The 71,828-nt window shown below is 48.3% G+C and overlaps 1 protein-coding gene across 1 annotated transcript; it reads left to right on the forward strand.

The window, feature by feature from the left end:
* Window positions 1-7,931: 7,931 nt before the first annotated feature.
* Window positions 7,932-51,663, forward strand: LOC140907350 (CD5 antigen-like). Its single transcript, XM_073333152.1, has 10 exons — window positions 7,932-7,995; window positions 15,409-15,723; window positions 21,037-21,351; window positions 25,626-25,940; window positions 42,049-42,186; window positions 44,432-44,524; window positions 45,915-46,001; window positions 47,091-47,180; window positions 48,278-48,421; window positions 51,446-51,663. The coding sequence occupies exons 1-10, from the start codon at window positions 7,932-7,934 to the stop codon at window positions 51,571-51,573; spliced, it is 1,689 nt and encodes a 562-aa protein (XP_073189253.1). The 3' UTR covers window positions 51,574-51,663.
* The last annotated feature ends 20,165 nt before the right edge of the window (window positions 51,664-71,828 follow it).

Consider the following 71,828-nt stretch of genomic DNA (forward strand, 5'->3'; position numbering starts at 1 on the left):
GCCAGGGCCGCCCCTAGGCATACGCAGCTGCGTAGGGCACCATGAAATTTGGGGCACCAAATTGCTCCAAATTTCATGGTGCCCCTAGGCAACTGCGTGCTGCATACGGAGCAGCCCCAGCGACCAGCACCATCCCTCGGCCAGCCCCCACGCAGGCTGCGCCCACTACAAAAGGCAGGGCAGTCCCGGAGGGGGGGTCCCAGACAACTCCCTCCACCCTGGCTCTTACCCTTTCCCCTGCTCCGCCCCTGGCCCGCCCCCATTCCACCTCTTCTCTGCAAGCCTCTTCCCCCAGCGACCCCACACTCACCAGCAGTGGCAGGAAGTGGAGCAACCCGGTCCCAGCCCGCTCTACTCCGCCAGCTCCCAGCCGCGGCGCTCCACTTCCCTGTGCCGGTGAGTGTGGGGGGCAATCCTTTCCCCACACTCACCAGTGGCGGGAAGCGGAGCAACGCGGGCCCAGCCTGCTCCGCTTCCCTTGCCCCGGCCCCAGCCACGTCACTCGGGTGGGGAAAGGACTGCCCCACGCTCTCACCGGCGCTGGGAAGCGGAGCGCCGCAGCTGGGAGCTGGCAGAGTAGAGCGGGCTGGGGCTGGGCTGCTCTGTTTCCCGCTGCTGTCAGTGAGTGGGGGGGGGGGGGGTAGGATCCCTTTCCCGAAACCTCTTCCCCCGAGTGACACGGCTGGAGCTTGGGTGAGGGAAGCAGAGCAGGCTGCTCCTGGCTCCCCACTAATTCCCCGGGCCACTCTGGGCCTGTAGGGCCCCCAAAAGTGGCCCCCACAGCTCCTGCCTCCCAGACCCTAGTGGCGGGTGGAGGGGGAGGCCTGGGGCTTCACACAGCCCCACCTCAGGGGGGCTGCATAAGGCACCCAAATGGCTAGGGACGGCCCCTCTCTGCTGGACTAACCCTCCTCAGTCTCTTTGGGACAGGACTCTTAGTCAGCAAGGAAAAAGGAAGAGGGTCAGGGATGAGATGTTCAGCAACATGCTCTGCAGCACTGATGACCCGCTGGAGTAGCGGAAGGCGAAGGAGGAATGGGACGCCCAGCAGGAGGAAGGAATACTGGCTCAGTTCTTCAAGCATGAAGAGAGCAATTGGGACCAGGACCAGTTGCTGATGGAGCAGTTGATCGACCTGGTGGCCATTGGGTGCGACCTCCAGTACCAGGGCACAGCCCACTACAGCACCAACCCCACGAGTACAAACTTCCACTCTGGGGCTGCACTGTTCTGGCTGCAGGACGTGGTACCCTGCAGAACAGGCCCTGGAAACTCTGCGGATGGGTGGTCAGTGAACAGCTGTATGCTCTGGAATGGACAGATGTTCCCTGTGCACACCACCTGCATCGCCTGTACAGCTGTGTGCAACATGGGCAACACGTTCTGTTGGGAGCAGGAGAGCAGGGGCCAGACTTCTGACAGATTTAGTGCAACAGTATGAAACCTTCCTGCATCGCATTCCCCCAACACATGCCCCGTCACTGCATTACAGGCTCCTCATCCCTGCGGTGCCAGGACGTGGGCACACAAGGCATCCCTCATTTCCCTTGCTTGCCTGGATCCAGCCCCAGTGAGGAAAGGGGCACTGTCTGGTTGCTAGTAGACTGGGCAGGTGAATCAACAGGAAGCTCCCAGCTCAGTCAAGGAGGAGCTCAGCTGCTGGGAGACCAGAGAGCAAGAGAACTCAGCTAGCGCACAGCCCCTAGAAGGAGGGCCACGAACCCTGATCTAAAGGGGTGAAATTACAGGCTGGAGATGATTTGAAACACACAGCCTCAGAAGGCAGATTGTGGAAACCCTGACCTGAGGGGCTCACTTTGGGGAGCTGAACTAGGTTGAATATATTAGACCCCAAGAGAGGAGGAATACTGCTTTGAAGACTTCTTGCTGTGAGTGGATTATTTTTGGGAAGCTAATGGGAAATTGTTGGGCCATCCCAGACCACGAAGGGTTACCCTGGGACACCACCTGTCTACAGTCCCAGTTTGGGATGGGATCTCCATTTTATCTTTTGAAAATTTGCAGGATGGGAAAACCACCCCTCCCCCAGCTCTACTATTTAGGTTTCCTTCTTTCTTGTGTCCCTGTAATGGGGTCGCTGCTTCTGAGCACCTGTCATGGCTGGGGATGGCTCTGCAGGTGCCTCTGCCTCAGTTTCTCCTCACCAGGCTTTTCCATCTCTCCCAAGAATTCACATTGCTCAGCCCTCCAGCCAGGTCACTCCCAGAGTTCAGCCCCTTTCAGGGTACTCAAAATACAAAATAAACATGACCTGTGGCAATAGTCTCAAGTTAACATGAGGTGACGTTATGAGTGTAATATAATATCTCATTGAAAGGTGACAGGGCCAGAAAGAGTTAATTAACTCCCAGATTGACCTGACCCATGGCGGAACTTCAGAGACTGGTTAGGAAGAGATGTAAATAATAGAGCTTTGAAATGCAGCCAGTATTGTTAGAGATAGAAGAGTAGCTGTTTGCTCAGGTCTTGTGATGTAAGCAAACAAGTCTTGTCTATGGCTATAGCTTTGATTCAAAGATCAAAAAAGGAATATTAACATTTAGGAAAATACTTGAGTGAAATAGTATTATTGTCTATGTCTCTTTGAAGGTTGTGATAACCTGTATCTGAACTGTTTAATGGATAAATTATCCTGTGCTAATTGCCATGATGTTGAGAAGAAGGAAAGTTAAGCCTATTGTTTTCTCAGGCCAAAAGGCTGCAGGAAATGTATAAAAACCTTGGGACACGATCCTTCTTGATCTCAGATCTGCTTTGGGTTTCAAGAAGGGGAACCTTAAGCCATGAGGATTGAGATCCCCAGTCACACACTGAATATGGACATTGGACTATAACCAATGGGCTATTTCTAAAAGGACTTTTGGCAACTATAAGCTCCTCTCTGCTGTGTATCTGAACCTCAAGAATTGAATTCAAGTCTGTCTGGATATTGATCTTTTAACCAACACTCTCTTTTCTTTTTAAAAATTTTTTAGTTTAGTTAATAATTGACTGTAAGCGTGTATTTGGGGTAAGATCTAAGTTATTATTTGACCTGGGTCTGGAGCTTGGTCCTTTGGGGTCAGGAGAAACTTTTCTCTTATATGATGAAATAAGATTTTCAGAATTTATCATCATATGTTTGACATGTGTGCCTGGATGGAGGCCTGAGGCAGGGTACTTTAAGGGAATTGCATTATTTCAACTTCTGAGTAACCAGTGAGGTAATACAGATGTTGTTTTGTGCTGGCTTGGCAAATCTAAGTATTGGAATTTCCACCAGCTTTTGGGGTTTGTCTGCCCTGTTTTGTTTGCAGTTCACCCTATTTGAGTGACCTCAGCTGGCTCCCATGGGCAGCACCCTCACACATGAATTAAAGGTTTTCCATCCCTCCTGAGCTCAACTCACAGTTCTTCTCTCTCTCTCTCATGGGAGCACTATCTGGGGTTTCCCCACTGGGAGTGCAAGTACAACACAAAGAGAAACAGTCTCCTGTGCCCTCCTGGGCTTCACATTTTCCTTAAACAAAGTCTTAATCCTTACTACAGCGCTGACTCCCAGAGCTTTTCCTGGAGCCTAGCCTGTTCTCTGCCTTGGCAGGTAACTCCCAGCTGTACTTACCTGGAGACCCTTTCTCCCCTACAGCCTCAGGGTCTCCTGCAAGAGCCTTCTTGCTTTCTACAACTTCTGCAGCCATCTGCCACTGCCCCTTTCTGCCCATACTGCTAGGCTAACTAAGGCCAGATTGTGTCATGTGACCTACTGTCATTCTCCCCACATGGAAAGAGTCATGGGTGGGGCTGGGCCCATTTCCCCTTAAAGGGGCTAGTCACTCTGCGTTAAATCCCTTTTCCTTGCCACCTCTTGTTTTCAGGGAGAGGAGGTAGGAATTGTGACAGGCAGCTTCTTCCCCGGAACCTCACTGATTGTAGACATTGGTGTCCTGGGAGGCAAAAGTGGAGCAAATTTCCATTGATCATGTGGGTTGATGGCTGACCCACAACACACAGACTCAGAGATTGTAAGGCCAGAAAGGACCATTGTGATCATCTAGCCCAGGGTGCCAACTACAGAAGTAATATAACTCTGCTCCTTCTCAATATTCCCCTCTTTATACATCCAAGGATTGCATTAATTCTTTTGGCCACATCATCACACTGGGAGATCATGTTCAGCTGATTATCCACCATGAGCCCCAGATCTTTCTCAGGGTCACTGCTTCCTAGGATAAAGTTCCCCCATCCTATAAGCAGCGTCTACATTCTTTGTTCCTATATGGATAACTTCACATTTGGCCACATTAAAACACAGATTATTTGCTTGTGTCCAGCTTACCAAGTGATCCAGATCATTCTGTATCAGTGACCTGTCCTACTCACCCAGTCTGTTGTCATCTGCTAACTTTATCAGTGATGACTTTATCTTTTCTTCGAGGTCATTGATAAAAAAGGTTAAATAACATAAGGCCAAGAACTGATCCCTGCAGGGCCCCACTAGAAACATACCAACTCGATGATAAATCCCTGTTTACAGATACATTTTGAGACCTGTGTTGACCTGTAACCCCAACTTGATCTGAGTGTGCAAAATTAGATTATAAATTATAAATTAAGGCATAAAATCCTTGAAGATAGCAAAATAGAAGCTATTGGAGCTGTAATGCAAGACATGCAAGTAGGTTTACATAAGAATCTGTGTAACAACTAAGGTGGGCTTGACAATAAGCTGACGCCTGTTGGGCCTGTTAGTAGTTATGATAGCCTATGTAGGAAAGGTGTTCGCATGACTGCTTAACCAAACATTATAGGATTCAACAATAGTTTCCAATATGTATCTTGGGAAACACAAGGACACCACAGAAGCTGGAAATAGTGGATTTCTAGGGGCTTTGTGGGGCTTTGGAGAAACTATATTTATGTATTGAAACCACTGGAAAAAGAATGACACAAAAAGAGATAATGCTAGTAAGTGAAACCTAAATTATGGGCCCCGCAATGACAAATATGGGGAGGGGGCAGAGACCTAAATCAAAAATGGTCCCAGATGTGTGGGGGACATAAGGAAAGGGGTATAGAAGATGTTTGCAGATAAAGATACTAGCTAACCTACCTCATCACTTTTATAAACATATGGTCAGGCCAATGCCTTGTTGAGGCATTAGAATGGTGGAAACCAGATCATCACTGCCCATTTCTGGTGCTCTCCACATACTATTCTCTTCACCTTTATCTCTAATAGTTGCTATAAGCTTGCAAGTATGTGAGACTTGGGGGTGCTTTGGTTTTTATAGATATATGTAAAGAGAGAACCACTAGTCCAAAATAGATCTAATGCTTAGACCTAGGCATCATGATTTCAGCTCTACAGCATTTAACAAGACTCGTAATGAAGTCAAAATTAGCTCTGTTATTACAGAGGAGAAGAAAGAATCAAAATGATGTTTAGGACCCACAACCTTTCTCAGCTCACTGGGCTTTGGAACCCATGTCCCTTGCCTAGAGAGTGCTACTTAGTTGAGGGCAACGTCCCTCTATTATAAAATGCCAAGTACAGTTCTACTGTCCTTGAATCACATAACCAGGATAACAACACTTTATTACTCTTGCCCCAATAACAAAGAGACTTGGGATCCCACAGCAGCCAAAGTGACCATTTGGGCAAGCAGTCCCATCATGCTAGGCGGGGTGGGTGTGCCCATGCAAACAAGATCAGTCCCTAAGGTCCTTTTCCACAGCTCAGCACCAGATGTCAGGGTAGAGCTCATTCTGGCTCTGCTTACATATATATGTTTTCGTATAATTATGCTTATGCTTGGATTTATTTGGATTTTAAATACATTTAAACAAAGTCTTCCTGTTCCTATTTGTGTGATTCACCAGTCTCACTTGATAACAATCTTAGGTCGCTCCCTGAGTAAGGAACCTGTTATTAGTGACCTGTTCAATTTGCACCCTAAACTTATCAAAGGCTACACCTGTCAGGTAACCACTTTTTAATTCATAACCAAGTTGAACATTATTTATCAACAAAATTTGTAATCTCACCAAAAAGGGACATCAAGTTAATTTGACAGGATCCATTTTCCATAAACCCATGTTGTTTGGCATTAATTAAATTATACTCATTTAATTCTCTATTGATTGAGTCCCATATCAGAAGTTTTATTATTTTGCCTGGAACCAATGTCAGCCTCACAGACCTATATTTACCTTCAGGGGTTCTCAAATTGTGGGGGGCATGACCCCTCAAGGGGTCACGAGGTTATTTCATAGAGGGTTGCGAGCCGTTAGCCTCCAACCACAAACCCAACTTCGCCTCCAACATTTATAATAGTGTTGAATATGAATATATAATAACAAGTGGATAAATAGGTTACATGGGATAGATAGAAATTTTAATTTTTATAGCGGCCTTCACTTCCCCTCAAAGCCAGGTTGGTTTATTTTTAACTGCTGCAGCCCTTCTTCTTTCTTCTTTAAACCCCTGCTAATAAAGCAGGAGATGGATTAATTGTTAATTATTCTTATTAATAATCAAATCGTTATTACATTTATATTATTGAGGCACCCAAAGGCCCATTCAGGTCACAGATATAGACACACTCCCAGCTCCGGAGACCTGACAGTCCAAAAGACTCAAGAACAGATGCAGGATTAGATATGGGAGAAATAACATAGAAGCAAATTCACATGGTGATGATTAGCACAATTTCCTGTTTTGTCGTTACTCTTTCAGTAGCAGTAGGGCTGAGTGAGGGGGAATGGCAGGATTGGGGAGTGGAGGTTGGTTAAAATAAGGAGAGGGAAGGAAAGGCAAGAGGCACACCCAGAGCTCCTCACCTGCCAAGCTAGTCACTGTCAAGTGTTTTTCCAGAATCACAACAGAGGGAGGGATCTCAAGAAGGGATTCGAAGGAGGATCAGGTTTTGGCTGCACAGATTTTTTGGGGGCATTTTCTCCATAAAGAAAGGGCAACATGGGAGAAAAGGGAGAGGTAAAGAGTTAAAGATGTTTCCCTTAATCCAAGTATTTGTAACAATTCTCTTTAGGAAGAGCCTGAGGTGGTGTGATGCCAGCCAGTCATTATTCTGAGCTATATGCCCCTTGCCTTGTGCTTGTTACATTAATTGTCTGTGTCCCAAGAATCAAGTAAACTTGTTTTCAAGGAGTCTTCCCCCTACTGACAGAACTGATGGGCATAATGTGTGCCAAAGATCCTGCTACTGCAAGAGAGGGTCATGGCCTACTCAGGAAGCCCTAAGATCTGCCTCTGCCACTAATGATCATGGTCTAGGCAGGAAACCCCAAGGTCTATTAGTAGGGCAACTGTCAATATTACAGGTGGTGCTGGGTAATTTCTCTTGTACAATGGCTGATCTGAGTGACACAACCTGGTTCTAGTGACTTGTCCTTGTCTCCAGTTGGTCATGTCCTATACTGGGAATTGGTCTTGTAATGATCACCTTTGGCACATGGCATTTCTTCCCTAGTTTATAAAATAAGTTGCCTCTAATCTCTCTCAACTGATGCCTAATACAATATAGAATCTATGAGGGTGAGAAACAGCTTAGATACATACAGTTTGTACAGCAGTTTTTCTTCCCGCACCAGAGATGGGGGTTACCTGATGATCTGAGGCTGTGATAAACCTGACGTCAGGAGGGGGCTCATCACTCATATATGGTGGTGTTTGTTGCTTTTGAGTTTTATTGGATGTTTTAGCTTCATACATTCACAGATAAAACCACTGATAATAACTAAAAAGGCAGATGGGTTTGCTATTGGTTCCTTCCCGCAGCTGATGCCAGCCTCTGAATCTATATATTTCCCTTCCACTGCTTTGTTGTCACTTGTCAGACACAGAGGAGCCCTGGCAGGTGCTTAGGTGCAGTCAGAGTACTGAGAGGAGGGGACAGCAAGTCAAACTGGCAATGAAGGGACATCTCTCCACTCCAGTGCTGTGGCTTCTTCTCCTCACAATTCAGGTCATAGCAGGTAAGTCTCCCTTGTGTTTCACCAGGGGAGCTGGGTTAACTGGGACTAGGATGGTAACTTTTACACTCTGCTTTTTACCATCCATGTCTGGCTTGGAGGTTGTGACTTTTCCTTTTGGGATTGGACCTTGCTACTGTTACAGAGGCTGTTTTTACCTTGACATTGGACTATTGCAATGACCTCTGTGTGGGGCTGCACCTTAAAACCATTCAGAGAACGAAGCTGGTGTAAATGGCAGCGACTCACTGAGCAGCGCATCTGGCTGGGAGCATGTTACAGCCATTCTGCAGGGTCTGCACTGGCTGCCCAGCTCTGGGTGGAGGTTAAGGTGTTGGTGATGATTTATAAAGTCCTAAATGGCCTGGAACCAGCCTCTCTGAGGGATCACCTCTCTCCCTGTGCCGTATGGCCAGAGCTGTGGTCAGCAGGGGTGCCCGAGCTGGTTCCCCCTTTTATAAAGGAGAGGGGTGGCTGGCAGGGTGCCCTCTGTGGGGGCTCCAGGACTCTAGAACTTGCTCACCCTTTGGGCCAAAATAGTGCAAATTTGGTGACTTTTGGGCACACTGCAAAATACACTTGTTTGAGGGGTGGGGATTGGGAAGGACACAGGCTGTGCATCACATAATGAGAAAGGGGTGGAAGGAATTTCTGTAGGTGTCTGGCTAGCTGAGTTCCTATTGAAATGGTCACTTAATGCTGCTGGAATTTGTGTGTTATCAATGCCATCCGGGTGCCTAGAGCCTTGGCTAGGCATCACTTTAGTGTTTTAAATCCCAATAAATACATCAATAATTTGGGATCCAACAGAAATGTCTGTTTGGTCCAGAATCCAACAGCTCCAAGGGCCAAGTCCTGGCTCCTCACTCCCTCATTCACTCACTGAAGCCAATAGAAGTTTGCATGTGTGAGATGAGCAGGATTTTCCCAAATAAACCCAGAGCTGATTCATGCCACAGAGAGGGTGAGGAGGGGTGAGGTAAAGTGCAGTGTGCAATGCCTAGTGCGCGTGAGGGTACTGGAAGTTCTGCCAGCAGGAAGATTTATCCTTCAGGAGCCCTGACTCCCTCCCTCCCACAAGGTTTCTGCTGGAGCAGAGAAGCTTTGAATCCTAGCTGGAGTCTAGAGAAGCCCGACCAGCACAAGCTGCATGGCAGAGGTGCTGCATCAGGGCGTCTCACCGCCACATTGGTTTCATTCCCTCAAGGCCGCCTTTGCTCAGTTTCAGGGCTGCTCTCATTCCTCCAGCACAGAGAGAGTTGAAGGCTCTTTGCCAAGCTGTGTCCCAGCTCCAGGCAGACGTAACACTAGTAGCGGAGGGTAGGCCCTGTGTTACAGCAGCATCTGCTCGTACAATGCAGGGAGTGAATCTGGCCCAAAGATTCCAAAACTGATTAACAATAGGATTAAAATCGAATGTGGGACCCAGATATGATTTAAATAATACAGGTTTCAGAGGAACAGCCGTGTTAGTCTGTATTCGCAAAAAGAAAAGGAGGACTTGTGGCACCTTAGAGACTAACCAATTTATTTGAGCATGAGCTTTCGTGAGCTACAGCTCACTTCATCAGATGTTTACCGTGGAAACTGCAGCAGACTTTATATACACACAGAAATCATGAAACAATACCTCCTCCCACCCCACTGTCCTGCTGGTAATAGCTTATCTAAAGTGATCAACAGGTGGGCCATTTCCAGCACAAATCCAGGTTTTCTCACCCTCCACCCCCCCACACAAATTCACTCTCCTGCTGGTGCTAGCCCATCCAAAGTGACAACTCTTTACATAATCAAGTCGGGCTATTTCCTGCATAGATCAAGGTTTTCTCACATCCCCCCCACCCCCATACACACACAAACTCACTCTCCTGCTGGTAATAGCTCATCTAAACTGACCATTCTCCAGGTTTAAATCCAAGTTAAACCAGAACATCTGGGGGGGGGGGGGGTAGGAAAAAACAAGAGGAAACAGGCTACCTTGCATAATGACTTAGCCACTCCCAGTCTCTATTTAAGCCTAAATTAATAGTATCCAATTTGCAAATGAATTCCAATTCAGCAGTTTCTCGCTGGAGTCTGGATTTGAAGTTTTTTTGTTTTAAGATAGCGACCTTCATGTCTGTGATTGCGTGACCAGAGAGATTGAAGTGTTCTCCGACTGGTTTATGAATGTTATAATTCTTGACATCTGATTTGTGTCCATTTATTCTTTTACGTAGAGACTGTCCAGTTTGACCAATGTACATGGCAGAGGGGCATTGCTGGCACATGATGGCATAGATCACATTGGTGGATGTGCAGGTGAACGAGCCTCTGATAGTGTGGCTGATGTTATTAGGCCCTGTGATGGTGTCCCCTGAATAGATATGTGGGCACAATTGGCAACGGGACAATTCATGTTGTCATCATGAATAGGTCGGAATATGAACAAGAGGCTGCTCGGCAGCTCTCCAACACGAGTTTCTACAAGCCATTACCCTATGATCCCACTGAGAGTTACCAAAAGCAACTACAGCATTTGCTCAAGAAACTTCCTGAAAAAGCACAAGATCAAATCCGCACAGACACACCCCTGGAACCCCGACCTGGGATATTCTATCTACTACCCAAGATCCATAAACCTGGAAATCCTGGGCGCCCCATCATCTCAGGCATTGGCACCCTGACAGCAGGATTGTCTGGCTATGTAGACTCCCTCCTCAGGCCCTACGCTACCAGCACTCCCAGCTACCTTCGAGACACCACTGACTTCCTGAGGAAACTTCAATCCATCGGTGATCTTCCTGATAACACCATCCTGGCTACTATGGATGTAGAAGCCCTCTACACCAACATTCCACACAAAGATGGACTACAAGCCGTCAAGAACACTATCCCCGATAATGTCACGGCTAACCTGGTGGCTGAACTTTGTGACTTTGTCCTTACCCATAACTATTTCACATTTGGGGACAATGTATACCTTCAGATCAGCGGCACTGCTATGGGTACCCGCATGGCCCCACAGTATGCCAACATTTTTATGGCTGATTTAGAACAACGCTTCCTCAGCTCTCGTCCCCTAAAGCCCCTACTCTACTTGCGCTATATTGATGACATCTTCATCATCTGGACCCATGGAAAAGAAGCCCTTGAGGAATTCCACCATGATTTCAACAATTTCCATCCCACCACCAACCTCAGCCTGGTCCAGTCCACACAAGAGATCCACTTCCTGGACACTACAGTGCTAATAAACAATGGCCACATAAACACCACCCTATACCGTAAACCTACTGACCGCTATTCCTACCTGCATGCCTCCAGCTTTCACCCTGACCACACCACACGATCCATCGTCTACAGCCAAGCTCTGCGATACAACCGCATTTGCTCCAACCCCTCAGACAGAGACAAACACCTACAAGATCTCTGTCAAGCTTTCTTACAACTACAATACCCACCTACAGAAGTAAAGAAACAGATTGATAGAGCCAGAAGAGTTCCCAGAAGTTACCTACTACAGGACAGGCCTAACAAAGAAAATAACAGAACGCCACTAGCCGTCACCTTCAGCCCCCAACTAAAACCCCTCCAACGCATTATTAAGGATCTACAACCTATCCTAAAGGATGACCCAACACTCTCACAAGTCTTGGGAGACAGGCCAGTCCTTGCCTACAGACAGCCCCGCAACCTGAAGCAAATACTCACCAACAACCACATACCACACAACAGAACCACTAACCCAGGAACTTATCCTTGCAACAAAGCCCGTTGCCAATTGTGCCCACATATCTATTCAGGGGACACCATCACAGGGCCTAATAACATCAGCCACACTATCAGAGGCTCGTTCACCTGCACATCCACCAATGTGATCTATGCCATCATGTGCCAGCAATGCCCCTCTGCCATGTACATTGGTCAAACTGGACAGTCTCTACGTAAAAGAATAAATGGACACAAATCAGATGTCAAGAATTATAACATTCATAAACCAGTCGGAGAACACTTCAATCTCTCTGGTCACGCAATCACAGACATGAAGGTCGCTATCTTAAAACAAAAAAACTTCAAATCCAGACTCCAGCGAGAAACTGCTGAATTGGAATTCATTTGCAAATTGGATACTATTAATTTAGGCTTAAATAGAGACTGGGAGTGGCTAAGTCATTATGCAAGGTAGCCTGTTTCCTCTTGTTTTTTCCTACCCCCCCCCCCCCCAGATGTTCTGGTTTAACTTGGATTTAAACCTGGAGAATGGTCAGTTTAGATGAGCTATTACCAGCAGGAGAGTGAGTTTGTGTGTGTATGGGGGTGGGGGGGATGTGAGAAAACCTTGATCTATGCAGGAAATAGCCCGACTTGATTATGTAAAGAGTTGTCACTTTGGATGGGCTAGCACCAGCAGGAGAGTGAATTTGTGTGGGGGGGTGGAGGGTGAGAAAACCTGGATTTGTGCTGGAAATGGCCCACCTGTTGATCACTTTAGATAAGCTATTACCAGCAGGACAGTGGGGTGGGAGGAGGTATTGTTTCATGATTTCTGTGTGTATATAAAGTCTGCTGCAGTTTCCACGGTAAACATCTGATGAAGTGAGCTGTAGCTCACGAAAGCTCATGCTCAAATAAATTGGTTAGTCTCTAAGGTGCCACAAGTCCTCCTTTTCTTTTTAAATAATACAGTGATTGGAACCTGTTTGGCTGGTATTAAGAGGATGTTTGGTAGGGAAGGTCTGCCAGGATGGTCTGGCCATGTACTGGTGTGAAATGTACTGTTCTCTCAGCTCCATGGAGGCTCCTTACACATGGTGTCCCCAGCTCAGCCACCCAAAGCTGCAACCAGCCTGTTCTAGGGCTCACAGTGGAACTCTGCATGTAGCCGTAACTCCTAGGCATAGTAATGATGCTGGGACTTGCTCCCAGTCTCAGGGACAGTCCTGGGTCATCAAACCCTGTCCTGGGGGCCAGTTCTCCCAGGCAATATCTGAGGACTGTGTGGCAGGCAGTTGCCCCACCTCACAGTCCCTGTGAATTGCCTCGCTCACAGCAGCCAGATTTGCCTCACCACAACCCTCAGAAATTCAAACAGCCCTAGAGACAACTGGGGCAGGGGTGAAGCTCAGAGCTACTGGGAGAAAAGCAGCTTGCAGGGAGTGGGGGCACAGCCTGTTCTTCATCTGGGGAAGGAGCAGCCTGTACATGCAGGGCAGAGAGGCCAGGTAGAAAGGGGAGAAGAGGAGGGGGAAGAGCCCAAGGGAGGAGGGCGGGAGGAGACCAGTGGAAGAGAGAAATGTGTGGGGGAGGTGGGGAGAGGAAGCTCTGTTAGGGAGCACAAGGCTGTAATGCCAAGCGCCACAGAACAAAAATTGCGAGCTGGTCTCAAAAAAACCATCCAGTCTCATTTTTCCATCCGTCTTTGGACTTTAGATCCCACCTCTACTCCTCTGCCAGTGCGGGGGTGAGAATCGCAGGCTGAAAAGTCACCCTTTAGTGCACCCGAACTGCACGACTGCCCCGGCTGGTCAGCTGGAGACTGCGCTTACCCTCCCCTCACCCCTGAGACGGGAACTGCCGTCCATTGCCCAGCACTGCCTTCGCTCTCCCTCCTGGTTCAGTTCCTGTGACAGACGAAGGGCTGGCTGGGAAATAGCTTGACAGCCACTGAGCTAATTCATGCAGCGTAGTTCACACTCGCACACAGAACTTCTGTTACTGTTCAGGGGTGAGTTACAGACAGAGATACTGGAGACCTTCACACTGACATCAACCATTCACTCCAACTACCGTGTCACCGTAACACGAGGGGAATGATTTAGCCATTTGCAAATAGCAACACTTCCCAGGCTTCCCCCACCCCACCCCCGCAACTTCTCTGCCTGAAACTGGGAAGCACTGCCCCCATTCTAGAGACCCCTCCCCTCTCCTTCCCCTGTCTCCTTCGCTCCTGCCCCTCCCACTCCTGACCCCATCCCCTGCCTACTCCAGACTCTGTTCCCCTCCCCAATACTTCCTCATGTCCCCCTGCTCCAGAACCCCTCCCCTACCTCCTGTCCACCCCCACCAGATCCCCCCACTCCATCCCCACTCCTCCATCCTCCCCAATACTCCCGCATGTGCCCCTGCTCCAGGCTACCTCCACGCACTCTCATTCTCTGCGCCACACCCCTCCCCTCCTCGTCCTCTTTCTGCCCTGCTTCAGGCCCCCTCACTCCTCCCCCTACACGTGATCACCCTTCCCCACCCCTACCTCCCCCTTCCCCACATTTGAGAGCCCCCTTTTCTCCCCATGCCTCCTTCTACCCCCCTCTCTGCTCCCTCTCCCTTCCCCTCTCTTCCCCCTGCCCGATTCCTCACCCCCTCCTCACTTCTCACTCCTGTCCCCCACTCCAGACCCCTCCTCTCTCCACCTCTCCATTCACACCCCCTTCTCTAAACCCCATTCTCCTCCCCTCCCTCCTGCCCCCTGCTCAATAACCCCCTCAAGCCCCATGCTCCCTCTCTCCCTCCAGACCACCCTGTGCTCCATCCCCACTCCTCCCGCCTGCCCCAATTTCATATCCCTGTCCCCCTCCCCTCCCTTCTGACTCTCTTTCCTGCTTCCCTGCTAACTCCCAATACAGACACCCCTCCCCTCCCCATTTCTCCCTCCAGCCCCCACTTTCCAACCTCCATCCCGCCCCCCACTCCAGACCCACTTCTCACTCCTGCCCTTTCCTACTGTCCTTTCCAGACCCTCCTCCCCCTGTCCCTCCTGCCCCCTGCTACAGACTCTCTCTCTTCCCCACCCTCTTTCCTCCCCTTGCTCCAGAACCCCCTCTCCACCCTTCCCTCCAGCCAACTCATCGTCTTTACCCCATTCCCTTGCCAACCTTGAATCTGCCTCCTGTCCCCACAGTGCCCTGCTCCCCTCATTCTCCCCATCCTCCTTTCACTGGATCTCTGCTGCCCATCACGGTCCCTGAGTTGAGTCCAGTCCCCACAGCCACACAGAGACAGCCGTGTTCCCAGTGGGCTTTAGTGGGAAGTAGCAGCCAACTTTACTCAGGGGGTCCTCACTCCCACATGCCGACAGACTATAGGAAGGTGGCAGCATCTCACTGGCTTCAGCCCCACTGACAGTGACAGGAGATGGCGCCATTTAGAATAAGGGAAACTCGGTGAGTTGGCACCTTTCATTGTGTTCTCACAAGACAGGTAAAAACTCCCCAAACCGCCAGAGTGGGGATAAAATGGGGAGAGCTGCAGCACTGACAGCCCCGATTGTGAGGCCCTGAGACGGGATCAGGTGGCGCCGTGAGGCAGCTCTGGGCATGTCCCATTCTCCTGGCTCTGGGTGCGGATCCCCTGCTGGCGGGCGCCGACTCTTCTGTGATAACGCTGGGGAGGGGGCTCCCTGCTCACTCTGACCCTGCTCTGTGTCTCTCTTTGAAGGTGTCAACTTGCTGAGGCTGGCAGATGGAGGCAGCCCCTGTGCCGGGAGAGTGGAGGTTAAACACCAGGATCAGTGGGGGACGGTGTGTGATCACGGCTGGGACATGGCAGATGCTGGGGTTGTCTGTAAGCAGTTGGGATGTGGAGCTGCTGTCAGTGCTCCTAGAAATGCACATTTTGGACGAGGATCTGGACCAATTTGGCTAAAAAACGTTGCCTGCGATGGTACCAAGTCTGCTCTCTGGCACTGTGGGAACGAGGGATGGGGTGAGAATGACTGCGGGCATGGAGAGGATGCTGGAGTGACCTGTTCAGGTAAGAATCAGCCAGCTCAGTCCTGAAAGGCAAATGCCCTGAGACAAAAGGACTTTAACCCAGAAGGCATCGTGTGCCTGTCACCATAATGAGAAATGAACAAAAACCAGAACAACTCCTGTAGTGATTGTTATTACTGGACTGTAATGATTACTAATCATGTCACTGGCCAATGAGGAGCCCCCTGTGTGACTGTGAAGGGTTTTCATTACCTCATTTCCAGTTGTTTCAATGCCACATCTTTCCTTTCCCTCTAAAAATGCAGATACAAAAGAAAATGGAAAAGAAAAATGTCAGGTTGGTCCTAAGTCGCTGCGACACTTTTGAAAATGTTACACTCATGCTAAAATGCAGACCCAGACACCCAACGGCAGAAGTACAGAGGCTGGGGCATGTATATAGCCTCTTTGCCACCCTCATAGGGTGACCAAGGAATGGGCAGATTCTCCCAGCTTGGCCAGAACTAGATTTAGCCGAGAGCACTCCCCCCTCTGCTCTGTTACTTCTCACATTTTGGACCAACCCGTAATAGAAAATTCCAAAATATCTCAGACCTGTAGATCTAGCGTAGCACAGAGAGCTCAGCCAAAAATATACCTCAACCCTACACAGCACAGGAATATCATATTGTGGAGTCATTTTTTGTGACTCAGTAGTTAACATGACAGCTACAGAGCCAGAGAGCCTGTGTGTAACTGCAGCTGGATGTGTCCTAACCTGTATGAATGCTGGTGAAAGTGCAGGCTAGAGGGCTTTGCTGTTTGTCATAGCAGTACAGTGTGAAAGGGAGCCCAGGCCGGTGCATCAGGGGGCTCAGTGGTACCCCAGTTCCAGGTGGCACCCCCCGGGGAATACATCAAAATAGCGTTTCACAACTATTGAACACTTTAAATTTTGTGGGAAAACAATTATGTGGGCTCCAAGCAAACAAATGAGAAAATATCAGGGATGGACTAAAGCTGTGGGTTTTACTCCCAGACCCAGATCTGAACTTGTCAATGTTCAGAGTGCTGGGTGGGGTCATTATTCCAGGTTGGGCCACAGAAGTGTTGCAAGCATATGATAGGTGCAGTATATAAATGTGATTGTTCTCCTGAAAGGTGGAGCTAATGGCTGCCATCATAGGGTCTTGTATCAAATGCGAATCACAGATCTCATGAAAGCCAATGACTGGGCCAAGCACACTCTATTTGACTCAATAGACAGAACCATCAAAATCCTTTATGTAGTAAAAACATCTGCAGACAGTGGGGGCTATTGCCCAAGCACTGGCCACATGGTCAGGACAGAGCTAGCCAGGGGTTTCCCTTGTTGCCAATGCAGGGGCCAGGATATTGGTGTTGGACTATGTCTGTTGGAGGGAGAAGACAGTAGAAGGAGTTGTGACTGGGATCTGAGAAGGAAGCAAAGAACCAAAGCCTGTTGGAGCTCGCTGGAGGGGCATGCTGGGCATTTCTGAGCATTGACACTGCCGGCTGTTGTTAGTCTAACCCTTCTGCCCGTCAGAGTTGGCAGCAACAAGGGCTGGGTTCAATATCTAGGGGATCCATTCCAATAACAGAATGCAAACCGGCTCGAGCCCCCACCCAGTGACCTGGGACAAATATATACCACCCCCGCTGGGCGCCTCCAAGAGGCAATACTTCCCCTCTCGCAAGCACCAAGTCTGAGTGTAGCAAAAAGTCTTTTAATAACAGAGAGAAACAATGTGGCATTATGTTGGGGAAACACCACCAACAGGATTCATAACACAACCCATGAGCAAAAACAACCCCACCCCAAGCAAATTGGTGCATGCCCCTTTCCCTTTGGTTCTTGAGTCCAGCAACCCCAAATCACCCAAAGTCCCAAAAGTCCAATGACCCAAAAGTCTCTGTCCCTGGTCACGGCAGCCCCAGAGTTCGAAAGTTTATGGGGCCACAGCTCCATAGGCCTTCACTCCGCTCCACTCCACCAGCCGCCCCACGAACTCCTTCGCTCAGCTCCGCTCCGCTCCGCGGCCCACAAGCACCTCCCGCCGTCCCACGAACTGCTCCACCAGCCGGTCCACAAACTGCTCCGCGTCCCACAAGCAGCTCCCGCCATCTTATGAATTGCTCCACCAGCCTGTCCACAAGGCACTCTAGCCGTCCCGCAAACTGCTCCACAATATATCTTCAGGCTCCCCCACTACTTAACACAACGCTCAGTGATTTCAGCTCTTAGTCAGTTCAGCTCTTTGGTGAATTCAGCTTGCAGTAGGGGAGCCTCAGTGCTGGCGCACTATTAGCCCAAAGTGAGCTCAGCAGCCTGTAACTAGACTCCTAATGGAATCAAAATTAGCTCTGACCTTCCACAGTGGAGAGAGGAGGAAGTGCAATTAGCATGCAAGGCCCTCACCAAGGGGCCCATGCCACCAAGTATTACTACTTGTCCTCAGCCTCTCTCCCTTCACAGAGTTGCCACACCTCACCACGAGATGTCAGGGTGGAGCTCATCCTGACACTGCTTACATCAGGTTCAACTGTATTCAGGGAAACAGAACTCTGTCTGCACTTAGCCTTGGGCCCTACCACGAGTGAACGTCACTGAGTTAACTCGATTGAAAAAAGCCCCTTTTGTCCTAGTGCAGACCAGGCCCAAGGGGTTTCCTTTGGGGCTAGAATGAACAGAGCAGCACCTAATTACCTTCCCTATGGACTGCAGCAAAGTGACCATTTTGTATTTGCTTGGCATTAAAGGAGCAGGACGGTCTGGCCACGTACTGGTGTGAAATGCACTGTCCTCTCAGCTCCATGGAGGCTCCTTAAACATGGTGTCCCCAGCTCAGCCATCCACAGCTGCAACCAGCCTGTTCCAGGGCTCGCAGTGGAACTCTGCATGTAGCCGTAACTCCTAGGCATAGTAATGATGCTGGGACTTGCTCCCAGTCTCAGGGACAGTCCTGGGTCTTCAAACCCTACATGGGGGCCAGTTCTCCCAGGCAATATTTGAGAACTGTGTATCAGGCAGTTGCCCCACCTCACAGTCCCAGTGAACTGCCTCATTCACAGCAGCCAGCTTTGCCTCTCCACAACCCCCAGAAATGCAAACAGCCCTAGAGACAGGGGGTGGGGGGCAGGGGGTGGAACTCAGAGCTACTGGGAGAAAAGCAGCTTGCAGGGAGTGGGGGCAGAGTCTGCTCCTCATCTGGGGAAGGAGCAGCCTGTACATGCAGGGCAGAGAGGCCAGGTAGAAAGGGGAGAAGAGGAGGGGGAAGAGCCCAAGGGAGGAGGGCGGGAGGAGACCAGCGGAAGAGAGAAATGTGTGGGGGAGGTGGGGAGAGGAAGCTCCGTTAGGGAGCACAAGGCTGTAATGCCAAGCGCCACAGAACAAAAATTGTGAGGTTAAAAAAACCATCCAGTCTCATTTTTCCATCCGTCTTTGGACTGCAGAACCCCCCTCTACTCCTCTGCCAGCGTGGGGGTGAGAATCGCAGGCTGAAAAGTCACCCTTTAGTGCGCCCAAACTGCATGACTGCCCCGGCTGCTCATCTGGAGACTGCGCTTACCCTCCCCTCACCCCAGAGATGGGAACTGCCGTCCATTGCCCAGCACTGCCTTCGCTCTACCTCCTGGTTCAGTTCCTCTGACAGAGGAAGGGCTGGCTGGGAAATAGCTTAACAGCCACTGAGCTAATTCATGCAGCATGGTTCACACTCACACACAGAACTTCTGTTACTGTTCAGGGGTGAGTTACAGACAGACCCCCCCACCCCACCCCCGCAACTTCTCTGCCTGAAACTGGGAAGCACTGCCCCCATTCTAGAGACCCCTACCCTCTCCTGCCTGTGTCTCTTTCGCTCCTGCCCCCTCCCACTCCTGACCCCATCCCCTGCCTACTTCAGACTCTGTTCCCCTCCCCAATACTCCCTCCTGTCCCCCTATTCCAGAACCCCTCCCCTACCTCCTGTCCACCCCCACCAGATCCCCCCACTCCATCCCCACTCCTCCATCCTCCCCATTACTCCCGCATGTGCCCCTGCTCCAGGCTATCTCCACTCACTCCCATCCTCTGTGCCACACCCCTCCCCTCCTTGTCCTCTTTCTGCCCTGCTTCAGGCCCCCTCACTCCTCCCCCTACACGTGATCACCCTTCCCCACCTCTACGTCCCCCTTCCCCACATTTGAGAGCCCCCTTTTCTTCCCATGCCTCCTTCTACCCCCCTCTCTGCTCCTTCTCCCTTTCCCTCTCTTCCTCCTGCCCGATTCCTCACCCCCTCCTCACTTCTCACTCCTGTCCCCCACTCCAGACCCCTCCTCTCTCCACCTCTCCATTCACACCCCCTTCTCTAAACCCCATTTTCCTCCCCTCCCTCCTGCCCCCTGCTCAATAACCCCCTCCAGCCCAATGCTCCCTCTCTCCCTCCAGACCACCCTGTGCTCCATCCCCACTCCTCCCGCCTGCCCCAATTTCATATCCCTGTCCCCCTCCCCTCCCTTCTGACTCTCTTTCCTGCTTCCCTGCTAACTCCCAATACAGACACCCCTCCCCTCCCCATTTCTCCCTCCTGCCCCCACTTAACAACCTCCATCCCGCCCCCCACTCCAGAACCACTTCTCACTCCTGCCCCTTCCTACTTTCCTTTCCAGACCCTGCTCCCCTCTGTCCCTCCTGCCCCCTGCTACAGACTCTCTCTCTTCCCCACCCTCTTTCCTCCCCTTGCTCCAGAACCCCCTCTCCACCCTTCCCTCCAGCCAACTCATCGTCTTTACCCCATTCCCTTGCCAACCTTGAATCTGCCTCCTGTCCCGCAGTGCCCTGCCCCCCTCACTCTCCCCATCCTCCTTTCACTGGATCTCTGCTGCCCATCACGGTCCCTGAGCCGAGTTCAGTCCCCACAGCCACACAGAGACAGCCGTGTTCCCAGTGGGCTTTAGTTGGAAGTAGCAGCGAGGTTTATTCAGGGGGTCCTCACTCCCACATGCCGACAGACTGTAGGGAGGTGGCAGCATCTCACTGGCTTCAGCCCCACTGACAGTGACAGGAGATGGCGCCATTTAGAATAAGGGAAACTCGGTGAGTTGGCACCTTTCATTGTGTTCTCACAAGACAGGTAAAAACTCCCCAAACCGCCAGAGTGGGGATAAAATGGGGAGAGCTGCAGCACTGACAGCCCCGATTGTGAGGCCCTGAGACGGGATCAGGTGGCGCCATGAGGCAGCTCTGGGCATGTCCCATTCTCCTGGCTCTGGGTGCGGATCCCCTGCTGGCGGGCGCCGACTCTGCTGTGATAACGCTGGGTCCCTGCTGGTCCCTGCTCGCTCTGACCCTGCTCTGTGTCTCTCTTTGAAGGTGTCAACTTGCTGAGGCTGGCGGATGGAGGCAGCCCCTGTGCCGGGAGAGTGGAGGTTAAACACCAGGATCAGTGGGGGACGGTGTGTGATCACGGCTGGGACATGGCAGATGCTGGGGTTGTCTGTAAGCAGTTGGGATGTGGAGCTGCTGTCAGTGCTCCTAGAAATGCACATTTTGGACGAGGATCTGGACCAATTTGGCTAAAAAACGTTGCCTGCGATGGTACCAAGTCTGCTCTCTGGCACTGTGGGAACGAGGGATGGGGTGAGAATGACTGCGGGCATGGAGAGGATGCTGGAGTGACCTGTTCAGGTAAGAATCAGCCAGCTCAGTCCTCAAAGGCAAATGCCCTGAGACAAAAGGACTTTAACCCAGAAGGCATCGTGTGCCTGTCACCGTAATGAGAAATGAACAAAAACCAGAACAACTCCTGTAGTGATTGTTATTACTGGACTGTAATGATTACTAATCATGTCACTGGCCAATGAGGAGCCCCCTGTGTGACTGTGAAGGGTTTTCATTACCTCATTTCCAGTTGTTTCAATGCCACATCTTTCCTTTCCCTCTAAAAATGGAGATATGAAAGAAAATGGAAAAGGAAAATGTCCTTTTGGTCCTCAGTCTATGTGACACTTTTGAAAATGTTACACTCATGCTAAAATGCAGACCCAGACACCCAACAGCAGAGGTACAGAGGCTGGGGCATGTATGTAGCCCCTTTGCCACCCTCATAGGGTGACCGAGGAATGGGCAGATTCTCCCAGCTTGGCCAGAACTAGATTTAGCCGAGAGCACTCCCCCCTCTGCTCTGTTACTTCTCACATTTTGGACCAACCCGTAATAGAAAATTCCAAAATATCTCAGACCTGTAGATCTAGCGTAGCACAGAGAGCTCAGCCAAAAATATACCTCAACCCTACACAGCACAGGAATATCATATTGTGGAGTCATTTTTTGTGACTCAGTAGTTAACATGACAGCTACAGAGCCAGAGAGCCTGTGTGTAACTGCAGCTGGGTGTGTCCTAACCTGTATGAATGCTGGTGAAAGTGCAGGCTAGAGGGCTTTGCTGTTTGTCATAGCAGTACAGTGTGAAAGGGAGCCCAGGCCGGTGCATCAGGGGGCTCAGTGGTACCCCAGTTCCAGGTGGCACCCCCCGGGGAATACGTCAAAATAGCGTTTCACAACTATTGAACACTTTAAATTTTGTGGGAAAACAATTATGTGGGCTCCAGGCAAACAAATGAGAAAATATCAGGGATGGACTAAAGCTGTGGGTTTTACTCCCAGACCCAGATCTGAACTTGTCAATGTTCAGAGTGCTGGGTGGGGTCATTATTCCAGGTTGGGCCACAGAAGTGTTGCAAGCATATGATAGGTACAGTATATAAATGTGATTGTTCTCCTGAAAGGTGGAGCTAATGGCTGCCATCATAGGGTCTTGCATCAAATGCGAATCACATACCTCATGAAAGCCAATGGCTGGGCCAAGCATACTCAACCATCAAAATCCTTTATGTAGTAAAAACGTCTGCAGACAGTGGGGGCTATTGCCCAAGGCACTGGCCACATGGTCAGGACAGAGCTAGCCAGGGGTTTCCCTTGTTGCCAATGCAGGGGCCAGGATATTGGTGTTGGACTATGTCTGTTGGAGGGAGAAGACAGTAGAAGGAGTTGTGACCGGGATCCGAGAAGGAAGCAAAGAACCAAAGCCTGTTGGAGCTCGCTGGAGGGGCAGGCTGGGCATTTCTGAACATTGACACCGCCGGCTGTTGTTAGGTTCAACTGTATTCAGGGAAACAGAACTCTGTCTGCACTTAGCCTTGGGCCCTACCACGAGTGAACGTCACTGAGTTAACTCGATTGAAAAAAGCCCCTTTTGTCCTAGTGCAGACCAGGCCCAAGGGGTTTCCTTTGGGGCTAGAATGAACAGAGCAGCACCTAATAACCTTCCCTATGGACTGCAGCAAAGTGACCATTTTGTATTTGCTTGGCATTAAAGGAGCAGGATGGTCTGGCCACATACTGGTGTGAAATGCACTGTCCTCTCAGCTCCATGGAGGCTCCTTACACATGGTGTCCCCAGCTCAGCCATCCACAGCTGCAACCAGCCTGTTCCAGGGCTCACGGTGGAACTCTGCATGTAGCCGTAGCTCCTAGGCATAGTAATGATGCCGGGACTTGCTCCCAGTCTCAGGGACAGTCCTGGGTCTTCAAACCCTACCTGGGGGCCAGTTCTTCCAGGCAATACCTGAGGACTGTGTGGCAGGCAGTGGCCCATCCTCACAGTCCCAGTGAACTGCCTCGCTCACAGCAGCCAGCTTTGCCTCTCCACAACCCCCAGAAATGCAAACAGCCCTAGAGACAGGGGGTGGGGAGCAGGGGGTGGAACTCAGAGCTACTGGGAGAAAAGCAGCTTGCAGGGAGTGGGGGCACAGCCTGTTCTTCATCTGGGGAAGGAGCAGCCTGTACATGCAGGGCAGAGAGGCCAGGTAGAAAGGGGAGAAGAGGAGGGGGAAGAGCCCAAGGGAGGACGGGAGACCAGCGGAAGAGAGAAATGTGTGGGGGAGGTGGGGAGAGGAAGCTCCGTTAGGGAGCACAAGGCTGTAATGCCAAGCGCCACAGAACAAAAATTGTGAGGTTAAAAAAACCATCCAGTCTCATTTTTCCATCCGTCTTTGGACTGCAGAACCCCCCTCTACTCCTCTGCCAGCGCGGGGGTGAGAATCGCAGGCTGAAAAGTCACCCTTTAGTGCGCCCGAACTGCACGACTGCCCCGGTTGCTCAGCTGGAGACTGCGCTTACCCTCCCCTCACCCCAGAGATGGGAACTGCCGTCCATTGCCCAGCACTGCCTTCGCTCTACCTCCTGGTTCAGTTCCTCTGACAGACGAAGGGTTGGCTGGGAAATAGCTTGACAGCCACTGAGCTAATTCATGCAGCGTAGTTCACGCTCACACACAGAACTTCTGTTACTGTTCAGGGGTGAGTTACAAACAGACCCCCCTTCCCACCCCCCCAACTTCTCTGCCTGAAACTGGGAAGCACTGCCCCCATTCTGGAGACCCCTACCCTCTCCTGCCTGTGTCTCCTTTGCTCCTGCCCCCTCCCACTCCTGACCCCGTCCCCTGCCTACTCCAGACTCTGTTCCCCTCCCCAATACTCCCTCCTGTCCCCCTGCTCCAGAACCCCTCCCCTAACTCCTGTCCAACAGCACCAGACTCCCCCCACTCCATCCCCACTCCTCCATCCTCCCCAATACTCCCGCATGTGGCCCTGCTCCAGGCTACCTCCATTCACTCCCATCCTCTGTGCCACACCCCTCCTCTCCTTGTCCTATTTCTGCCCTGCTTCAGGCCCCCTCACTTTTCCCCCTACACATGATCACCCTTCCCCACCCCAACATCCCCCTTCCCCACATTTGAGAGCCCCCTTTTCTTCCCATGCCTCCTTCTACCCCCCTCTTTGCTCCCTCTCCTTCCCCTCTCTTCTTCCTGCCCGATTCCTCACCCCCTCCTCGCTTCTCACTCCTGTTCCCCACTCCAGACCCCTCCTCTCTCCACCTCTCCATTCACACCCCCTTCTCTAAACCCCATTCTCCTCCCCTCCCTCCTGCCCCCTGCTCAATAACCCCCTCAAGCCCCATGCTCCCTCTCTCCCTCCAGACCACCCTGTGCTCCATCCCCACTCCTCCCGCCTGCCCCAATTTCATATCCCTGTCCCCCTCCCCTCCCTTCTGACTCTCTTTCCTGCTTCCCTGCTAACTCCCAATGCAGACACCCCTCCCCTCCCCATTTCTCCCTCCTTCCCCCACTTTCCGACCTCCATCCCACCCCCCACCCCAGACCCACTTCTCACTCCTGCCCCTTCCTACTGTCCTTTCCAGACCCTCCTCCCTCTGTCCCTCCTGCCCCCTGTTACAGACTCTCTCTCTTCCCCACCCTCTTTCCTCCCCTTGCTCCAGAACCCCCTCTCCACCCTTCCCTCCAGCCAACTCATCGTCTTTACCCCATTCCCTTGCCAGCCTTGAATCTGCCTCCTGTCCCCGCCATGCCCTGCTCCCCTCATTCTCCCTATCCTCTTTTCACTGGGTCTCTGCTGCCCAGCACGGTCCCTGAGTCGAGTCCAGTCCCCACAGCCACACAGAGACAGCCGTGTTCCCAGTTGGCTTTAGTAGGAAGTAGCAGCCAGCTTTACTCAGGGGGTCCTCACTCCCACATGCCAACAGACTGTGGGGAGGTGGTGGCATCTCACTGGCTTCAGCCCCACTGACAGTGACAGGAGATGGTGCCATTTGGAATCAGGGAAACTCAGTGAGTTGGCGCCTTTCATCGTGTTCTCACGAGACAGGTAAAAACTCCCCAAACCACCAGAGTGGGGATAAAAAGGGGAGAGCTGCAGCAGTGACAGCTCCGAGCATGAGGCCCTGAGATGTGAGAAGGTGATGCCACGAGGCAGCTCTGGGCATGTCCCATTCTTCTGGTTATGGGCGCGGATCCCCTGCTGCCGGGCGTGGACTCTGATGTTATTATGCTGGGGAAGGGGGTCCCTGCTCACTGTGACCCTGCTCTGTGTCTCTCTTTGAAGGTGCCAACGAGCTGAGGCTGGTGGATGGAGGCATCCCCTGTGCTGGGAGAGTGGAGGTTAAACACCAGGATCGGTGGGGGACGGTGTGTAGTGATCGCTGGGACATGGCAGATGCTGGGGTTGTCTGTAAGCAGTTGGGATGTGGAGTTGCTGTCAGTGCCCATCATAATGCTCATTTTGGACGAGGATCTGGACAAATTTGGCTGGATGAAGTTGCCTGTGATGGTACTGAGTCTGTTCTCTGGGACTGTGGGAATGAGGGATTTGGTGAGAGTGACTGTGGTCATGGAGAGGATGCTGGAGTGACCTGTTCAGGTAAGAATCAGCCAGCTCAGTCCTGAAAGACAAAACCCCTGAGACAAAGGGGCTTGAACCCAGAGGGCATCGTGTGCCTGTCACCCTAATGAGAAATGAACAAAAACCAGAACAACTCCTGTAGTGATTGTTATTACTGGACTGTAATTATTACTAATCATGTCACTGGCCAATGCGGAGCCCCCTGTGTGACTGTGAAGTGTTTTCAGTATATCATTTCCAGTTGTTTCAATGCCACATCTTTCCTTTCCCTCTAAAAATGCAGATAGGAGAGAAAATGGAAAAGGAAAATGTCAGGTTGGTCCTAAGTCGCTGCGACACTTTTGAAAATATTATACTCATGCTAAAATGCAGACCCAGACAACCAACGGCAGAGGTACAGAGGCTGGGACGTTTATGTAGCCCCCTTGCCACCCTCATAGGGTGACCGAGGAATGGGCAGATTCTCCCAGCTTGGCCAGAATTAGATTTAGGCAAGAGCACTCCCCCCTCTGCTCTGTTACTTCTCACATTTTGGACCAAACAGTAGTAGCAAATTTCAAAATCTCTGATACCTTGTAGATCTAGCATAGCATAGAGAACTCAGCCAAAAATATACCTCAACCCTACACAGCCCAGGAATATCATATTATGGAGTCATTTATTTTTACTCAGTTGTTAACATTACAACTAAAGACCCATTATACGCTTTATTTTTAATTTCTTCTTCCTAACATTTAGTAGGAATAATATCTTCCTTTGACACAGCACAAGGAAGAATAGAATCTTTTCCTATAGTTCCAAAAGTTTTAGCAGTTCCCCTGGCGATGGGAGCTCAGGGCAGGGTTTAGTCTCAACCCTTTCCTGGATTTTGAGTGTTTCAGGGATAAACCTCCACATTCTCTTCACATGGATAGCAGGGGGGAGGGGGGAGGTTTTATGTGTCACCCTTCTGCCAGGTGGAGCTGGCAGTAACCAAGGCCAGGTTCAATACATAGTGGTTCCTTTTCAACAATATGACACAGAACCGGTTTGAGCCCCCAGGATGGCTCCAAGGGCAGGTCGCTGTGCTGGGACATTTACTACAATGGCAGCCTGGGGACAGTCTGAGATGATTCCTGGGATCTGTCAGACTCCAATGTTGTTTGCAATCAACTGGGACGTGGATGTGCCATCAGTGAATTCTCCCGGCATAGTCTGACCTGCCACTGGAAATGAATCACCCGGACAAAGGACACTGATGACCTCGCAAATTCCTGCCTGGGCTGTGGAGTTGTCACAGTGAGTCAGACAAGTCTAATTTCCTGCACACTGGACCCTTCTCAGCCCCACAGGGCCCGTTCCTCGCTCAGACTTAGGGGGGTTACAAGCTTTCTCAGCGACTCCGCACTGGAGCTGCCTGCACACCACACTGGCATCGTTCAGGTCCCACTGGTCATCCAGCACTCTGGCCCACACACCACGGAGGGAAATCTCAACTCTCCCGTCACACCGGCTCTCTCCATTCAGCAGTCTGCGTAATTCAGAGCAACCTGGGCTCAGGAGAGATGGGAAATACACTGAATAACACTCCCTGTTATACACTGGAAATAATACAGAGTGTGCATGAAATTATGGACTGTTTCTCAATAAGAAGATATAAGCCAGTGATCAGAATGTGTCACAGTGTTAAAGGGAACCACCTCTGTCAGAAGACACTTATTCTTTTGACTCTGTAAGTGGAAGGTAATATAACGATTGTTGAACTCTGAGCTTGACAGAAGGGCTTGCCAATGGACTCTCTAAATGAGTGAGCGAGGGAATTCCTGCAGATTACTGATTGGGAAAATAGTCTCTCTGTGTGGTGGTGGAATGGCTGCTGAGGTTTGTAGTCACTTTATCCAGGCTTAAATGCCTGGAAGCCAGTGAACGGTGTCTGCACAAGCACTTAGCAGGTGGGTCGTGAGTGATTTAGGCAAGTTTGCCTTGAGGGAGTTTGGCCAATGGAAGAGCAGGGTTCATGGTGGTTAGGAACAGGTTATTGTTGGTAAATTCCCTTAGTTCCCTCTCATCTTTGCTCAGTAGGTGGCAACTTTCTTGGTTCACGTGGATCCAGTGCAGGAGCTCCTAGTGCTAGATAGTTCCCGGCACTGGTAGTTCTGACTGGAGCTGTCCCCTGAAGTGTGGTGTCATCTCTGAGTCCAACGTGAGATTCCAGCTGATCAATTCATAGCACAAGAAGCAGGTTGTGTGTGGGGTGGGGAAGGGGACGTTCTCTGTTGGTGAATATTGTGACTCCCTTGGGATGTGAACCTCAGTCTTTCCGTGTGTCTCAGAATCAGTGAGTCCTACAGCAAGGTGGTAAATTAGGAATTACTCCCCGAGTTCAGACCCAGGTGCAGCCAGGAGAGACTGACCATGTTAAAAGACAACAGCAGAGTCAGTGCAGGGCACACCCACTGGCTGTGTCGGGTACAGTATGTACTAGTATGGTGACCTGACGGGTGCAGTGTGTGCGCACTGGGTCCAACCAGCTCAAGGATCTTGGTAGCCAAATAACATTTCAAGGCTAAGAGTGAAATCCTGGCCCCACTGAAGGCAATGGTAAAACCTCAGTTGACTTCAACGGAGCCAGGAGTTCGCCCTAAGACTGGACCAGGAAAATGCCTGCATGCAGCTAGTGTAGTGCAGGGGTGTAGCCATGGGTTGGTTGTGGCCCACCCAGTTAGCATCCAGGCCCACCCAAATCAGGGCCGGAGCCCCCCGAATCCACAGGCTGGGAATCCCATCCCTGGCTCGGCACTCATCAGCCTGGCCGCATCTCTCTCCTGCCGGTGCCATGAACTGCTTCCCTGGTCTCTGGCTGCAGCACTAGCCCCACAGGGAGGGTAGGGGCATGCCATGTGGGGGCAGGTCTGGGCGGGGCTGGTGCTGGGGCTGGAGACTGGGGCAGCAGCTTCCGGATTCGGCAGGAAAGGGATGTGGCTAGGCTGACGGACACCGAGCCAGGGTCGGGAAGGGTGGGTGGAGCTCGAGTCCCAGCGGGACCCTGCTTCACCCAAAGGGTGTGCCTAAGGGACCAGATGTCCCGATTTTATAGGGACAGTCCTGATATTTGGGGCTTTTTCTTATATAGGCACCTATTACCTCCCACTACCTGTCCAATTTTTCACACTTGCTATCTGGTTACTCTCGGCACGCACCGCAGCCTGTGTGCTCCGGGCAGCCTCCACTTTGGGTGCCTGCTGAGCGGTAAGGGCCGGCTGGAAGAGGTGGAGGGAGGAGAGCCCCCCTCCCTCTTGCCCCCTCCCCAGGGCACTGGATTCCTTCTGCACCCCTCCTTCTGCCCCTCCCATCATTGCCCACCCGCCAAAAGCCAGGTTGCACCCAGGTTTCCTGTCCTACCTATGCCACTAGTGTAGTGTGAGGGTACAGAGTAGATTTGAGTTTTTCTGAGGAGGCTCATGGCTATAACTGGGTACCACAGACCCTCAGGAAGGCCAGATGGGATCATGGCAGATGGAGCTCATATGGAAGGGACCAGGTGTTTTTCCTTAGAAGGGATTCTCCTTCCAGAAACTGTAGGGAGAAATCAGCATCTTCATGTGCTGAGGAGTTCCTGCCAAGAACCAGGGTATGGGCTGGGTAACTAGTTAGGAGAGGCAGGGCAGGGCTGGAGGGAATTCAGTTAGGAATGCAGGTATCAGCCTCTGTGAGAAGCAGGAGAACTGCCAGGTGAATTGTCCCCAAGGTATAAAGTATCAGCTGTAAAGAGGAGAGTAGACGTCTGTTGAGAGTGCTGGGCAGCCCTATAGGCTCAGTCATGGTGTGTAATGGCACCAGTGACTCTGGGCTCTGTGGAAGCCAGTCCTGGAAGCTACGTGTCCAATATTGGGAAGAAGGCTGAAATCCAGGGCTTCTGCAGTAGGTTTCTCTGTAAGGACCCCAGTTCCAGTGAGTCAAGAAGCCCTATGGAGACTCTGTTCATGGATCTGAAGATGGGGCAGAGAGGGGAGCTGAAACTTCATTAAGTAGGAGGGATCCCTTTGGTGAAGGGAGAAGCAGATGATCACAATGAACTCTTTGAGTCTTAAAATTCTGCGGATCTATAGACCCATAAGACGAGCTCCATTTAGCCACAAGGGAACCAGATTGGTTGGCCATTAAAATTAAGTTTTCTAGTGAATTATTTTTTCCCACAGGGCCCTGGCCACTTTCAGTGCCCAGGATGGATAAATCAGGGTTGTGCAGTGTCAGGCTGTTGCTTATATGACCCCTGCCTCATTCACTTTAGAAACTGGAAGGCCTGAAGAGAACGAGCAGGGGAGCGCAGGAAGAACTAGGATGCTCTTGTTTCGAGCAGTGACCGTCATTCAGTCGAGCTCAGTTCTGTTCCTACCTCTGCCGCAGACTTCACCGGTGACACTGAGCAGGTCTCTGAAGCCAGTGTTTATGGGGTCTGATTTGCAGAAGTACTGAGCACTCACAACTGCCGCTAGGCTCAAGACAAGATCTGGCTGCTCCACTCTTCTGCAGTCAGGCAGCATGGTTGGGTGGAACGAGCACAGGGCTGCGAGTCAAAACACTGAGTTTTATCCTGTCTCCGCTGCTGACTCACTCAGTGGCCTTGGGCAAGTCACTTTGCTTTTCTCTCTCAGTTTCACCATTTGTAAAATGGAGTTAATAATAATACTTACCACCTGCTTCCCTGGAGTTCGGTGAGGATTTATTAATGTCTGGACAGTACTTTGAACACAGAAAGCTCTGCAGAAATGATGAGTACTCTGGAGAATCAGGCCCTGAGGGTCTCAGGTTGCTGCCCAATCACCCCAAGTTTGGAGTTTTGGCTTTAACCATTCTATGTAAAATTTTCAAAAGCAGCTAAATGATGTAGGAGCCTAAGTGCCATTTTCAGAAGTGACTTAGGCAGCAAGAGGGAGAAGTTTGCAGGGTTCTTGGGCTCCCACGTTACTGGAGAAAATGGGACTTAAGTCCCTAAGTCACTTAGGCACTGTTGAAAATGTTACTCTTGGGCTCCTAAGTGCCTAAATCACTTTTGAAATGGGCATCATAAGAGTCTGCTATCTCCCGGGGTGTTATGAAGAGAAATTCATTACTGTTCGTGGTGCATTCTCATACTACGGTGACAAGCACCATAGAAAAGACCATGAAGAAATTAATAATTCTGTATTCAGTGCAGTGTTTGTACGGTCTGTAGAGTGAATAAGGCCCTGGATCACATGTTGAATAGTGAAGATAAAAAGAAATATTCAACAGCTCCTCCCTCCCCTGAGCACCATCCTCCCAGTGTACTGAAAGAGGCAGGACCTGGGGGTAGGTGAGAATAATAGGATGTGTGCATACAATTAGACTGTATCATGTATATGTAGAAGGAAAGGAGGGTGGGGGGCTGAATTTACATTACACAGGAACCTTAACTCTGGTATATTCTAATTCTTGTGCCTTTGCCTAATTATACTAAATAATGCTGTTTATTTGTTTTTATTTTATTTTTTATAAAAGGTAACTATTAGAGTGGGTCAACAACCCAAAATTTTTCCTGTGAAGTATTTTTAATGCAGTATTTCAGTTTTTAAACAGATCTGAGATACTGGGATGTGGAAATGGAATGAAAATTTTTGTTTAGACTCTCACTAATATATTGATTCATTTCAACTTTTGGAAAATGAAACTTTCCATTTTCCTTTCCAGTTTTTGGATTTACAGTTTTCCCACGTCCTCCCCCTTTCTATTTTTTCATCTTTTCTTCCACTGTAAAAGGTTAGAAAAAAGTAAGAAAGCGGGTGGGGGAGAATCTTTTGAGTTTTTTCAATTGGAAAAGTGTGAAAAGGTAAAAAAAAAAAAAAAAAAAAAAAAGCTAAGTGAGTGAAAGCACTACTTTCTCTGTGGTGTGCTACCAGAAATACCCTCAGGGATTTTTGAGAGAGAAGGGAAATGGTGATTTTCAGCAGTTTATAATTCAGCCAAACCTGGAAGGAATCTCACTGCAGGAGGAGAAGGCACCTCCCTGGCCCCAGCACTGACCCCTTCCCAAATTGCAAAGGCTCCAGCCATCAAGGAAGGTGCGAGAGCTTCTCAAGAAGGTGCCGAGAATATTTTATCATAGAAAGTGTGAAGCAAGCTCCATATTAGGAGTCACCACCAGCTCCCCCTCTAATTACTATTGGAGAAGGCTGGGGACAGTGAATCGGTGACATTGATGTAACCCGAAGGACTAAGTGCTGCCCCTGCTCCGCTGCCAGGCGTCAGGACAGAGTTGCTGATGTTTTTACTGGAGAATCCAGGGCTTTCCCCAGTCACAACTGTTCTTTTGTGATGATATTATTGACTTAAATGTTATCTTTAATACATTTACTGTTATTTTCTGTGCTTTAGGATCTAGCTCCCCCTCCCCTTGCTGTGTCCTGAGGTTTCCCTACTCTGGGGGCAGAATCACACACTGAGGGGCAGGTGTCCTTATTCCCGCATCTCTCTTGCACTTACCTGAGCAAATCACACTGTCATCATTGTCATGTGAGCCCGGAGAGGCCCCCAGGGCAGTAACAGGGCAATGGCCCAAATGGGTTTCAGTCCCTTTGCAGTGAAATGTGTCTGTCCAGACAGAGCCAGTTCCCTTCCCAAAATACCCTTCTCCTGGGGCTGATACAGCGAATCCGCAGTTGAGCTGACGACAGAGAATGTTGGCATCTGGTAAATCCCAGCGTGAGTCTCAGAGGGTTCCCCAGGCACCAAGAACCTGGATCTCCACCCTCCCTGAGCACGCTGTGCTGCCATTCACCAGCCGGAACCCTGAGTGCCCAGGGGAGAAGGGAGAAGGGGTTTAGAGAGGGAGCATTTAAGGTATTTTATACCAAATATTAAAAAAAAAAGGAAAGTTGTGGGGATTTAACCCATTCCCATTATATTGCACTGTTTAGGTTTCACTAGAAGCTGATAGCAGCTCTATTATCCTAGCTCCCTACAGAGTGAGATCATTTTATTGCTGCACCCTACTCTAGAATACACAACACTGGGATTTTAGAGACATTGTGCCATATTCTTAGGTGAGCATATGACACTTGCATCATTTGCATGTGAGCACGTCTGATTCCCGTGTGATATCCTGGGACAGTACATGACGTGTGACTCATTCCCTACACACTGGAATTCCTCAGTCCAGATTGGACCATGTCCTTCTCTGAAATGAGACCCTCCTGGGATAGATAGAGCTGTTCCACACTCTAGTCCATTGCAGATAACACTGGCAGCTTTGAGATCAAAGTGTGCATTACAGATTGTAGCCCAGGTGTCTCCATGTCTTACTTCCACACATCCTGAGCAGGCACTGTCCCCTCCAACCAGCTGGAGCTCAACGTGTCATTGAAAGCCAATGAAGGATGAAAATTACAAAGTAGCGTTAGGGAGTTAGGTATTCTACTATCCTATAACTTTGGCCAAAAGCCCATCCTGGTGCAGTGGAGCAGTGCAGCCAGCAATTAGAAATTTAAAAAAAAATGTACAAAAAATGGAGAGAGGGGAATTCAATAGCAATCCAAATACATTAGAAGTTATGAAATGTAGAAAATTGATAAGGGAAGCTAAAGCTATCAGGGAAAAATACATGTTTGGCAGGGATAAGAACAATAATGAGAATTTTTTAAAGTATATTATCAGCAAAAACAAACAAACAAATCCAAACAAAGGCGTTGGCCCATTACAAAAGGAGATGTTAATATAGTTTATAATGATGCAAATAAGGTAGAGGTGTTCAATAAACATTTCTAGTTTTGGATAGAAGTAGGATGTGTCTTCATACTGTGGGAAGAGGGTGAACCACTCTGCTGTCCGTTGGTAACTAAGGAGGATGTTAAACAGTATCTACTAGGGATAAACTTTTTTAAAATCCAGCAGGCCTGAATACCTTATAAAACTTTGGGATAAATAGAAATGTAGGACTGGAAGGAACCTCATGAAGTCAGCTAGTCCATCCCCCCACACCAAGGCAGCTTTAAGTATACCTAGTCCATCCCAGGTAGATATTTGTCTAACTTGTTCTTAAAAGTCACCAATGATGGGGATTCTACAACCTCCCTTGGTACCTTGTTCCAGTACCTAACTATCCTTATAGTGAGAAAGTTTTTTCCTAATATCTGACCTGACTCTCCCTTGCTGCAATCTAAATGGATTACTTCTCGTCCTACCCATCAAAGAGAGAGAGCTCAAAACTGGACACAGTGCTCCAGCTGAGGCCTCACCAGGGCTGAGTACAGCAGGACAATTACCTCCTCTGTCTTACATATGACAATTCTGTTAATAAAATCCAGAATGACATTTCCTGTTTTCAAAACAGCATCACCCTTTTCAGTCTGTGGTCCAAAATAACCCCAGAACATTTTCTGCAGTACTGCTGCCTAGTCACTTATTCCCCATTTTGGATTTTTTGCATTTGATTGTTCCTTCCTAAGTCTAGTGCTTTGTACTTGTCTTTACTGAATTTTAATTTACTGATTTCAAACCAATTCTTCAAAGTATCAAGGTCATTATGAATTCTAATACTCTCATCCAAAGAGCTTTGACCCTTCCCAGGTTTGTGTCATCCACACATTTTATGAGTATATTCTCTACTCCATCATCCATAGAATCATAGAATCATAGACTTTAAGGTCAGAAGGGACCATTCTGATCATCTAGCCTGACCCCCTGCACAATGCAGGCCATGGAATCTCACCCACCAACTCCTGTAACAAACCCCTAACTTAGGTCTGAGCTATTGAAGTCCTCAAATAATGGTTTAAAGACTTCAAGGTGCAGAGAATCCTCCAGCAAGTGACCAGTGCACCATGCTGCAGAGGAAGGCGAAAACCCCCCAGGGCCTCTACCAATCTGCCCTGCGGGAAAATTCCTTTCCAACCCTAAATATGGTGATCAGCTAAACCCTGAGCATGTGGGCAAGACTCACCAGCCAGACACCCAGTAAAGAATTCTCTGTAGTAACTCAGATCCCACCCCATTGAACATCCCATCGGGCATTTCTACCGCCAGTAGTCGAAGATCAATTAATTGCCAAAATTAGGCTATCCCATCATATCATCCCTTGCATAAACTTATCAAGCTTAGTCTTGAAGCCAGATAGGTCTTTGGCCCCCACTGCTCCCCTTGGAAGGCTGTTCCAGAACTTCACTCCTCTGATGGTTAGAATCCTTCGTCTAATTTCAAGTTTAAATTTCCTGATGGCCAGTTTATATCCATTTGTTCTTGTGTCCACCTTGGTACTGAGCTTAAATAATTCTTCTCCCTCCATGGTATTTATCCCTCTGATATATTTATAGAGAGCAATCATATCTCCTCTCAGCCTTCTTTTAGTTAGGCTAAACAAACCAAGCTCACCGAGTCTCCTTTCATAAGACAGGTTTTCCATTCCTCGGATCATCCTAGTAGCCCTTCTCTGTACCTGTTCCAGTTTGAATTCATCCTTCTTAAACATGGGAGACCAGAATTGCACACAATATTCCAGATGAGGTATCACCAGAGCCTTGCCTAACACCTCCTTATCTCTACTGGAAATACCTCACCTGATGCATCCCAAGACTGCATTAGCTTTTTTGATGGCCATATCACATTGGCAGCTCATAGTCATCCTGTGATCGACCAGTACACCGAGGTCCTTCTCCAGGTCCTTCTCCTTCTCTGTTACTTCCAAGTAATGCGTCCCCAGTTTATAACAGAAATTCTTGTTATTAATCCCTAAATGCAAGACCTTGCACTTTTCACTATTAAATTTCATCCTGTTACTATTACTCCAGCTTACAAGGTCATCCAGATCTTCCTGTATGATATTCCAGTCCTTCTCTGTATTGGCAATACCTCCCAGCTTTGTGTCACCCGCAAACTTTATTAGCACATTCCCGCTTTTTGTGCCAAGGTTAGTAATAAAAAGCTTAAATAAGATTGGTCCCAAAACCGATCCCTGAGGAACTCCACTAGTAACCTCCTTCCAGTCTGACAGTTCACCTTTCAGTGTGACCCACTGTAGTCTCCCCTTTAACAAGTTTCTTATCCACCTTTCAATTTTCATATTGACCCCCATCTTTTCCAATTTAGCTAATAATTCTCCATGTGGAACCGTATCAAATGCCTTACTGAAATCGAGGTAAATTAGATCTACTGCATTCCCTTTGTCTAAAAAATCTGTTACCTTCTCAAAGAAGGAGATCAGGTTGGTTTGATCAGGTTGGCTTTTGGTAAAGGCATGTTGTATTTTGTCCCAATTACCATTGACCTCAATGTCCTTAACTACTTTGTCCTTCAAAATTTTTTTTCCAAAACCTTGCCTACTACAGATGTCAAACTAACAGGCCTCTAGTTACCCGGATCGCTTTTTTTACCTTTCTTAAAAATAGGAACTATGTTAGCAATTCTCCAGTCAGACGGTACAACCCCTGAGTTTACAGATTCATTAAAAATTCTTGCTAACGGGCTTGCAATTTCATGTGCCAGTTCCTTTAATGTTCTTGGATGAAGATTATCCGGGCCCCCTGATTTAGTCCCATTAAGCTGTTCGAGTTTGGCTTCTACCTCGGATGTGGTAATATCAACCTCCATATCCTCATTGCCATTTGTCGTCCTACCATTCTCCCTAAGCTCCTCATTAGCCTCGTTAAAGACTGAGGCAAAGTATTTGTTTAGATTTTGGGCCATGCCTCGATTATCCTTAACCTCCACTCCATCCTCCATGTTAAGTGGTCCCACTTCTTCTTTCTTTGTTTTCTTCTTATCTATATGGCTATAGAGCCTTTTACTATTGCTCTTAATTCCCTTTGCAAGGTCCAACTCTACATGGCTTTTTGCCTTTCTCACTTTATCCCTACATGTTCTGACCTCAATAAGGTAGCTTTCCTTGCTAATCCCTCCCATCTTCCACTCCTTGTAGGCTTTCTGTTTTTTTCTTAATCACCTCTCTGAAATGCTTGGTCTACAACTCCTGCCTATGAATATTTTCCCCTTTCTTGGGATGCAGGCTTCTGATAGTTTTTGCAAGTTTGACTTGAAGTAATTCCAGGCCTCCTCCGCCTTTAGAGCCACAAGTTTTTCAATCCAATCTACTTCCCTAACTAATTTCCTTAATTTTTTAAAATTAGCCTTTTTGAAATAAAAAACCCAAGTCACAGATCTATTTTTGTTTATCCTTCCATTTAGTTTGAACTGAATTAGTTCAAACCAAGGTTTTCCCCTACAATCATTTCTTCTATGAGGTCCTCACTACTCACCAAAACCAAATCTAAAATGGCATCCTCTCTTGTCAGTTCAGCAACTACTTGGTGAAGGAATCTATGAGCTATCGTATCCAGGAGCCCTATTATTATTACTAGCAGTTGTCCTCCAGTCTATACCTGGGAAGTTAAGTCTCCCATGATCACACAATTCCCATAAGTATTTACTTCTTTAAAAACATTAAAGAGGTCTCTCTCCATATCCAGATCGGATCCCGGAGGTCTATAGCTCACCCCAAACACTATCCCAAGGCAGGCTCTAGTAGCTTTCTTCCCCAATGTGATTTTTGCCCAGACAGACTCTGTCTTATCCATTCCATCGCTTCTTATTTCTTTACAGTCTGCCTCATCATTGTTATACAATGCCTCTCCACCGCCTTTGCCTTTATTTCTGTCTTTCCTAAACAGCACATACCCTTCAATACCCATACTCCAGTCATGACGACTATTCCACCATGTTTCTGTTATCCCTATAATATCTGGTTTCACTTCCTGCACCAGTAGCTCTAGTTCCTCCATTTTGTTACCTAGGCTCCTCACATTGGTGAACAAACATCTTAATTTTTGCTGTTTGGCCTCGCTCACATTCTTTACCCGATTAGGCACAGACATTCTACCGCCAGTATCACCTATTAGACTGGTATCCACACTGCCCTTCCTCCTTATGTCCATTCTCCTACCCACGGCTGTATCCTTTCTTACTTTGCTTTCTTCCCTTTCAATGTTAAAATCCGGCGTGGAGATTACCTGGACATCCCCCCCAAATTCCTAGTTTAAAGCTCTCTTAATCAGTTGTGCCATCTTCCATCCTAGAAGTCTATTTCCCTCCTTACTCAGGTGAAGTCCATCCCGAGAGAACAGTCCTCTGTCCATGAATGCTTCCCAGTGGCCATACATCCCAAAGCCCTCCTTATAGCACCACTGCCTGAGCCATCTGTTGATCATCATAAACTTGTTACACCTTTGTTGCCCTTCTCTAGGAACAGGCAGAATCCCACTGAAGATCACCTGAGCCTCGATTTCCTTAAGCATCTTCCTCAGCCTAGCATGGTCTCCCTTGATACGTTCCAGCAAGAATCTAGCCATATCATTTGTTCCCACATGAAAGACAATCAGTGGATTCTTTCCCGCTCCTGTTAGGACCCTTTTCAGCCTCAGGTCCATATCCCGTATCTTAGCACCCAGCAGACAGCACACCCTTCTGTTCTCTGGATCAGCTCTTGTTACAGGCCTGTTTATTCTTCTCAGTAATGAGTCCCCAGTCATGTAGACCTGCCTTTTCCTTGTGATGGTGCGATTCTCCAGTCTATTCCCTGTTCCATCTGGCCACAAGTCCTCTCGATTCCTATTGTCCCTTGCAATCCTCTGCAACCCATCCCATATCCTCCTGGGGCTCATATTTGGTGTTGTTATCTCCATTGACTCTTGCCCTCTTCCAATAGGACTATCTGCTCTTCTCTTTTTCCTTGCCCTCTCACCTTCAGTGACCACCTGCTGTGCCTCTTCTTCATTTTCCAAGTCTGCAAACCTGTTCCTGAGCTCTATTTCTCCTTCACTGCCCCGTCTTTTCCTCTGCCTGGTTTTTCTAGTCACATGCTTCCACTGTCCACTTTCCTCACCCAGCAGTATCCTCTCAGAGTTCTTTGGTCCTGCTTCCATCTGCAAGTCTGAGCTTTTCTCTTCAGCCTCCTCATGTCTTTGCTCCATCATCTGCTTGAACCCCCTTCTAAACTCAAACAGAGTCTCCACCTGCATCTCCAATCCTAGGATCTTTCCTTCCATCAGCTCTATCAGGCGGCACTTCATGCAGACAAAATTCTTTTCAGGTACTCCCGCCAGGATCATCTTCATGCCGCAGCTTCCACATCCAGTCATCTTCATAGCGTCTTCCACTACTTGGGTCACTTCCCCTGCTGCCTCTGTATCTGTCATCGCCTTCTCACCTAAGTCCTGTTAGTCTGGGAAACACAAACCAAACCAAAACACCCACCCACAGCAAAACAAATCCCCAACGAGCACGAAAACACTGCCAGACCACCCCACACTCCCTTCACTAACCTGTCAGTTCCTTTCCTGGCTCTCTTGGTCTTCCCCCCAAACTCCCCTTGCAAACTTCCCTGTTTACAGCTCTGTTTGCTGGCTCCTGTGCAGCTGCAGCTGTCTGTGCCGCTGCCTGACTGGCTGGCTGTGTTTATCCAAATCATTAATGAAAATATTGAATAGTACCAGGCTCAGGAGAGTGATATTATTTCTGTATCCATAGGAACACAGTGACCAGAGAGAAAAGTGTTAAAGCCACTAATGGCCAATGGACATATGTCTTACCTAATCCTCAGCATTTCCCTCAAAACCTGGGCTGGCCCAGCCTATCCCAGGTACCCCTGCTTCTGGGGACTGGGTTTCAATCTCCTTCCCTGCAGACCCTGCCTCTCCCTCTCTGTTCATCAGGGCTCTCCTTTTCATAGTTCCCAAGCTCTTTGTTTAATTTTCCCACTGGAAGGGCCCCTCCCCTCTCCCAAGCTAGGGGGGTTGTGCCCAGCTTAGTCAGAGGCAAAAGTTCAAAGGCCTTGACCCCTGTATTGTCAATTAAGTACCAGTGACTGGGTTCTCTGCAGCCATTGTCTGCATTGCTGGGACATGTGGGGAGCTCCAGCAGGAGTTACTCTTTGAACCCTGGTAGGAAATGGCAAAACAGCAATAAAAGAAACAGAGGTACACATAATATATGTAAACTTACAGATATTTCCCATGGTCTTCGCAGGGGTCATAGTGGACAAGCAATGGAACTAGAGGTCCCAGGGTGATGCTGTGAAAAGGTTAAGGTGATCCTTGGCGGTTTAAACGGGAGCAGTGAGAAGAGCTGGCTGAAACACAGGATTTCCAGCTCACAGGAAATTTTGCTATTTCAAAACTTCCTGTGAACCAAATTTGTTGTAGAAACAGCAACACATGGTGTGTCCAACATGAAATTTGCTCCCAGGGACACCAGCAGATGCTGAGTGACACTGTCATTCTTGTAAAAACGGCTAAGCGTCCTGTGGCACCTTTTGACTAACAGACATATTGGAGCATAAGGTTTCGTGGGTGAATACCCACTTCGTCAGATGCATGTAGTGGAAATTTCCAGAGGCAGGTATAAATATGCAAGCAAGAATCAGGCTAGTGATAACGTGGTTAGTTCAATCGGGGAGGATGAGGCCCTCTTCTAGCAGCTGAGGTGTGAACACCAAGGGAGGAGAAACTGCGGTTTGTCCTTGGCTAGCCATTCACAGTCTTTGTTTAATCCTGAGCTGAGGGTGTCAAATATGCAAATGAACTGAAGCTCAGCAGTTTCTCTTTGAAGTCTGGTCCTGAAGTTTTTTTGCTGCAGGATGGCTATCTTTAAATCTGCTATTGTGTGTCCAGGGAGAATGAAGTGTTCTCCTGCAGGGTTTTGTACATTGCCATTCCTAATATCTGATTTGTGTCCATTTATCCTTTTACAAAGGGATAAATTCTTGTCAGTTTCACCAGTTTCACCAGTGCTAAGAGAAAAACAAAAATGTCAATTTCTCTCAGCTGCTGCTGGGGCTCCCAGGGTCTGTGGCTCTCGAGCAGCCTCGCATTGCAGACTGCCTTGGGCTGGGGACCCCTGGGCTTCCAGACTCCTGGGCCAGCTGGTGTCCCAAATAGCCAGCTGCCCTGGGAGTCTAAAAGCTCTGGGGTCCCTGGTCTGGGGCAGTCTGCAGACCCTGGGAATCGGGATCTCATCCCAGGATTTCTAAATTCCCTGCTATGGAGCTGGGAGCTGAGCCCTGGTTAAAGCTGGGACTCCCTTCTCCATGGCAGTGTTTCCCTGGAGCTGCAGACTATAGAACACCAGGGTCTCTGGTCCTGGGGCAGTCTACAGGGTGCAGCTATCCCAGAGCAGCTGACCTGAGAAGACTGGGGTACCTGGCCCCAAGGCAGTCTGCATGCAGGTTTCTGCCACAGACCTGCCTGTGGTCTGGAGAAAGTTCATTGCACCCGACTCACTTTCATGGGAAATGTCCAGTTCCACAAACCAGCATTTTCCAGTAAAGCTCTATTTTGTTGGATAATTTCTGACCAGGGACACGAATTTACCTCTGTATACAGCACGGTAAGACTGATACTGCATCCAGTGTGTTGTCCACATTTTAAGACGGATATTACAAAAAAAATGGAAAAAGTGCAGAGAAGAGCCACAAAGATGACTTAAGGGCTTGAAAATGTGCTATGCAGTGAGAGATTCCAGGAGCTCCGTCTGTTTATTTTTAATAAAGAAGACCAAGAGATGATGTGATTATACTGCATAAGTACTTTAGTGTAGAAGTACTTGCGCAGGGACAAAACACTGGTATGTAGAGGCCTCCTTATTCTAGTGGAGAAAGGCAAAACAAGAACAAATGGCTGGAAGTTAAAGCCAGATACATTCATATTAGAAATAAGCCATACATTTTTCATAGTGAGGGCGATTAACCACTGGAACAAACTAAAAAGGGAAGCAGAAGATTATTCACTCCTGAAGTATTTAGATGAAGACTGGATGACTTTGTGGAAGATGTGCTTTAGCCAAACAAAAATTATTGGGTTCAGTTCAGGAGTAACAGGATTAAATTCTATAGCCTGTTACCCAGGAGGCCAGACTATATGATCTAATTCTTCCTTCTGCCCTTAAAATCTATAAAGCTATGTATCTAAAAGGAGGTTAAGTTTGTAAAGTCAAGCACTCAAATATTCAGAATGCCAGACGTGCGCTGTCCTCTGTAACCTTAATTAGTACCTTTTGTATTTACATTGTGATACAGTCTTTAATTACATAATCAAATGTCGACTCTCACAGGATAATCTCTCCCTGTTGTATGTTCATTTCCATCCAGCTCGCCCGCGCCTCCCTCCGACCGACAGTGGGAGAGTCACGGTGCCCGTGGTCATCTGCATTATCCTGGGGGCCCTGCTCTGCTTGGCCTTAATCATCGTGGGGGCGCAGGTGCGAAGTGCCAGGGCACAGCGCAGAGGTGGGTCCTGATTGGTGTCACTGTGTGAAATGCTTCTGCAATAGCAGGGGGCTGCATGGTTTCAGAGATTGGGGCGGTACTGGGCTGGGTGGGGTGGCCAAGGGTGCCTGGTAACTCCTCTCTCATTGAATATTTCATTAACTGTCTGGCAGTGGAACAGCCCAGCCATGAAATCTGAAGATGATACGAGCTAGGGAGTGTTAGCATTTCACTGAAGCTGCCTCTGTATCCCCCCATCACCTGTCTCTGGGTGGGAACCCCCGTCCCACCTCCTTGCGGCCAAGGGGTTTTAATGCTGCACAGCCCCCTGCCTTCCACTGTGATACCCCCAGCAAACCAGTCTGCCTACAGGCCAGCCCCCATGCTGTGCATTCTCCCCAAGGGCTATGAGCAGGGCATTGCCAGCAGTTACAAGTTACCACCCAGCTCTCTCTCAGCAGACTGCACCTTATTCCTAGGATAAAAGTATGACACAGAAAACATTAAAAACAATAAAAATTCCTCCACACTTGCTGAACATACCAGAATTCACCTGTCTTCCTCATGGGCAGCCTAGGAGACCCACGTCCCTCCAACGATTCAGTGTTGGGATCCCCACGGACAGAAGGTCCTGCCCATTTGCAGAATCAAAATGAAGGCCTTGAGTCTGTTTAAACTCAGCCTTTCATATCAGAAGTCCTCCTTTGTCTCTTGGTCTCTGGCAACCCAGTTGGAACCAGTCTGTATAAACCACCCTGAAGGCTGTTACCTTTCTGGAGTTGTTTACAATCTCAGTGATTCATCTTCATCAACCCCCCAACACACACACACACAGACGCGCACACATACACACACACACACACTGTTTGTTCTCCCTGAGGGAGCTGTGGTAACCCTCCCACATGCAGTAGAACATAAACCATTCATAGCTTTAATACAGTGATTCCCAAAGATACTGCCTGGAGCTGCAGTATCTGCCACAGGGAGGGGTTCTGAATATCATAAGGAGAGACATCATGGAAAAGGGACCGAGAGAAATTGGAAATATTGTCAGGAAAAAGAATTGTATAAAAATAGAGCTGTGGTAGGTAGTTGTGAAGAGAGTGATCCAGTAGAAAAGACAATCTTAGGAAGGAGAAGTGTGGGAAAGGAGCATTATAGTGCATTGTACTGAAAGCTGGCACTTGTAGGGGATTTTACTTCTATAAACCACTGTACAAACATTAGCTACCAGGGCCTTGGAAAGAAGATGGAGAATGGGACTGCCATCAACATACAGGTAACATTCACAACTTTGCAGTAAGACAATGACTATAATCAGACCTCATGGTTCAGGGCTTCAGCCAGTCACCTGCAGGGGTCAGGAAGGACTTCTGGGAAGCCCCCATATTTGTGTTTTGTTTTGCTTTGTTTTGTTTTTTGCCCTCTTCTGAAGAATCAGATATGAGCTAAGGAGAGAGGTGTGACACTGGATGGGCTGGACCAGTCCTCCGAGGTGGTATAGAGAAACCTCTTTCGAAGATATCTGGCTGGTGTGTCTTTTCCACCTGCTCAGGGTCAAACCAATTGTCAGATTTGGGATCAGGAAGGAATTTCCCCCCAGGTCAGATTGGCAAAAAGGGACCTTGGGGGATTTTCCTCTTGCTCCGGAGCATGGATCACCTGCCAGGATTATCTAGGCATCTTTCACCTCGTCAGTTCCCTGACATTGCAGGGGCCTTGGGCATTGGGGATACCTTACTCGCTCCTGCTTTCTGCCTGTGGCACACAAGAGCTTATTCTCCTGAGGACTGAAATACTTTACTCTAAGTGCATCTTTGGGCTCAAACCTCGGGATATCTGGGTGAAATGCAGTGGCCTGTGTTATACAGGAGGTCAGACTAGATGTTCTAATGGTCCCTTCTGGCCTTAAACTCGATGAAAAAAAAGATGTTCTCACCATTTTGCAGATAAACACCTGCATGGGGGAAGAATTAATTTAGCTGCTCCAAAGGGGAATAACCAGGAATAATGGGATGAGATTAAAAAGGGAACATTTAAGATGAATGTGAGGAAGCTTCCTCACAGCGATCTAGCCCTGGGAACCATCATCAAAGGGCTGTTGTGGAAAGAAACCCTGTCACCTGGCTCATTTAAATTCCAGCACTGGGAATGTGCAGTAGAGTTCAGGCTTGCACTGGGCCCACGGGGAGGGGCTGGATGATCCCATAGTGTTTCCCATCTCTGGTTTCTCTGACCCTGTGCAAACCCTGCCCTTTGTTTTCAGGCTCCAGAAGACCCTTGGGTCCCTTCTCTGAGGCCGTGTACGAGGAGATTGATTATAACCTGATGAGAGAGAAGCAGGAGATGTTCAGTCGCTCAGGTCTGTGGGTCTCACTCTTAACAGGGAGCAGCTATCTAATGCCCTGTCCATCTGAGGCCCTGACCCAGAGTTAAATCACTGCAGCTTCAGCCCTGTGAGCTTGTCATTGGAGCTGGGCACAAGTCTCCGTTATGAAATGTTTTGGTGAAAAATGCAGATTCAGAGACACTGAAACATTTCACAAATTCGTCACTTTCACCCAATTGTTCCAAATACACACAGAACGATTCATTTCATTTCAACACTTTCTAAAGAAAACATTTTGGGTTTTCAATTTGATATTACTTTTCCATCAGGAATTTCCTTTAATTTTATCCATAAAAACAAACAAACAAAAATTAACTAATGCCCAAAAGAACACCAAATGGTTTCATTCAACATTAAACTTTTTTGTTCCTTTTGCATTTGCCAAAAATAAGTTATTTTTGGCTCAATTCAAACCAATGTTCCGGGGTTTGGTTTTTTTTGCTTTTTTTCCCCAATGGCCAGAGAACCAAACAATCTGGTTTTTGTTTTTTGTTTTTTTTTTCCAAGCTCTGTGGGAGCTGGGTCTGTGGTGACACCAGCAGTTACTCATGTAGAATGAGCGAGGTAAGTTTCCTTCCCACCATACACTGTGAGTCCCAATTCTAGGGACAGTTAATGTCACTCTGCCTGTCCTGCAGCCTTGGCGTGTAACCAGTAAGGGGTCAGGAAAGTGACAGCCTTGCGCCAGGCTAAATTATAATTTGAAAACTGTCCTTGAGCATTAGAGTAGGGGATGTTCTGTGCCCCCCTCCCACCTCAGCCACTGGTCTGCTGAGTGGGCTCCCTCCGGCCCCCAGAGCAGAGAGATCAGCCCAGGAGAGCCCCATGACTTTGAGTCATGGCCCTGTTATCTTTTGTGCCATTTTGTCTCAATGTGTGACGGGAACATCCTGCCCAAGGGCTGTGCTGTGGTGGGGCTCTGGGAACATGCTCAGGGTATCCCCCAGCATGACTGCCAAGATGGTTACAGTGAATCACAGACTCTGCTCTGGGCCTTTCTTGGCCTAATCTTGAAACACCATGGAGAGCTGATCGACTGATTCATGGGGGAGGTGGATATTTACCCTTAAGAAGGAGGAGTCCCCTCTGTGGCTGAGGAGGCCAGGACAATTGTGGAACTTCTCTGGACCAGCAACCAGAGACGTGCCCGTCACTCACCCCAGCATCTTTCAGATCAGATTGTATCATCCGCTCAGTCACATTTACCACAATAACATGGAGATTTCTCTTGGGGAGTCTGTGTCAGCCTCTCACTGCTCAGAGTGGAAGGAGGAATAGACTGAGACTGGAAATCTGGATGTATTCCCAGTCCCACAGTTCTGCTGTTCTTACTGTGATGAATTTCTGGTGCTCGTCTCTCCTGTCTCCTATTCAGATGACTCAGTGACGAAGCTGCAGTATTACACCGGGGACAGTGAGGGGGAAAACGATCCTGGATCAGAACAAGGTAGTGGGGGAGGGGCAGACTCAGGCCAAGAGACCCAATCTGGGCAGAGGAATGAACTTCTATCACACTTTCTGCAATCGCAGCCATTTCCCCCGGCACAGTTCCCATTTTACACAGTCGGGTCTAATTCCATCCAACAGGATTTCTGTCAGAATCTCAGGATGGAACATGTGGCCATCTCCTGAGCACACACCCCTGGGAGTGGCTCCCAGTGACCTTCCCAGGTGAGGAGCTGGAGGAGACGGGTCAGTCTCTTTGGGTGGAAGGCGTCAGTGCCCAGCAGGGCTCGTATCTCACCCCCAAGAAGAGGAATATTGTCCTTTGTTATAATTACAGATGGGCTCAGCCCAACTCACTGATCCGAACCCACCAGAACTTTGGGGGGAGGGGGGATTTGCAGATTCTGACCCCAGCTTCGGACCTCAGTTTTGCAGCTGACACCTGTTGCTATAACAAGCTGAAGCAAAATCCTGGATCTGAACTTCCTGGACTGGGCCCATCTCTAATTATAAACAGGGCAGCATTTCTACCCCAGCTGCTTTCAAGGGAGTCCATGATTTGTGCCTTTTCGGATTTTAGCCTGTGGCTGCGGGAGGAAACTTTGAGCATATGAGCCAGGTATGCTGAGAAGCTGGAGTGCTGCCAAGCTGAGCCCTGGGTTGCATGAGAGGCTAGTGGAGAGCAGGAGCTCACAAAGGATAAGGCCAGTGATCTCCCAGTGCGAGCTTTAATTCCTGCAGAGGGGAGGAAAATTCAAACCTGTCTGCAGAGATCAGCTGGATTCACACAGGCCGGCTCTGGCCTGGCAGTGCCCGTGTTCCAACCTGTTATCTCAGCACAACCCAGATCCTGCTCCCACTGAAACACATGAGAGAGCTGCTGTTGGGATTCTGCAGGGACAGGATTGGCCCCTAGTTATTTCTGGGACTCCTGTTTCACTGTAGTTCTCTGTCTTGTGCCCTTCTCAGCATGGGCCCCCTGCGACTTCCCTTCTCATGTGCCATGATACACAGCTCTAGTTATAAGGGTCACCTGCGCTGAAGAGATGCTGCTGGTGCCATGGGCTGAGTGTGGTGTTTGCTGTTCCAGAGGAAGCTTCCCCAGGAGGGTCTCAGTTGGATTACAATAACGTGGAGGAGCCTGCCTTGAACGACGTCCCCCAGACTCCAGAAGGCCGAGGTGAGTAGTGAATCCTCCTTTTGGAAGCAACGTCACCCTGACAAAAAACTAAATGTGTTTCCCAGTAGGGACAATAGTGGTTTGTTAAGAAAACTACAAAGTTCACCCAGCAGTATTTTCTATCCAGGGGAGGGATAGCTCAGTGGTTTGAGCATTGGCCTGTTAAACCCAGGGTTGTGAGTTCAATCCTTAAGGGGGCCATTTAGGGGATCTGGGGCAAAATTTGGGGATTGGTCCTGCTTTGAGCAGGGGGTTGGACTAGATGACCTCCTGAGGTCCCTTCCAGCCCTGATATTCTATGATTCTATGAATGCTGGGGGCACTGAGCAGGGTCATTACAAGAGCTGTGTGGAGACCCGCGGGTAGGGAAGTGTGTGATGTCCTAGGTCACGATAAAGTCCCATTGCAGGGACTGAAGGAGCAGTTTGCTCAGGAACTGCCCACGCGGTACTTGGCTCAGGGCACACTGAAGCACAGATCTCTACAGTGCAGCAATGTTCCCTTCCAGCCTTTCCTGGCATGCAGCTATTGCAGCATATATACATCTGTGTCAGACATGCTGGGACAGGGTGGTGGATGGGACACAGATTTTACACCCAAGGGCCCATGTCCCAACCTTATTAGCTGGCTCAGCTCCCAGTGGTGTCAGTACGTTGGAGGCTGATGGCAGTTCATAGGGTAAACTTTATCAGGAGAACGCATTGAAAAGACATTTTTAAAATAATGTCAAGTTTAGGAAACCGGGAACAAACTCTGGACAATTCCAAGTCATTTACATTTGTAATTATTGAAACCAAATGCCTTGTGGAGCAATCCCTCTGGATTAGATTCCAGTCACCACTTTCTATAACTCCTCCTTCCCCTCAAAATCTGGGAGCTCTAGGATCCACTCAATGAGCTATTGAAATGTATCAAATCAATGTGATATGTAAAACCCCTCAATCTGAGGGTTCCAGAGGAAGGATCCTCTTATCGCCCTGAGGGTGGAAGTGTTGAGAGATCCCCAGGGACCAGTGAGGCTGGTGCATCTGCAGCTTGTAGTTTACTTCTACCTTCACTGTGACTATTCTCTTAATTACTTCACATCTTCACATCAGATGCCCCTGCCCTGCCTGGAGATGTCCCAGGGGATGGTTACGATGATGCCAGAGAAGTGTCTGACTCTGAAGGTGACCCTGGTTTGGGGCAGAATGATGAGCAAGGCACTGGGGCGAGGGACAGACACAGGGATTCACAGACAGGTGAGTGGAGAACTGTTTGCACTTCACACTGTCTCTGCAGAGTGGGAGGGCTGGGAATGTGGGGTACGCAGCAAGGGAACAGCCCTGGCCAACCCAACACCTGTGAGACAAACTCTCCTTCTCTCGTCTCTCCATTCCCTCAACGCAGAGGCTTCAGTGCCTGCCATGGGGGGAGGAACAGCAGGGTCCCTGCCGGGTGGTACTTCGTGGTCAAACCAGCAAGATACCCAGGATCCTTCTGCCTCTAGGTTCCAATCCTTGTGTGGCTGCCACGCCCTGGATGTGCTGGATTCCCACCACTTCACTCTCCGTGTATCTTTTGGGCAGAATCCTATACACCAAAGTCCTCTTACTGCTGCACCAGTGCTAACGAGCTCATGACACATCCTGTAAAATCTGGGATGGGCTTTGCCCATTGTCCTTAGCAAATATCTCCCTCTCTTCCCCATTGTGTCATGAGCAGAGACACCACCAGCCACCGCAGAGGAAGTGCAGTGGTGATGAAATGTATATTGATTAGGACTTCATAAAAATAACATGCTAATGTTCACTGCTAGGGCAGAGTGAAAGTTATGATGTTCTTAACTAAGCGCTCCTTGCTGGTAAGTGCTTGGGTTTTGTACATGAAGGGACAAGTAGCTATAGCTGGCACTAGGCAACTTTACCTAGTCTGGAAACCAAAGGTTTTAATTTCCAGACTATGTACAGTAACTCCTCACTGAAGGTCCTCCCGCTTAATGTTGTTTCAAAGTTACATCACTGCTCCATTAGGGAACACGCTCTTTTAAAGTTGTGCAATGCTCCCTTATAACGTCGTTTGGCTGCCTGCTCTGTCCACTGCTTGTATGATTTTGCGGAAGAACAGCGACTTTACAAGGGAGCATTGCACAACTTCCTCCTCCCTGCCTCCTCCCCCTCCTTCCCAGCGCTTGTCCTGGGTCCTACGCACCCAGCTGTTTGGCGGCACTTATGACTTTCTGGCGGGGAGGGGGAGGAGCGGGGAAGCACTGTGTCTCCACTCCGCCCCCTCCCTCCCAGAAAGTCCTAGGTGCAGCCAAACAGCTGTTTGGTGGCAGGGAAACACTGGCAGGAAGGGGGAAAAGCGGAGAAGTGCCGCGTCTCCGCTCCTCCCCGTCCCTCCCAGAAAGTTCTAAGTGGCGCTAAGGACTTTCTGGGAGGGAGGGGCAGGAGTGGGGAAGCTCTGTGTCTCCACTCCTCCCCCTCCCTCCCAGAAAGTCCTAAGTGCTGCCAAACAGCTGTTTGGCGGTGCTTAGGACTTTTTTGAGTTGGGGGGGGGAAGGAGTGGGAATGCGGCGTGCTCCGGAGAGTAGGTGGAGTGGGGGTGGGAAGAGGTAGGCCTGGAGTGGAGCGGGGATGGGAAGAGGCAGGCAAAGTTGGTGCCTATTCTTCTCTGGGTAACTGCCACTGCTGCTGCGAAGGTGCTTCCTAGCATCCTTGCCTGCAGGGAGCTGTGCCTGTGCGGGGTAAGCCAGGGGCACTTCCCAACCACAGGACAGTATGTTAGAGAGCTTATTCCTTCACTCTCCCACTTCCCTGGTCCTTCTCACATGAACAGAGAGCAACAATACCCGAAGTCCGAAGGTGCAAACAATTCGATGTTTATTGGGGTGAACTTCCAGCAAGCTTAAATACAAGTTCCTTTTCCTTATTGCCGAATCCCAACTTACTTCCTGTTTGCCCCTAATTTATATAGTAATATTCTTAGCTATACCTTAACCAATCATTCTACTAAAATTTAACTAACCAATCCTAACATATTGTAACATGATTATCACATGAACATGAACAATCACAGAACCAGACAGAGATTATACAGACAAACAATAGCAAAGTGGGAACTATAATGGCAAGACAATACAGAAGTGAGGATTTCACATCCCAGTATTGATAAGTGAGTTCTTGCCAGACAGGATGCTATCAAACTAAGTTTCCTTTTACATTTTCTAGGCACTTCCCTTTCTCTGGAGCTGATAGGCACTATCAGGACAGGATTGTATTCCTAACAGCCCAATAGCACCTTCTTTCCATGTGACTACTTTGGAATGTGAGGATGTGACCGGTCGCTTTCCAGCTTATGGCTGCCTCTGTCGCTTAGCCAAAGGCCTTAGCTTAAGAACAGGGCCCCAGACTGTCACAGTAAGAGAAGGACTTTACATTGGCAGACAGTGATTTTGATTCTTTCTTTTATACCTCTAACTAGCCAAGTGATAAGAATACACCTAAATTCTTAAAGTACAGGCCTTTACAGACAGGCCTGAATATCTATATCCTAACACAGTATAGTACTGTACAGTACATAATGCCTTTTGTTTGCCCCAAAACAATTTCTTTGGAACTTAACCCCCCGCATTTACATTAAATCTTATGGGAAAATTGGATTCGTTTAACATCGTTTCACTTAAAGTTGCATTTTTCAGGAACATAACTACAACGTTAAGTGGGGAGTTACTGTATAGAGATGATGGATTAGAACTTGTCATCGACCCAAGACTGAAGGGGGAACGGTTCCCAATCTGTACTGCAGAGCAGAGGTTGCCAAGCTGGGCAGCACAGAACATATTCTGGGGCGGCATGAGAAGCCAGAGCAGAGAGCGGCGACTCCTGTCCCGGTGCCCCGTTTTGAAGGCAGCGCTGCCACCGGCAGCAATGCAGAAGTACAGATGTCATGGTCTGGTGTTGCTACTCTTATTTCTCTGCTGCTGCTGGCGGTAGTGCTGCCTTCGAGCGGGGCGTCTGGAGAGCTATATACTGATATGGCTCTTTGTGACTCAATGCCCGACTGGTTTTCATAGTTAGTGAAAGTTGCATGTTGTTTTTTTAAATGGGTATATGTACTTGTGTGGCAGGGAGGGGAAGTGTCAATTACTACGGAGACAAAGAAAGGAGCCACAATCAAATAAGTTTGAGAACCACAGCTGTAAAGTGCACTCCACCTTGCTCTGCAGCCACACATAACCATAGAATAGATCCACTGACTGTATCTGTCTCCCTTGGTATTTTCAGGTGGGAGTCTGCAGTCGCTAAGGAGTGAAGTTGTCTCTGGGATGGAGAAGGAAACCCCGTCCCTGCTTCTTGGAGACACAGGTTATGATGATGTGGGACATGGTGACTCTGGGGGTTCAATATCATAACAATTTGATTGGACAAACTAACCCTGTGATGATGTAAATGCTTCACCTCTTTCTCTCAGAAATGATGGCCCAGAGAAAGTCCCTTCCTGGTTAATAGACAAAGCAGGTGTTTTTATAAGATTTGTGTGAAGCTGCAGGAAATACAAGAGTGAGTGGGGAAAAGGTTCAAAAGCTTTCTTTGTATAATTTTCCATTGTTTGGAGGGGGTGGAAGTTTCCTGCTGTTTTATGCCTATAATTTCTTCAGCTTGACTTTGTCCCTTTTTTATATTAAATCTTTTCTGAAAGTCTTCCCCTTAGTGAAAGTTTTTCTTGACAGATGAATTGTGCAGTTTCCAGGGCTCAGCACAGGGAGACACTGAGATTAAACAAACCAAGAGACAAGGGAAGGCCACCTCTGGTATAGCAGGGTGAGTTTACACATCAGACATGTGGTAAAAGTGAGAAACCAGGTAGAGAACATTCTGAGATGAGCAACATGGTTGTTCCTGAAGCAAATTCAGATTTGAAATTTCATTGAATCCAAGGAGATAAATGGAAAATTCTCCCAGGGTAATTCACACCTGAAGTTAAACAAACTGAAAAGATTTCCCAATTAGCAATAAATGCAGAGGATGACTATTTCTGCTAGGACAATAAATGAATTCTGTAGAAAATAATGACAAGAGGAGGGTTAATAAGAACCTGGATTTCCACTGAACCAATAAGGCTACAAGAAGTAACAAGTCACTGGGTTGTTACTACAAACCCCAGTAAAACCGATCATGTTCACACAGTGGCATGTTTATTTCCATAACAATCCACAAATATAGTTTACAATCAATGCTGAGCTGAGTACTGACCAGTGGAAAAGCCAGAAGTGTTCTCTTGATGAAAGTGTTCTCAGTGAAATCAATGTTCTCAGAAGTGTTCTCAGTGAAATCAATACCAGAATGCACAGAGAGTACATCACTCTTTCACAGAAATGTCTGTCTTTCCTTTACCACAAGTTCTGCATTCAGCTGGGTCACTTCATCTGTAGAAGGATAGATTGGAAATAGAAATGTCCAGAGAAGGTGCTTCCAATCATCTGCATTCAGCAGGGCCAGGAGTCATATAAAGAGAGAGAAATACAACAATTTACTTTTGAAAGGAGAAAAATAAAAATACAGTAGGAAGATGTGTAATAGGGCATACTGAACCTTGACGACTGAGGAGGGAAATCTCAGGGGCTGTGCTAACCTGTTCCAAGGGCTGTGTCCTCAAGACAGATTTGTGGGACAAAGGCAATGACCACAGAGAGAGAAAGTGGACCCATTGTGGGTGTTTGTGCTTCGACAGGGAACACAGGCTGCTGACGCTGCCTAGGGCCTGGGACTGGAGCCTTATAGAGGGAGCAGATGAAGGCTCCTCTCTTCAGGCTGAAGGAATCCTGGCAAATGTTCCTGGGTTTGGCCAGTCCATTCAGGGTTTCATGTCACTCACAGGCTGAAAGAGGAGGAGAACTCTCCCCAGAATGACACATCTCTCCATGTTTCCCCACTTTCTTTTTTAAATTCATATGGGCCCCCCCTTACTGGAAATCCAGGGGGTTGAAATTTCATCAAACTCTATGGGGATTTGCACTGAGGGAATAAGGGAGTTCCCTAGCCCATGGTTTTCTGTCATGTTAGATCGTGATTCCTACAGAGGACAGCTTGCTTACTTACCAGATCAGTGGTTGTGGGTCACCAGTGTGGTTAGATGTTGATCGATGTTTGCCTGTGACTGTGTGTTCCCTTTGTGTGCTGCCCCAGCTCTGCACAGACAGCTGGCATGGCAGACCTCAAGCAAACCGCCCGATGACCACAAGGACCGTTAAGGGACGAAGGCACCCAACCAGGTTAATTGTTGACAAAGCACAGTACTGGTACCCCACAGACTCTACTGGACCACTAATACTTATTTGCCCGTAACAATGGACCAGCTCAGTGAATGGCAGGACTTTCTGTTCCTCCCTAAGCCAGACAAAGATTCTCTCTCTACGATACATTTTTATACCCTGATATAAACAAGTTACGTACTGCCTCTGGCATAGTTAGTTACTGCCCCCTGATGTGGCTAGTTATTACCCATCACCTTGTACATCTTGGTTTGATTAAAACATCTTTATTACATACTGTTATCATGACCTTATCTTTGAGGAGGGGTCAGTGTGTTCATTTTATCCTTGGGGAATGTTTCTGTACCATCCTTGAGAGCAGGATGTTCTGGTACCACTTGATAGTGGGATGTGTTTGCGTTCCAGCAGCACCTGTGTCATATGAAGCCTGCACCACACCAGTATGTCTCTCCTGCTCTCAGGTCAATACTTTGCTGGCCAGTACCCAGGTTACCAGGCCCAGCCCCTCTCCCCAAAGGTTGTGTGAGAGGAGAAACTATATCTGGACTACTTCACCTACGGTTTTGGGTAAGCTCTGAGTGTCTGGTGCTCACTCTCCCTCTCTTTCTGTCTTTACCCCACACAGTCACCTGCTCTGTCCCTCTCTTTGTTGTGTGTGCCCCAGTCTCCTGTCAGTGCCATTTGTTTACCTGTGACTGACTCTTAGCATACTGGATGCCACAAGAGCTCCCTCCAGACTCTGTCAGTCTGGGCTGGGCTCGGAGCTACATTGCTGGTAGTCCTTGACGTTGCCTGCTTGGCTGAAGAGCTCAGCTTCCCTACCTCACATGACAAGGATGGGTAATGTCTGTGCAGTGCCCTGTGGATGAAAATCTCTCTGTCAGGGCTGAGTCTGATCAGTTTAGCATGAAGCCAGTACTAGTTTGAGTGACTCAGGATTTAATTCTCTCTCTCACTCTGGTTTGGTACATGGGCAATTATCTTCGGTATCGTGAATGACACCAAATGAGACGAAGCCAAATGCTGGAGCCTGTGGGAATGGGACATTCCAGGAGCTGGAGATAGGACAGAAGGACACCCTAATCAAGCCCCTGTTGGTTGAGACATGGTAGAAAGCCCTGACCCCTGAGAAGAGGCAACATTCTTTCTATCTCATCCCAATGATGGCTGGAAGCTAGTTAGGATTTTTCCTACCTGTGCTGAAATCCGCTCAGCTGGGGATGAGTAAAGCTGGCAACAAAGCTAAGGTGGACCCCAAATAAGACTCCTCCTCCTCAGGAGATCCAGTGTTTGGTAAATGTGATTAACATGGTCTGTTGGGGACCTTGCAGGCTCCAACCGCAGAGCAGGAGGGGGTTGGCCTCAGAAGAATGGGCATGCCTGATCCCTTCCTGCTAAGCGATGGGCAGATGTTCCTCAAAGCCAGTTCTTCTAGTCTCCTCTCCAACCATAATGCCACTTGCTGTGTGTGAGCCTGTATATTATTGTGGTCCCCCATTCCCCATAGGGAGCACCAAGGCCAGGGTAGACCAGAGTACCATGCTTAGCATTTCATGAAATCACGTCTGCTTGTGTCTTCCCACATCTGTGCTGAGCAGCCTGAAGACATCAAAAAGGAGGTGACCCAGAGTTCCCTCGTCTGCATAAAAGGTAAGGGCATCTCTCCAAATTCTGTACTACTGAGACTAGAACCAGCAGGGAGGGCAGCAAAGGGAGGGAATTTGCAGCATCTCCCTCAGTCCACAGTTAACATGATATGCTCAGATACACCCATGTAAAACAAACCCTTGGGTGTGAGCTGGTACCTAGGACTCTCTGGCAAAACACTGTGAATGTCTGTTATGTTGCACTGCCCCTAATATTACATCCACAATAAGGACCAAGGATATCCAAAACTCCATGAAAATCCACTCCAGCAAATCCTTCAAAAGGAGCTTGCAAGTGGACAGCAAGAACCGGCTGCTGCTCCAGCAGACTGCCCTGCCTGATGTTCCGGGGAATTACACAGTGTATGTGAATGGCCATGGCTGTGTCTATGTGCAGCTCAGAGATCCCCAGCCCACTGCCCCTCACTGTGGGCAGCTCCACCCAGTAATGAACCGTTCTTGCGTCTGCCTCTTCTTTGTTCTTTCATTCTTTGGTACAGTCATTCTTTCTTTGATTCTTTTCTTTGTTTCTTTTGCAATGTTTCATTCTTTTAGGTTTTTTGTTTCATTCTTTATTCATTCCTTCATGTCTGGTGTTCCTGTGTTTCCCTCACTGTTCAGAGGGAACTCTTTGTCCTAAGCCTCTTCAGTCCAATTCTGCACTCAGAGGCGTAGCTTTGTTTTCCAGCTTTAGCATCTCCTCGCTTTAGCTTTAGAGTCTCCTAGTGGCACATGAGGCAAACCGTTTTTCCCACTGCTGTCTGCCCAGAGCAAGACATTTGACTCCATTGTAAGTTTTCTCCATGATGGCAACATCCTTTTCAATCATCCTGCTCAGAAAAGTACATGCATTTCCAGTTCAAATCTGTGCCAATTGCATCCTCTTGAGCTCTATGGTTTTCTTCTTTCCTAGGCAGTGAGGTTTCTGGGGGACATAGAATCATAGAAGCATAGAAGGTTAGGGTTGGAAGGGACCTCAGGAGGTCATCTAGTCCAACCCCCTGCTTGAAAGCAGGACCAATCCCCAATTTTTGCCCCAGATCCCTAAATGGCCCCCTCAAGGATTGAACTCACAACCCTGGGTTTAGCAGGCCAATGCTCAAACCACTGAGCTATCCCTCCCCCCGTTAACAGCATTAACAGCAATGGATTCTGTCTCCATTGCAGATAAACCATCTGCCTGGAGGAGTCGCTGTTCTGTAGTATTTGAGTCAGAAATGAATCTGATCTGAATTAATGATGTGAAAAATAGAGGATAGAGGCAGATCTGTCTGAAAGGCATTTGAGAACTGCCACTGTGTTAAATGCAGGATGAGAGTGATTGGGGTTTTATTGTCAGGACATCTGGGTTCAATCTCTCTCTGCAGGCAGTGAATGCTTCCTGCACACCAGCCTTGCAGCAAAGTTTGATCTGTTCCTTTCAGCCAGGCCACTTCCCACCATTGCCCCAGCTCCCTGAATGATGAGAATCAGCCAACTGGGAAATGGGGGCGGATAGGGGTTTAAAACAGGATTACCGATTATAAATATTAGAATAAATCTGTGGCACCCAAAGATGTCCCTGTTGTCACTCTGCTGCACTGCATGGCCCGTCAGGGCTGCACTGTGACTGTGCACATAAGGCTTGGCTTCTCCTACTCCATAAACCCCAGGCCTCAGTGACTGGAGCTAAAGGAGATTCTCCACTAGCTGTTAGCAGTATAGGGTCTACAGCTAAGCACTTCTGGTTTCATCCAACAATGCCCTGCAGGGCGCATTTACAGCTGAGTGCAGCGTTAGTGCTGTTTTATAGTGGGGATGATTCACGTTTGCTCCCTGCACCCCTTTAGCCACCTTGTTGTTACAGAGATGAATACAAACCATAACATGCATACGACCAATGAATAATTTACATGGCAGTTGCCACATTGCAGCAGCCATTGTAAGTACACTGGGTTCTCTTCAGCCTAGGGGGACCATACGTCCCATTTTGGACAGCATAGTCCCTTTTTTAAGCCCTGTCCTGGCTGTCCTGACTTTTCTGGCAAAAGTGGGCATTTGTCCCATTTGCTCTTGTGGTGCAATGGGGGGAAGGGGCAATGGTACTCCTGCACAGGGGGAGAGGCAGGGCTCAGGTAGGGGGTAGGCAAGGCTCCAGCGCACAGCAATAGCCTCACATGGGGGGCAGAAAGGACTCAAGTAAGCAGCGACAGCCTCGTACAGGGAGCAGGCAGGTCTTGAGCGAGCAGCGGCCCCGGCCCTGCACAGGGAGGGTGACTCAGGAGAGCAGCTCGCACCAGCCCCATGCAGTTTCCTGTTTTCCGTTTGGGAAATATGGCCACCCTACTCCAGCCACAACCCTGTGACACCTGAGTCCCCTGAAGCACTTCCTCCTGCTGAGACTCCTGTTGCCTGTTCCTGATGCTGGGAACTGTCTGCAAATGTGATTTGTATTCAGTGGCCCCAAGATAACCAAGTCCAATAATTTTGGATCATGTCCCTGTACTATGGTCCTAGTCAAACACCTGGAACATTAGCTCCCTCATCCTGCATGAAACTTACCATGCTTCATGGAAACACCCTTTCTGTTTCTAGATGTTTATAGAGCACCCAGCACTGTAGAAACCAGGTACTGTATTAAGAGGCCTGCTCTCATGGCCTATCGCTCCAGGGGGCTCTTCGCTACCCTCTCTCTCCGTGATGTATTTAAGTAATCACAATGGAACAGGTAAATCAGAAAAGTCTTCACAGGTTATTCGTGCTCCGGAGCAGAATGTATCGTGTTTCCTCCTCACCTGTGGTCCAGACTGATCCAGTCTTTCTAGTTTCAGTTATGTTGGGAAGCGCAAAAGCTCCAGCATGGCCATTGTTGATGGCAAGATGCTCTCAGGTTTCATCCCTCTCAAATCATCCCTGCGGAAGGGAGAGATCAAATATTTGAAAATAAATATTAAAAAAGACAATTTTTCTATTTGGATTTTTTTCACAAAAAGGAAACTTCTTTGAAATTTGCTGTCTTCAAAACAGCAATAATGATGGATATTTTTTTCATTCGAAAACTATTTGATCAGCTGTCAAGGCTGATTCCCCACTTTGGCCCTTTGAGTGCAGAAGGTGGGGGCCCGCAGGGATTTTAAAAATTAATGCTGGCCACTCCAGGCTTGTATTAGACTCCCAAGGCTACAGCTTCTCTCTGACTTTGGATGGGTAGATGCTGTTACCACCCAAATGCAAAACTCATTGGAACCCAGGAAGGCGCACTTGGGAATTCCTTTCTGGGGGCTACTTTCAAGCCCTTTCTCACATACACACACACACACACACACGAGCTGAGAAAGAAAACAAAGGAAATTAGCTGTTGCCCCCAGCTAATTAAACATCTGCACAAACCTCTTAGGACATCAAAAATCCAATCCTGTTCTTAAAAAAAACACACATTTTATTAAAAACAAAAAGAAAGAAAATACACCTGGAACTTAGGCTTTTGCTAGATTTAAAAAACGCACTTACAAAAATTAAACATCAAGAATTCCCTTCTTAAGATCCAGCTTTAAGGTTACAAGCAAAACAAAAGCATTTGGGGTTAGCACAGAGGAGTCCACAAGCCAACAAGAAATAAACAGAAATAAACCTACTCGTATCTTTCTAAACATTCCTGATTTACTTACAAAATCTGGTTTGTTAAATAAGTCGTTCTAGATATGATCTGATGATTTTTATATCTGGCCTTCAGCTTCTCACAGCATAACTGCTCCCTGTTCCCCTCTTTCCTGGAGAAGAACAACAGCACACAAAGGGAAAGCTTTTTCCCCAATTTTACAAAGTTTTAGCCTTCCCATTGGCTCTTTTGGTCAGGTGCCTATTCCCTTCCTTTTACCTGGACTTTTTTAACCCTTTACAGGTAAAGAAAGTAGAAAACAGCTACCGAGAGGGACTCTATAGCTAACTGGCTGGCTGGGTGTCCATAAAAGGGAGCTTGCTTCATTTATCACATCCTCCTGACGTGCTTGGCTCTTGCAGGAGTTAGGCCCTGTCTACACTGGCAAGTTTCTGCGCAGTGAAGCTGCTTTCTGCGCTGTAACTCCCGAGGTGCCCAGACTGCCAAGCCTCTTAGTGCACAGAAACTGCGCAGTTGTAGCGCTTTAAAAACCCACCCCGACGAGAGGCGTGCGGCTTTCTGTGCTGGGGCCATAGTGCTACGGTGCCAGTGAACACACCGTGGTCGATACAGCGCTGTGATTGGGCTCCGGGAGGTGTCCCACAATGCCTCTTCTCACCTCTCTGGTCATCAGTTTGAACTCTACTGCCCTGCCCTCAGGTGACCAACCATGAACCCCACCCATTAAATTCCTTTGGAATTTTGAAAGCCCCCTTCCTGTTTGCTCGGCGATTGCTTGCAGTGGTCTCAGCGCATCTCTCCAGGCGGCCAGGCCTGCACCACACACCAGGCGATCCCCCGCTTGGAGCAATGCTGAGCCACTGGACCTCATCAGCATTTGGGGAGAGGAGGCTGTGCAGTCCCAGCTGCGCTCCAGCCATAGGATACCTGAGATACCTACAGACAGATTTCACAATGCAGGACAGAAAGGGGACATGACCGGGACACACTGCAGTGCAGGGTCAAGCTGCGGAATGCCTACCACAAGGCGCGGGAGGCAAACCGCCACTCTGGTGCTGTGTCCATGAGCTGACAGTTCTACAAAGAGCTGGACGCGATACTCGGTGACGACCCCACCTCCACTGTGAAGATCACTGTGTATACTTTGGTGGCTTGCATGCCCATTGAGAGGGGACCGAGCCAGGAGAAGGAAATCTTGGACGAGGATGTGGAGGGGTACCCAGAGGCAGAGGATGTCTCCGATGTCAGAGATGCATGCAGACAGGAGCTCTTTTCTACCCCGGAGGAGGCTAGCCAGTCACAGCAGTCAGATCTTGGCGAAGCGCAAACAGGAGAGGAGGCCCCTGGTAAGTGGAACTGATTTTGGGAATCGCTGAAGTGAATTGTTGGGGGCAAAAGGGTTGCAGAAAGCAGGCTTGTCTCCCACCGCATGGCAAGTCTGAGCGGTGGAACAGGCTGATGATTGACTCCCTCACTTCATGGGAATCTCCCTCAGAGATCTCCAGGAAACTCTCATGGAGATACTGGGCAGCCCACTCCCACAGGTTCTTCAGCAGAGCTGCTTTGTTTCTTGCCCCATTATCGGTAACCTTCCTGTGCCACCACGGGGCAGGGGGGACCACTGCTGCACACAGACGAGCTTCACAGGAGCCGCAGGCTTGGAGAAGACCTTCCCTTGATTCCCTGCTCACCGTCAGCAGTGAAATATCTTCCATAATGATCACATCCTGTGGAAAGTGTGGGGACAGGAATGATTATCAGGCCTCCCTACAGTGCTGGCTCTCCCCAAAAGCCATGTGCCCAGTGCACAGCAGGGTTCGGGAAGAGTGATTTACCCTGCCCCTGTGGCTACTCACCATTTTGAGGGTCTTGTGGCTCATGTGTGCTTGCCTGGGGTCAGCCAGTTAGTGACAGATGTGTGAGTACTGTGTTTTAAATCACTGAATCAGTGTTCTCTGTGTTGCAAACAATACTGCTTCTGTAAAATGTTGCATTTCAACTTCACAGAGATGACCTTGGGAGCCCAGCCTCCCTCTTTCTAATTGGCGGCTGAACAGCTGCAGAGAATTAAAAAGCGGCCAAGAAGAAATAAGGAGGACTTTCTGCGTGATGTTATGATGCACTCCGCAGCTGAAAAACAGGAGTTGAAGGAGTGGAGGGACAGTGAGAAGAGGCACCAAAAGGAGAACACGGCACGCCAGAATGAAGCCACAGAACAGCTCTTAAAGGTTATGGAGTGCCAAGCAGACACGGTCCAGGTGATGCTAGTTCTTCAAACCGAACAGCTCTGTCCCTGCCCTCCCCTGCAGTTGCTGTCACAGAACTCTTTCCCATGCACCCCCCAGACACCGCCAACACACTCTTATCAACCTCCTGGCTGCAGTCCATACCCATAGTTTTCCACTCCTCCCTGCTCACAGTCCAGCACTGCTGACTCCCACTGCCCACTGCACTCAACACCCATCCCTCTGCAGTTTGGCCCTGATGAAGTACAGCGCCCGCTGCATTGTACTCCAAAGGAGAAGGTTGGATATGATCCCTGGACATACACAAATCTTTAGCTGTTCCGGGACCCATCCCCCTCACTGCTGATGGGTTTTTTTTTTGTTTGACTCTCTCCTTCAGTTGTTGTCTTTTAACAAAAGAATTGTGTTGGTCTGAAAGCAATCTTTATTCTATTAATTGAAAGCAATTGAAAACAATTATGTTAAACCCACAAATTGCATCATGTGCACCAATAGCCTCCTAGCATTACAAGCACTGCACTCCTGAGCATATCAAGAAATATTAGTGGCTTTCAGCTTCAAATTGCTGCCTCAAGGTATTCCTGATCCTTATGACCCCACGCTGTGCCCCTCTAATAGCCCTGGTCTCTGGCTGTTCAGACTCAGCCTCCAGACACTGAACCTCTGTGGTCCAGCCCTGAGTGAAGCTTTCACCCTTCCCTTCTCAACTATTATGGAGCGTACAGCACGCAGCAATAAGCATAGGAATATTGTCATCAGCCAGGTCCAGCTTCCGATAGAGACAGCGCTAGCGGGCTTTTAAATGGCCAAAGGCACACTCAACAGTCATTCTACACTTGCTCAGCCAGTTGTTGAACCGCTCCTTGCTTCTGTCAAGTTGCCCCATATATGGCTTCATAAGCCACAGCATTAAGGGGTAGGCGGGGTCTCCCAGGATCACAGTGGGCATTTTGAATTCCCCTATGGTGATCTTCTGGTCCAGGAAGAAAGTCCCTGCTTGCAGCTTCCTGAACAGGCCAATGTTCCGAAAGATGCATGTGTCATGCACTTTTCCCAACCAGCCTGCGTTAATGTCTGTGAAACACCCACGGTGATCCACAAGCCCCTGGAGAACTATTGAGAAATACCCCTTGTGATTAATGTACTAGAGGTCTGGTGCGAGAATTGGAATATGCATGCCATCTATCACCCCTCTGCAGTTAGGGAAGTCCATTTGTGAAAAGCCATCTATAATGTCACGCACACTGCCCATATGTCACGGTCTTTCAGAGCAGGATGCAATTAATGGCTCTGCACACTTCTGTCAACACAAGTCCAACGGTAGACTTTCCCACTCCGAACTGATTAGCAAACGACCAGTAGCAGTCTGGAGTAGCCAGCTTCCACAGTGCAATTGCCATGCGCTTCTCCAACGGCAGGGCAGCTCTCATTCTCATGTCCTTGCACTGCAGGGCTGGGACGAGCTCATCACACAGTCCCATGAATGCGGCTTTCCTCAAGCAGAAGTTCTGAAGCCACTACTTGTCATCCCAGATGTGCATCACGAGGTGATCGCACCACTCAGTGCTTGTTTTCCGAGCCCAAAAGCAGCGTTCCACTGTGGTCAGCACCTCTGTGAAAGCCACAAATAATCTCATCTTGTAGCTATTTGTGTGGCGAGATCAATGTCTCACTCCTCTTGCCTTTGTAGTTTAAGGAATAACTGCACTGACACTCATGACATGTTGGTCAGAACGAGCAGCATACTGGTCAACAGTCCGGGATCCATTCCTGCAGCCCGAAGAGACAGGGCGTGCAGTACGCAAACTATTGAAAGATGGTACCAAATGCAGACGGAAGCACAGGGATTGCTGGGATGCAAAGCAATGCATCCCAGGTCATTGGCACAGGACCCAGGATGCCCCAAGACCCCCTCTGCTTTCCCACAAGTCTTAGCTGCAGAAGAGAAAGAGGTATTCTGTGGGACAGCTGCCCAGAGTGCACCGCTCCGAATACCGCTGCAAGTGCCACAAGTGTGAACACACTATTGAGCAGGCAGCTGACAGTGTGAACACACAACAATGGTTTCCCTTCCGTGCTCTCTGAGCGGTGCTATAACTGCCGGTGTTGTGACTCTGCCAGTGAAGGCATGGCCTCCGTACATTTCTGACTACCAAAGGAACCTTTGGAAACAGACTCTTTGTTGCATACAGGAAAGTGCCCAACATGCACGTCCACACACACCCCCTGATCCAGAGAGATTTGTCTCAGGTGTGTGCTTAAAAAAAGGGTCCCAACATTCTCTCATTTAAGATACAGAGATTAATCCTTATAAAACTCAGACGGAACTGCAGAAACCACAGTACCTCATCTATACAAGTCTCATATTTCCTCAGAGCCTGAGTGAGGTTTCCTGAGTGGTTTCTTTCCCACCACTCATTTCTCCTCAGGCAATGTCCCTCTTTCCTCCCCGTTGTGTAAACTCTACTATTAGCCCTATCTCTTACATAAGCAATCTTATAAGAGATAATAGAAGCTGAAAATCAAATGTGCACTCATAAAAACGTACAGTTGTAAACAGAACTGTGAAAACCTGGTAATTTGGCTCTTGGAGTGTGTGTACTCTCTCTCACTCATATATATTTATAGACTGTAAGAGTTTTCAGGGCATGGAATATCTTTTAACATATATGTTTGTACAGTCCTCAATGTACAGTGTTCAGAACCCTAATCCTGACTTGCGGCTTCTGAACACTACAGTAATATGTACAATTATTTTCAATTGTTTGTGTCTATATCTCTATATGTCTCAGTCTAGGCAACCTAGGAAGCAGTGACCATGAGATGGTTGAGTTCAGGATCCTGACAAAAGGAAGAAAAGAGAGTAGCAAAATACGGACCCTGGACTTCAGAAAAGCAGACTTAGACTCCCTCAGGGAACTGATGGGCAGGATCCCCTGGGAGACTAATATGAGGGGCAACAGAGTCCAGGAAAGCTGGCTGTATCTTAAAGAAGTCTTATTGAGGGTGCAGGAACAAACCATCCTGATGTGCAGAAAGAATAGCAAATATGGCCGGTGAGCAACTTGGCTTAACAGTGAAATCTTCGGTGAGCTTAAACTCAAAAAGGAAGTTTACAAGAAGTGGAAATTTGGACAGATGACTAGGGAGGAGTATAAAAATATTTCTAGAGCATGCAGGGGTGTAATTAGGAAGTCCAAGGCACAACTGGAGTTGCAGCTATCAAGGGATGTGAAGAGTAACAAGAAGGGTTTCTCCAGGTATGTTAGCAACAAGAAGGAGATCAAGGAAAGTGTGGGACCCTTCCTGAATGGGAGAGGCAACATAGTGACAGATGATGTGGAAAAAGCTGAAGTACTCAATGCTTTTTTTGCCTTGCTCTTAACAGACAAGGTCAGCTCCCAGACTGCTGCACTGGGCTACACAGTACGGGGAGGAGGTGAGCAGCCCTCAATGGTGAAAGAACAGGTTAAGAACTATTTAGAAAAGCTGGATGTGCACAAGTCCATTGGTCCAGATCTAATGCATCTGAGGGTGCTGAGGGAGTTGGCTGATGTGATTGCAGAGCCATTGGCCATTATCTTTGAAAATTCGTGGTGATCGGGGGAGGTCCCGGACGACTGGAAAAGGGCAAATATAGTGCCCATATTTAAAAAAGGGAAGAAAGAGAACCCAGGGAACTACAGACCAGTCAGCTTCACTTCAGTCCCCGGCAAAATCATGGAGCAGGTCCTCCAGGAATTCATTTTGAAGCACTTGGAGGAGAGGAAGGTGATCAGGAACAGTCAACATGGATTCACCAAGGGCAAGTCATGCCTGACTAATCTAATTGCCTTCTATGACGAGATAACTGGCTCTGTGGATGATGGGAAAGCGGTGGACGTGTTGTTCCTTGACTTTAGCAAAGCTTTTCATACGGTCTCCCACAGTATTCTTGTCAGCAAGTTAAAGAAGTATGGATTGGATGAATGGACTATAAGGTGGATAGAAAGCTGGCTAGATTGTTGGGCTCAATGGGTAGCGATCGATGGCTCCATGTCTGGTTGGCAACTGGTATCAAGTGGAGTGCCCCAGGGGTCGGTGCTGGGGCCGGTTTTGTTCAACATCTTTATTAATGATCTGGATGATGGGACGAATTGCACCTCAGCAAGTTCGCAGATGACACTAAACTGGGGGGGAGAGGTAGATATGCTGGAGGGTAGGGGTAGGGTCCAGAGTGACCTAGACAAATTGGAGGATTGGGCCAAAAGAAATCTAATTAGGTTCAACAAGGACAAGTGCAGAGTCCTGCAGTTAAGAAGGAAGAATCCCATGCACTGCTATGGGCTGGGGGCCGACTGGCTAAGCAGCAGTTCTACAGAAAAGGACCTGGGGATTACAGTGGATGAGAAGCTGGATATGAGTCAGCAGTGTGCCCTTGTTGCCAAGAAGGCCAACTGCATATTGGGCTGTATTAGTAGGAGCATTACCAGCAGATCAAGAGAAGTGATTATTCCCCTCTATTTGGCACTGGTGAGGCCACACTTGGAGTATTGCATCCAGTTTTAGGCCCCCCACTACTGAAGAGATGTGAACAAATCAGAGAGAGTCCAGCGGAGGGCAACAAAAATGATTAAGGGGCTGGGGTACATGACTTATGAGGAGAGGCTGAGGGAACTGGGCTTGTTTAGTCTGAAGAAGAGAAGAGTGAAGGGGGGGATTTGATAGCAGCCTTCAACTACCTGAAGGCGGGTTCCAAAGAGGATGGAGCTCGGCTGTTCTTAGTGGCGGCAGATGACAGAACAAGGAGTAATGGTCTCAAGTTGCAGTGCGGGAGGTCTAGGTTGGATATTAGGAAACACTATTTCACTAAGAGGGTGGTGAAGCACTGAAATGGGTTACCTAGGGAGGTGGTGGAATCTCCATCCTTAGAGGTTTTTAAGGCCCGGCTTGACAAAGCCCTGGCTGGGATGATTTACTTGGTGTTGGTCCTGCTTTGAGCAGGGGATTGGACTAGATGACCGCCTGAGGTCTCTTCCAACCCTTATATTCTACGATTCTATGCTTCTCGTGCACATTAATATGCCATTAACAAAGTCCATTTTTTTAAAAAAAACCTCTTATGACTAGGCCAAATCCCTAAAAGCCTTTCTCTGTGCTAACAGCGCATCTGCAACAACTCTGGTAAATTTCTAGGTTCTGCACCAAACCCCAGAGATGCTATCGCTGTTCAGTGTTAGGTGTGATTTGTTTTGTTTTAATAATGGTAAAAAGTGTATTTTTTTTCTTTGTGTTTACAAATGTCTGGCCTGTTTTGGCTGATTTTTTTCTTTAATCACCTTTAGGAGCGTCTAGGTTAGAAAACTTCCGCCTTAAAGACAAAAAGTTATAAAGAGGTGGAAAGGATCCCTTTAAAGTGGAAATGCCCAGGAAATGTTAACTGTAGTCTGGAGCACAGGTGTTGCTCTGCACCCCACCAGCAATACACACAAGACGACAACCATCCCCCTCACGGCTGGATGTGGCTCTCAGTGGTCAGCTCTTGTTATGAATTCTCTTGGTTTTGGCAATTCTTTTGGATAAATTTGATTCAGTAGAACTGGTGACCTCGTGTTACCTTAATTTCTCCAAATGGAGGCTTCAGAGTAGAACTGGTTGAATAATGAAAAAGATTTACAAATATTCTCAACCTTCTCTCATTCCACTTGCTGCTGTTCATGAGGTCAGACTATTCAGATGACTGCCTGGGACTCTAAATAATTTCCAAGTCCCAGAAGTTACATGAATTTGTATCAGAAATTCATTATTTGGTCATTATTCACTTTTCATCTTGTATTGTTCTCTAAAAGTTGCATTCATCAAGTCAAGGAGCAGACGTGTTACTCTGGGACTGATCACACACCAGAAATAGTGAATACAAAATACTCAACGTGAACAGTTGGGAAACATTCCATATGCTAAGAGTTGTTCATCCAAAGCATCTGTTGAATACTTAGGAATACCTAATACATGTTTATGTACTGGTGCAGGTGAGCCAAGTATTCAAAAGTCAAAACTCCTACCATTTTTTGTTTATAACTAATGTTCAGCAAGATCTGCTGCATTCCCAGCTCGCTGAAGGAACTTAAGTTGTGTAGATTGTTAGATCGATGACCTTTCAGTAGGATGGCTCAGAACAGCTTGTGAACAGCTGAAAACCAATAGTGGACAATGAGTGGCCTTTGGGCTCAGATTTATAAAGGGATTTAGGTGTTTCTCCACCCAGCGTTGCAAGGCCTAAGGGTGTGTCTACACTGCAGGCTTGCCACAAGTTGTGCCATGTGGTGTTGTCGAACCACCACTACCATCCACACTCAAAGCCCTTAAACACATATGTAGGACCCTGAATCCATGCCGGAGTGCTTGGCTGGTGGCATGGGGCGAAGCATATGTTAATACTTGACCTACCCCCTTACCTGCCCACTTTGCAGTGTGGGGACAGCAAAAGCATGGACCTGGCCTCACGTTTCGATAATCCTCCAATGCCATTTCCAGAATTTCCTGCGCCCATATCTTCTGCCACATCTACCTACTCACTTCCCCTCTATGCATAGCTGTAGTCTGATTGCTAGATGTCGGGGGGAGGGGGCAAAGTGCACATATGCATACACACACACACACGTGCATGCTGAACCCAGTTTCCTTGGCTGACTGGCTCTCTCCCCCTGCCTGGAGTGGCACCTGGGCTGCTGGTGCTGAGGGGGTTGGGCAGCATAACAGGGGAGCCCCAGCTGCTGCTCTCTGCTGTGGTCACCTGAGCATAGAAGCTGCAGCCACCCCAACACCAAGTGCTGCAGTGATGGTGCTGATCTGGTGCCTTCTGGTGCTGCTGCAACCGCCTCCCAGCTGGGGCTGGGCCTGGGGCTGCGGGCACAACATATGCTTCCCCCACCTCCATTCCCATTTCCCTTTCTCTTTCCCATCCCATCCCCCTTCCCCTACCCACTGTCCTCTGCCCCATCCCATCCCCCACCTCACACCCTATCTCACCCCCTTACCCTACTGTCTCTTCCACAACCCCATCCCCTTCTCCCAGATCCACCCCCTTGTCCTGCTCCCGTATGGGCACTCGCCTTTGTACAGGAAACTGGAGGGCACTAGGTTCCAGGAGGCAGCAGCAAGAAAAGCAGCTCCATTCCTCCCCCACCCTGTCTCGTCCTGGGCCCAGCTGCAGGGGAGAGGGGGCTGAGGGAGCAGGAAACATGCTGAAGAAAGAGGAGGTCACAGTGTGGGAAGGAAAGAGCAGTGCAGTGCGGCACCTCCCCCTCCCAGCAGGCTGAGCAGGGCAGCTCAACGTTCGCATAAATGAGGGGGTGTCACATGACCCCACAGCCCCTCCATGCCTCACCTCTGTTGGGGGGGACAATGCCCCCCCCCACAACCCCAAAACTATGAAACTACCTGACAGTCCTTCTTCAAGTAATGTCCTATGGTTGCTCCACTCCAGGTGCACATACATCTCTTGAGGCCTTGATTGGAGATTTCCGTTTGGCCCACGCATGTTCCCTGTGCCTCCTCATGGCAGACACTGAGGCTAGGAGTGTGTGGGGCAAACCACCCTCAGTTCCTTCTCTAACTGCTAGGCCCAAGATGGCACACTGGTGTGTCCATTTTGAGCATACTCAGCTTTTCTCTTCACTTCTGTTAAAGTTATTTATTACAAGTGAAACAGCTTCAAAATGAGAAGAATTCAGACCAGCACACTTGCCTGTAGTGCAGGAGATCTGAACTCAAATACCTTCTCTGCATCAGGTAGAGTGGGGGCTAGAACCTGAGCCCCATGCCTGTGAGGTGAGTTCCCTGACCTCCAGCTCTGAACACTGCATGGGGCTGACAGCTCAGTCTATCAGCCCTGGGGCAGGGAGGTGGCTCCAGCTGTGAGCTCCACCGGGGCTGACAACTGGAGCTGGAGACCAAAGGTCAACTAATAGCAGCCATTACACTGACAAGAATGTCAATTTAACTGCTGGTAGGCTCCCTGCTGTGTAATTGAACCTTGTGCTTGGCTCACAGAAAATCAGCCTAAGGATGGTGGCAGGGGGAGCTCTGTCTGTGAGCTCTGTGTGGCTGTCAGTGCCTCACAATGCCCCACTTCACTCAGTGCAAGCGCTTCTGCTGAGGACACACATCACTGGCAAAAAGAGGGTAGTGTAGACACCAACAGACGCTTTAATTACTACAGTGGCTGTAGGTCGACCTAACTTAAGTCAATCTAATTTTGTATTGTAAACAAGCCCAAAAGCTGTGAATTCAGATGCATGTTATCAAAGGAATACAGATCAACAGCTTTCTCAGCCCCAGCATGGCAGCCACGATGGGCCTAGTGAGAAAGGTGGAAGAACTTGATGGAATATTTGGTGATATTGGACTTCTGAAAGGGAATCCAGTACAAATAACCTTAAAAAAACAATACTGAACATGTATAAGTGTATATACACCCTGTAGGATTCCTATCGGGTTACTTCATAAAGTGGAAACTGAGTTAAAGAGAATGGAGCTGAATGACATACCCAAGAAGATCTCCAAAAGCATCGTGTTCCCCAGTAGTGTCAGTTAGAAAGACAAAATGGGAAAAATACGAATCTGTGTGATCTTAAAAAATGTAAGGAAGCAGTTGTGAGAGAAAAAAAATCTCCTCTGAACACTTCATGACTTCCTCCCCAGAGGAAACAGCAAAGCCCTCAGTGAAGTCCAAAGCCTAATCACTCAGTCTTAACTGAAGCCAAACAAGGAACAATGCATTTTCTGCCTATCCCGAATCAAGTTTTTGGGACAGACACTAAACAAAGATGGAATCAGTCCAATTTGAGAATTGAATGCACCAGCAAATGTAACAGAACTGAGACATGTACTGGGGATGGTAAATTACCTTGGTGGATACCTACAAGACCTTTCTACAATGACAAAACCCCTGAATTACCACTGTTAAAGTCCAACACATCTTGGCTATGGGGGCCAAAGTAAGAAATTGCCTTGAAAAAGGATAAAATAAATTATCCAAATGGCTCCAGTTCTCAAGTACTGTGATGTGAACAAAGCCATACTGGTCCATGCAGATGCAAGCAGGTCTGGCCTGGGTGGTGTATTGATGCAACAATATGACTGAGTGGAAGCCAGTTGTGTTTTGCTCTTGCGCCCTCAGACACAGAGAAATGATGTGCACAGATTGAAGAGGAGTGCCTGGGGAATGTATGGGCATATGAGAACTTTTACAGATATCAGTGTGGATTGGATTCATTTACACTGATAACAGACCATAAACTGCTTGTAATCCTCATCAATGGGAAAAACCTGCATCAGATGCTAATGTCTTTTGATAAGGTTAATGCAATTTAACCCAATTGATAAATATGTTCCTGGGGAAATCTGGTAGTAGCCGACAGCCCACTCTGTCACAGACCCTGGAATCACACTCAATTACCTGTGAGCTCGAAGACGACATGAAGGTGTACACAGATGCTGTGGACATATACAGATCAGTGTCAGATAAAAGACAACACCAGCTACAAACAGCAATCTGGACAGATACGCAACTACAGGAAGTTCTACGTTTCATTGGGGTGGTTGGCCCAAGTATCTAACGGACACTACGGAAATGACAAGAGACTAATTCGTGGAGTGTGGACAATATAGCGAGTCAAATGAACTCATGGTTAAAGGCAATTGTATCATAATTCCAAATGAAATGAGAGGAGAAATCCTAAACCTCATTTATGAAGGATATTAAGGATTAACTAAATGCCACAAACGTGCCAACCAGTCAGTGTGGACAGAAAGAACAAACAATAAATTATCTGCATGTGAACAATGTAGAACTAACAGATCAACCCAACACAAAGACCCTTTAACAACAACACTCTACCTGGGAGACATTGGAAAACACTAACTGCAGATTTATGCAAATTCAGAGGACATCACAGGCATTGTGAACTATTTTTCCAGCTCTATAGAAAGAATGTACTTGAAAGACATAACATGCCACAGTATTATTGAGAAACTGAAGTGCACTTTTGCTCACTTTGGTATTTCAGAAGAACTACTGATAGACAACAGACCACAGATCACTGCAGCAGAATTGAAGTTGTTCTGAATGAAATATGATTTTGATCATATTATTAGTGGCCCACATTACCCACAAGCAAATAGAGAGGCTGAGAGATTTGTACAGATAGCCAAGAATATCCTACAGAAGTAAGATCCATTCCTTGCTCTTCTGAATTACAGATCTATACCAATAGCTGCTACTGGCTATAGTCCAGCACAAATCCTGATGGGAAGACAACTCAGAACTCCTGTTCCAACTTTGGAAAAGAATCTGTCTCCAAAGTGGCCAGTCATGAAGAAAGTAGCCAAACTTGGATAAAAAGGCTAAAAGAGCTTATGAACACTTTTGCAACAGATGTCATTCAGTTCGAGTACAGCCATGTCTAGAATCTGGTGACCGTGTTTATGTCAAATCGATTGGAGATAAAGGATGGACAACTCCTGGTGAAGGGATTCCTGGGGTACAACATGAAACTGGGGTACCGCTGTGCCCCTGTCATAAATATAAAGGGAAAGGTAAACCCCTTTAAAATCCCTCCTGGCCAGAGGAAAAATCCTCTCACCTGTAAAGGGTTAAGAAGCTAAAGGTAACCTCGCTGGCACCTGACCAAAATGACCAATGAGAAGACAAGATACTTTCAAAAGCTGGGAGGAGGGAGAAAAACAAAGGGTCTGGGTCTGTCTGTGTGATGCTTTTGCCGGGGACAGAACAGGAATGGAGTCTTAGAACTTAGTAAGTAATCTAGCTAGGTATGTGTTAGATTATGATTTCTTTAAATGGCTGAGAAAAGAGCTGTGCTGAATAGAATGAATATTCTTGCCTGTGTGTCTTTTTTGTAACTT

Source organism: Lepidochelys kempii, chromosome 1 (genome assembly GCF_965140265.1).
Source record: "Lepidochelys kempii isolate rLepKem1 chromosome 1, rLepKem1.hap2, whole genome shotgun sequence".
NCBI lineage: Eukaryota > Metazoa > Chordata > Testudines > Cheloniidae > Lepidochelys > Lepidochelys kempii.

Bases quoted from the DNA above. Each gene is read 5' to 3' on its own strand.
- LOC140907350 (XM_073333152.1), top strand. From the start codon at position 7,932: ATGAAGGGACATCTCTCCACTCCAGTGCTGTGGCTTCTTCTCCTCACA. The intron at 42,187-44,431 runs GTGGGTCCTGAT...CTTTGTTTTCAG, and splicing joins TGCCAGGGCACAGCGCAGAG to GCTCCAGAAGACCCTTGGGT. The intron at 47,181-48,277 runs GTGAGTAGTGAA...TCTTCACATCAG, and splicing joins CCAGACTCCAGAAGGCCGAG to ATGCCCCTGCCCTGCCTGGA.